The sequence below is a fragment of the Gossypium hirsutum genome, chromosome A06 (genome assembly GCF_007990345.1).
Source record: "Gossypium hirsutum isolate 1008001.06 chromosome A06, Gossypium_hirsutum_v2.1, whole genome shotgun sequence".
Taxonomy (NCBI): Eukaryota; Viridiplantae; Streptophyta; class Magnoliopsida; order Malvales; family Malvaceae; genus Gossypium; species Gossypium hirsutum.
This window is the reverse complement of record NC_053429.1, coordinates 124,807,901-124,860,626: the sequence shown is the minus strand read 5'-3', so window position 1 is coordinate 124,860,626 and position 52,726 is coordinate 124,807,901. Positions and strand designations below refer to the sequence as shown.

The following is a 52,726-nucleotide window of genomic DNA, read 5'->3' as shown; positions in this document are numbered from 1 at the left end:
AATAAATTGAACTTTTGGCAAGTTTTTGAGCTTTCATATTTCGGGCCTCACTCTCAGTTGCCCTTTTTTAACTATTATTTTTGTGAAATCAAATTGATTTTATATTCTCATTAATAAAATATTTTCCAACATAAACTCCATTTACAAGAAAATCAAACAAAAGTTAGAATAAATTCCAAAAATTAAATAATAATTATGTTTAATATCTTATGCAAGTTCTTTTATAAAATTTTAAAAAAAAAAAATTATCTTTTCAAAATCCACTTAAAATAAATAATCTATCTCATTTATATTCATTGTTTTTAGTTTTTAGAATGTATTCACACAAGTAGATGTAGTAGGTTCTGTTACAGAAAATGTTATAAAAATTGGATTAATAGTCATATCAGTTAGATTATTGGTGATCAAATTAATTCAGTTGGATCAGTAGGTATTGTGTAACGACCCAAAATTCGTGAGCATCAGAAAAGTACATTATCGGGCCTCCGTCTTAGTAAGCCGAGTTAGTAAATAATTATTAGGAGTAATTATGAGTCTAATAGTGTGTTTAATTAGATTTTTATTTAGTGAATTTAGCTTAATTTAAAGTAATTAGGAAAAAGGATCAAATTGAATAAAGAGTGAAAGCTTAATTATAGATTTAAAGAAAGTAAAAAAGAGGCTAAAATGACAATTAAGCCATTTATATGAAATGAGGCGACATATATGCATTAAAATGTAAGATTTTTGTTTTAATTATATATATATATTAATTTATAATATTATTAATTTATAACTTAAATAAGTAAATAAACCAAAACATGCGGTTATAATTAAATATATGTGTAAAATACAAGAAAATATACTTGTAATATATTTGTATATTTTTTTAAATAATAAGTAAAAGATATCTGTTGATGATTATTATTTAATTGATATTATATTAGTGAATAAATTTATAAGTTGACAAATGTAGGGTAATGTGATGATACATGTCTAATAATATGTATAATACAATTGTAATAAAAGTATTATTTATTAAGTAGATATTTATTATTTTATAAGATTTTTGGTATGAAAAACAAATTAGATAATGGCATTTGTAATAATATGAATATATATATTTGTATTATAATTATGTATTTACTTAAATTTTAAGTTAAAGATATTTATTAATTAAATATTGATATTATAAGATTTTTATTTGTTAAATAAATAAAAAGAAGACAAATGGATGGAAATATTAGTGTACAAATGTACAAAGATACATGTATACAAATGTATTAATTATATTGTTATTAAATAGATATGTTATAATTATTAAATTAACTTAAATATAAATATAAAATAAAGCACTAAAGCATAAATAAATAAATAAATAAAGAAGAATGAAACAGAGAAAGCCATTCGAAAGTGGGAAAGAAAAAGGAAGAAAAGAAGAAAGGGAAAATTCAGCTTTTAAAGCTTGAAGTTTAATTGGTAAGTTTAATCAAGTCCTTTTTTTATAAATTTGATATTTTTGGAATCCTAGAGTGAAATACTCTTGGATTTAAGTTGAAATTTTGAAAGTTAATAGATTTTTGAGTAGGGTTTATGTTGAACAAATGATGGAATTGGGGGTTTATTTGATAGAAATTTTGATTGGAATTGAATAAATGATTGAATTGTAAACTAAGCTATAAGTTTTGAGTTTTACGGATTAAATTGAAATAAATTTGAAATTATGAAAATATGATAAAAATTAAATAGTTATGTCGAAACCATTTTTATCTTTGGAAAAAAAAGGATCGATTTAAAAATGTAAATGGAGTCACCACCAATCTTTTTCGAGGTGAGATTGGGCCACCTTAAAATCAATCGTTTTAATAAAACATTTGGGCCTATTAAAACAATAATTCTTTTGGTCTGCTAAGTTTGAGAAAATGGGCTCGGGAGTTAGTTACGCATGAGGAAGGATTAGTACCCTCGTAACGCCCAAAAATTGGTACCTATTTGATTAGTTGATGTCTTGATGTCGAAATTTGAAAAGATTTTAAAGTACGATCCTTTTGTTTGAGGAAAAAAAATCAGAATTATTCAAATAAAATGTGAAGACCTACTCATTTCGAAGGAGAGAATGCCACACCCAGTAAGTTAGGGTCTAACATTTCAGACCTCCGGAATTAAGTTGGTTTTCGGTTTAAAAAATTCATGTGTGGAGGTTCAAGAGAAGGGTATTCGGTCATCCGGGACTCATGAATAATTAGAAATCAGTAAGTTAAAGCTCAATCTCTCAGAACTCTCAAATACCGAATATTGCCTTGATTTTAGAAATCACTATCCTCAATATAACGCAATGCCACACCCAGTAAGTTAGGATGCAACGTCCCGAATTTCCAAGGATAGGTTTTTTATTCGAACCTCATACAATTAAATTTGAGAAGGGTACTCGGTTATTTAGATTCAACGAGAAAAATCAGAACCCAGTAAGTTAGGGCACAATCCTCCCGAGGATCCTAAATATCGAATATTGCCTTTATTTTGAAAACAATCGAGGATAAATCTTTGAATAACATGAATTTGGGTGGTTGAAACTTAACAAAAAATGATAACATGCAATATGAAAATAGCAGTATAATAATAAACTTGACAGTATATATATTAACCCCTAGAATATAGTAAATATAAGGAAAATCAACAATAACTATAACAATAGTAATAAATATAATAACGTAACAAACATAGCAATAAAGATATTAACGATGCGAAAATGCATAATAGAAGTGAAAATAATATGTCAAATGATGATGTATATATATAGCGATAATAGTAAAGTTAAAATAGCAATGCTAAATTAGTGAAAGTGAAAAATAATAAATAATAATAATTTAGCATAAAAAATATTCGATTAAAAAAACTATGGTATATAAAAATAATAAAATAACATAGTAGGTCTATTAATAATTATATTAGGAAAACTTTAGCGAAAAATATATACATATAAAAATTACAAATAGGAATAGTAAAATAATGGTAATAAATGAAAAAAATAATAAATATGAAAAACTATATTAAAAATAATTAATTTTTAGTAAAATATATACATATAATGAAAAAATAAGTATAATTAAATAAAACTTTAGTAAATATGCATATATAGTAAAATGATAGTGGTGAATGGTAAAATAAAAAAATGGAAAAACTATATTAAAATAATTAATAAAAATGTATAGAAGAAAAATAATAATAACAATGTGATACTTTAAAATAAATAGTACAGAAGACAATAATTATTGGTAAACATAAATAATATAGCCAATGGATATAAAAGATCAAAATAATTAACTTTTAAAAAAAGGATTAATAGTAATTATATAATAGTTTAAAATAAACTGTAAAAAAAAAGATTATTAGGGGAACCAAAACAATATACAAGTAAAATAATAGATATAATGGATAACAGTATAATAAAAATAATAAAATAAATGGTAGGATAAAAAAACTAAAAAATAATAGGATATAATGAAATAAAATAAAAGAATAATATTACAAACAAAAAAATAATTAATTTTGTGCTAAAAGTGTTTAAATAATCAAAATGAGGCTTAATTGAAATTAAAATGGGAGTTATTGGGCCAAGATTGGAATAAAAAAAGGGTTAGGGGGACCGAAATGTGACGTGCGTATTGGGGACCAAAATGGAAAATGTCCCAAGCCTCTTAAACACAGCGTTTCAGCTTGTACCAAATTGAATTGGCGCGCAAATATTCGGGGCCAATTTTAAGAAAAAAAGAAAAGAGCACAAAAGGGCCCAATCAAGTGACCACACAACAAGGGAGGACCTAATGCGCAATAAAACCAAAAAATGAAATGGAGCTATTCCCCTTGCAATTAAAGGCAGAATAAATGATGGTTGTCTGCCATTTAAAACTAAAATTAAAGAAAACCCCTCCCCATTTCTATTTGCTGAAATTGAAAGGAAAACAAAGGGACTTTCACCCCTTTTCTTCTGCTAGGGACATGACCCACGCCCATCATCGCAACCTTCAACCGCTGCCGCTCCACCACTGGATTTGGTGGCCAGTAGCACGCACGGGAGTCCAGGTAAGCCCCTCCTTTCTCTTTTAAAACTTTGTTTGATTATTTTCAAAAGTAAGAAAAAGAAGGGAAAAAAATGTAGATGCACAACAAAGGGCTAAAAACCTTGAAAAAAAACGATAATCACTTTTGATTCTATTGGATGGTATTAAAAGTTTACTCAGAAATCTGGTATATTTTTCTGTATTTCTCTTGATTCCGACCGAAAAAACCTCCCTTTTTCATTGTTTACAATGGCCTTTTATAGCCTAGAAATACAATGAAAATATTCTATTGTTGTCTTTTCTTGTTGTAGGTGTACTTGCGGATATATCGGGAGTATGAGGCGCGAAAAAGAGGGACTGCTGGTGGCGCACGGCTCGAAGGTGCGAGTTGGCTTGCGGCGCATCGACCTGCTGCTGTTTAGGGTTTGCTGGTACCTGAGTCAACTGATTTGCGTGTTGGGTTATTTATGTACTGGGCCTAAGGTTTAGTTTAAGTGGTTAATGGGTTTGTTTTTATATTTTGGGTTCTAAATATTTGGGTCTGGGCCGGGTATGAATTGGGACCAACAAGTTAAATGTGAGTTTGACAAGAAATTGAGTAGCAAAAAGGTATGAATTGAGAAAGAAAAATATATAGGTTTAGTTAGGATTAAATTTGATATTAAAGTAAAAGTTAGATAAAAATTTCAGCAATTAAATTGTGTTGTGTTAATGATTGTGAAATTATTTTAATTGTTTGTAGCTAATATCGAGCCTAAAGCATCGGCCAAAAAGGAAAAGAAAAGATTGTCGAGGATTAAATCAGAAAAGAATTCTAGTTTGTATCACTATAATTCAAACTTTATCGTTATTATGTGTTTAATTTACTAATTATGTGTGGTATGTATTTAAGATAAGTGTTTAGTAAAATGATAAATTCATGATTGGGTACTGAAATTGAGACTGATACTGAACTGAATTATGGAATACTGAATATTGTTTTCAATACTGAATTGAATTGTGAAGTTACTGAATATTGTTATGTGTACTGCATTGAACTATGAAATTACTGAAGTGATGAATTACTGCAATACTATGAAACTGATTGAAATAAGGAATTATATTTGATACTGAACTGAGATGGAAATTGTACTGAAAAGTGAATTAAATACCTTATTAACTAGTCGGATATAGTTGGTATGCCATAGGATATGGAAGAGTACGGGTTTTTGCCAGCTTACTAATCAGGCACTTATGTGCCGACTACTGTTACTGTTACCAATTCGACACTGTGTGTCGAATACTGTTACTTTTACTGTTACAGATTTAGCACTTTGTGTGTTGAATACTGTTTTTGTTACTGCTACCATTATTGATTACTATTTAGGTACTATATACCGTTAAGGCACAATGTACCGTACTAGTGTGTTGGTTAGAATCCGTGTATCTACTGAGTCCGAGTCAAGTTAATAGGGACAAATGAAATAAATTTACTGATAAAACTAAATTTGAATGATATGACATATGTGAAAGGTGAGAATTGAAATAAAGAAATAAGAATAGTATATATATAATCAAATGACAACATAAAAAGATTGAATTGTTCATTAAGTGATGATAATTGTAATGTAAAAGTATGTGTGTGATTTAATGTATTTAATTATAAATTGAATTATAGTGATACCACTGAGTATATGCATACTCAGCATACGGTTGTTTCCGTGCGTAGGTTGTAGAAGTCAAGTACTGAACCAACATCCAAAGCCAGACCAGATTTCAGTAAACTTTTGGTGATGCATATTTTCTTTTGGTGATGCGGCATGTACATAAGATGTGTATAAAGGTTATTATGTTTTGAATATAAATAATTAAAAATGTTAGCATTACAAGTTTAAGAATTATAATGAAAGAAGTTTATCCATTTTAATTTAATTAGTACATTGATAAATTTAAATTGATTTATATTGATTGAGTTTGATTAGAAAATATTTAGAATAGAAACTGAGTATGTGAAATGAGTTGGTTGAATTGGTTATGTTTGAAATGGATACGGTTTTAATTGCAGGGGGTTTTATGTAAAAATAAGCATAAATGCTGTCGAAATTTTAAAAAAAATTCTAGAGTACTTGAATGAGTCCCGTTTCACTTTTAATACATGTTTTAGACTTTGAAAGTTCATTACAGGGACTTAATTATTAAATTATACTATGAATGTTATTTTATTTGTAAATTATTCGTAAATTGTCTGATATGTTCGGTAATGCCTCGTAACCCTGTTTCAGCGACGGTTCGGGGTTAGGAAGTATTACAATTGTTGGTATTAGAGCTAAGGTTTAGTCGATTCTCGGACTAAAATCAAGCTCGTAAATAAGTCTAGAAGTACATGTCACATATAAGTCGAAACTGAGTCGAGTTTTTGGATGCTAATATATTTATTTGATTTTGTTTTATAGATAAAATGTCAGATGAAAAAATGGATGATGTTGAACAGGAAATGTATACTGGAAGTCGAGAATTTGAAGAAACTAAATCTGCTACACCTTGTGTGAATCCGTTAGATAATCAACCTTCTAACGTAGGAAGAGAAAGAGATGACTCACAACTGTTAAGAGCTATAGTCGATGCATTACAGCGTGTAGCAGGAACTGTACCTGCTATTACATCAGTACTTACTGTCAGACGGGCCCTGATTAAAGAGCTACGGAAATATGGTGCCACAGAGTTTTTGGGATTGAGAGGAATTGATCCGTCTACTGCTGAAAATTAGATGGAATCAACAAAAAGAGTTTTGCAACAATTAGGTTGCACCCCCCGAGAGAGTGATATGTGTTGTATCACTGTTACAAGGAGAAACGTATCTCTGGTGGAAATCTATGGTTAGGCATTTGGCGGATGATCAGGTAACCTGGGATTTGTTTCAAAAAGAATTTCAGAAGAAGTATATTGAGGAAATGTACATCGAAAAAAAAGTAAGAGTTTTTAGTGCTGAAACAAGGTAATATATCAGTACTGGATTATGAGCGAGAGTTCTCTAGATTGAGTAGGTATGCTTCAGAATATGTTCCAATCGAGGCTGATAGTTGTAAACAATTTCTCTGAGGATTGCGAGATGAAATCAATATTCAATTGGTAAGTCTCAGAATTACTGAACTTGTTGATCTAGTTAAGCGAGCGAAAATGATAAAACAAGTACTGGGCTTGGATAAAAAGTCAGAAATGGGTAAATTAGTTGGGAAACGTATGAGAACTACCAGTTCTAATCTATTGCTGAAAAGATTCAGAGAATCAAGACGTGGTTAGAGAACAAGCTCTCGGTCTGATAGGGGTGACAAAAGCAGATGAAAACAAATTACTGTCTCCACCGGTAGTGTAAAAGCTCCGCCCCGGGAAAGTGAAAATTCTAAATGCGAATATTGTGGGAAAAGACATTTTGGTGAATGTTGGAAGAAAATCGGAGGATGTTTCTGCTGTGGCTCTACTAAAAACTTTGTTAAAGATTGTTCAAAAACTCAGAATAGTACACCTGCCACATCTCAAAGACCGGTATCGACTGCCAGAGGCAGAGGAATATCCAGAGGAGGTTCTGTTTCGAAGAGAGGAGGAGATGGTAGAGGCAGTGATATAGCTACACAACAATCTAAAGCCAGAGCTCCAGCTAGAGCTTATGTAGTCAGAACCCGGGAAGAAGGCAATGCTCATGATGTGGTGACAGGTATATTTTTACTGTATTCTGAGCCTGTTTATACTTTGATTGATCCTGGATCTTCACACTCATGTTAATTCAAAATTAGTAGAGTAGGGAAAATAAAAAACAGAAATGTCTAAAGTCTCAATAGAAGTATCAAGTCCATTGGGGCAAACAATATTAGTTAATTAGGTATGCCCGAGATGTCCGCTAATGATATATGATAAAAATTTTCTGGTAGATTTATTAATAATGCCTTTTGAGGATTTTGATGTTATACTGGGTATGGACTGGCTAGCTGAACATGGGGTAATTTTGAACTGTTATAAAAAGAAATTTAGTGTTCAGACTGAAGATGGTGATAGTGTTGAGGTAAATGGAATCCGTACCAATGGGTTAGCTTGAATCATATCAGCAATTAAAGTTAATAAGTTGATTCATCAAGGTTGCACAACATATCTGGCATATGTTATTAATTTTGATTCAGTCGGAAGTCAGTGTAGTCAGATTTGAACTGTATGTGAATTTCCTAATGTATTCCTTGAAGAGTTACCTGGATTACCTCCTGATCGGGAAGTTGAATTCGTGAACGAAGTATACTTGGGTACAGATTTAGTGGCAATACCTCCATATCGTATGTCACCTATTGAATTGAAGGAGTTGAAGGTACAACTGCAAGATTTACTAGAACGAGGTTTTATACGACCTAGTACCTCACCGTGGGGAGCTCAGTATTATTTGTTAAAAAGAAAGATGGTTCGATCCAGTTGTGTATTAATTATCGACAATTAAAAAAGGTAACAATCAAGAATAAATATCCGTTACCATGTATTGATGATTTATTTGATCAATTGAAAAGAGCTTTAGTATTTTCAAAGATTGATTTAAGATCGGGCTACTATCAGTTAAAGGTGAAAGAAAGTGATGTACCAAAGATAGTATTTCGTACAAGATATGGTCATTACGAGTTCTTAGTGATGCCATTTGGGTTAACAAATGCCCCAGCTGCTTTTATGGATCTTATGAATCGAATTTTTTAGCTGTACTTGGATCAGTTCGTGGTAGTTTTTATTGATGACATTTTGGTATATTCAAAGTCCGAATCTGAACATGAGCAGCATATCCGAATTGTTTTGCAAACGTTACGAGAGAAACAATTGTATGGGAAATTGAGTAAATGCAAATTTTGGTTATCAGAGGAGGTATTTCTTGGTCACATGGTATCAGCAGATGAAATTAGAGTTGATCCAAAGAAGATTGAAGCAATCGTCCGGTGGAAAACTCCCAAAAATGTGTCAGAGGTACGTAGTTTTCTTGGATTAGCTAGGTATTATCGAAGGTTTGTGAATGAATTTTCAAAAATAGCTTTACTGATGACAAATTTATTCCAAAGAATGTTCCGTTTAGCTGGAATGATCAATGTTAAGAAAGCTTTATGAAATTGAAGCTTTATAAACTTCTTTCATTATAATTCTTAGACATTGATCATAAAGCTTCAATTTCATAAAGCTTTATCATTTACCTTAACACTATCACCATCTTCAGTCTGAACACTGAATTTCTTTTTATAACAGTCCAAAATTAGCCCATGTTTAACTAATCAGTCCATATTCAGTATAACATCAAAATCCCCAAAAGGCATTATTAATAAATCCACTGGAAAAGTTTTATCATATATCATTAGCGGGCATCTCGGGCATACCTAATTAACTAATATTATTTGTCCCAATAGACTTGATATTTCTATTGAGACTTTAGACATTTCTATTTTTAATTTCCCCAGCTCTACTAATTTTGAATTAATATACGAGTGTAAAGATCCAGGATCAATCAAAGTATAAACAGGCTCAAAATATAGTAAAAATATACCTGTCACCACATCGTGAGCATTGTCTTCTTCCCGAGTTCTGACTACATAAGCTTTAGCTAGAGCTCTGGCTTTAGATTGCTATGTAGCTATATCATTGCCTCTACTAGCTCCTCCTCTCCTTGAAACAGAACCTCCTCTAGACATTCCTTTACCTCTGGCAGTCGACACTAATATCTGAGATGTGGCAGGTGTACTATTCTGAGTTTCCGAACAATCTTTAACAAAGTGTTCAGTAGAGCCACAATGGAAACATCCTCCAATTTTCTTCCAGCATTTACCAAAATGTCTTTTCCCACAATAATTACATTTAGAATTTTCACTTTCTCGGGGTGGAGCTTTTACACTACCGGTGGAGATAGTAATTTGTTTTCCTCTGCTTTTGTCACCCCTATCAGAACAAAAGCTTGATCTCCAACCACTTCTTAATTCTCTGAATGTCTTCGGTAATGGATTAGAACTAATAGTTCCCATACGTTTCCCAGCTAATTTACCCATTTCTGACTTTTTATCCAGGCCCAGTACTTGTTCTATCATTTTCGCTCGCTCAACCAGATCAACAAGTTCAGTAATTCTGAGACTTACCAATTGAATCTTGATTTCATTTCGCAGTCCCTGTAAAAATCATTTACAACTATCAGCCTCGGTTGGAACATATTCTGAAGCATACCTGCTCAGTCTAGAGAACTCTCGTTCATAATCCTGTACTGACATATTACCCTGTTTCAGTACTAAAAACTCTTACTTTTTTTCTTCGATGTACATTTCCCCAATACTTCTTCTGAAATTCTTTTTGAAATAAGTCCTAGGTTACTTGATCATCCGGAAAATGCCTAACCACAGATTCCCACCAGAGATACATTTCTCCTTGTAACAGTGATACAACACATATTAGACTCTCTCGGGGGTGCAATCTAATTGTTGCTAAACTCTTTTTGTTGATTCCGTCCAATTTTCAGTAGCGGACGGATCAATTCCTTTTAGTCCTAAAAACTTCATGGCACCATATTTTCGTAGCTCTTTAATCGGGGCCCTTCTAATAGTAGGTATTGATGTAATAACAGGTACAGTTCCCGTTACACGCTGTAATGCATCGGCTATAGCTCTTAACAGTTATGAGTCATCTCTTTCTCTTCCTACGTTAGGAGGTTGATTATCTAACGGATTCACACTAGGTGTAACGGATTCAGTTTCTTCAAATTCTCGACTTCTAGTATACATTTCATCATCCATTCTTTCATCTGACATTTTATCTATAAAACAAAATCAAATAAATATATTAGCATCCAAAAACTCGACTCAGTTTCGACTTAAATGTGGCATCTACTTCTAGACTCATTTACGAGCTTGATTTAGTCTGAGAATCGGCTAAACCTTAGCTCTGATACCAATAATTGTAACACTTTTTAACCCCGAACTATCGCTGAAATAGGGTTACGAGGCATTACCGGACATATCAGACAACTTACGAATAATTCACAAATAAAATAACATTCATAGTATAATTTAATAACTAAGTCCCTATAATTAACTTTCGAAGTCTAAAACATGTATTAAAAGTGAAACGGGACTCATTCAAGTACTCCAGAATTTTTTTTTAAAAATTTCGACAGCATTTATGCTTATTTTTACATAAAACCCCCTGCAATTAAAATCGTATCCATTTCAAACATAATCAATTCAACCAACTCATTTCACATACTCATTTTCTATTCTAAATACTTTCTAATCAAACTCAATCAATATAATATCAATTTAAATTTATTAATGTACTAATTAAATTGAAATGGATAAACTTCTTTCATTATAATTCTTAGACTTGTAATGCTAACATTTTTAATCATTTATATTCAAAACATAATAACATTTATACACATCTTATGTACATGCCACATCATCAAAAGAAAATATGCATCACCAAAAGTTTACTGAAATCGGGTCTGGCTTTGGATGTTGGTTCAATACTTGACTTCTACAACCTACGCACAGATACAACTGTATGCTGAGTATGCATATACTCAGTGGTATCACTATAATTCAATTTATAATTAAATACATTAAATCACACACATACTTTTACATTACAATTATCATCACTTAATGAACAATTCAATCTTTTTATGTTGTCATTTGATTATATATATACTATTCTTATTTCTTTATTTCAATTCTCACCTTTCACATATGTCATATTATTCAAATTTAGTTTTATCAGTAAATTTATTTCATTTGTCCCTATTAACTTGACTCATACTTAGTGGATACACGGATTCCAACCAACACACTAGTACGGTACATTGTGCCTTAACGGTACATAGTACCTAAATAGTAATCAGTAACGGAAGCAGTAACAGTAACATTATTCAACACACAAAGTCCTAAATCTGTAATAGTAACGGTAGCAGTATTCGACACACAAAGTGTCGAATTGGTAACAGTAACAGTAGTCGGCACATAAGTGCCTGATCAGTAAGTCGGCAAAAACCCGTACTCTTCCACATCCTATGGCATGCCAACTATATCCGACTAGCCTGACTAGTTAATAAGGTATTTAATTCACTTTTCAGTACAATTTCCATCTCAGTTCAGTATCAAATATAATTCCTTATTTCAATCAGTTTCACAGTACTGCAGTAATTCATCACTTCAGTACTTTCATAGTTCAATGCAGTTCACATGACAATATTCAGTAACTTTACAATTCAATTCAGTATTCAAAACAATATTCAGTATTCCATAATTCAGTTCAGTATCAATCTCAATTTCAGTACCCAATCATAAATTTATCATTTTACTAAACACTTACCTTAAATACTTACCACACATAATTAGTAAATTAAACACATAATAATGATAAAGTTTGAATTATAGTGATACAAACTAGAATTTCCTTCTGATTTAATCCTCGACGATCTTTTCTTTTCCTTTTTGGGCCGATGCTTTAGGCTCGATATTAGCTACAAAAAATTAAAATAATTTCACAATCATTAACACAACACAATTTAATTGCTGAAATTTTTATCTAACTTTTACTTTAATTTCAAATTTAATCCTAACTAAACCTATATATTTTTCTTTCTCAATTCATACCTTTTTGCTACTCAATTTCTTGTCAAACTCACATTTAACTATTTATTTTTTATCATATTTTCATAATTTCGAATTTATTTCAATTTAATCCGTAAAACTTATAGCTTAGTTTACAATTCAATCCTTTATTCAATTCCAATCAAAATTTCTATCAAATAAACCCCCAATTCCATCATTTGTTCAACATAAACCCTACTCAAAAATCTATTAACTTTCAAAATTTCAACTTAAATCCAAGAGTATTTCACTCTAGGATTCCAAAAATATCAAATTTATAAAAAAAAAAACTTGATTAAACTTACCAATTAAACTTCAAGCTTTAAAACCTCAAAATTCCCTTTCTTCTTTCCTTCCATTTTCTTTCCCACTTTCGAATGGCTTTCTCTGTTTCTTTCTTCTTTATTTATTTATTTATTTATGCTTTAGTGCTTTATTTTATATTTATATTTAAGTTAATTTAATAATTATAAAATATCTATTTAATAACAATATAATTAAGACATTTGTATATATGTATCTTTGTACATTTGTACACTAATATTTCTATTCATTTGTCTTCCTTCTATTTATTTAACAAATAAAAATCTTATAATATCAATATTTAATTAATAAATATCTTTTAACTTAAAATTTAAGTAAATACATAATTATAATACAAATATATATATTCATATTATTACAAATGTCATTATCTAATTTGTTTTTCATACCAAAAATCTTATAATTTTAATTATTTATCTAATAAATATCTTTAACTTATTAATAATAAATAATAAATATCTACTTAATAAATAATACTTTTATTACAATTGTATTATACATATTATTAGACATGTATCATCTCATTATCCTACATTTGTCAACTTATTAATTTATTCACTAATATAATATCAATTAAATAATAATCATCAATAGATATCTTTTACTTATTATTTAAAAAAATATACAAATATATTACAAGTGTATTTTCTTATAGTTTACACATATATTTAATTATAACCATACAATTGGCATGTTTTGGTTTATTTACTTATTTAAGTTATAAATTAATAATACTATAAATTAATATATATAATTAAAACAAAAATCTTACATTTTAATGCATATATGCCGCCTCATTTCATATAAATGGCTTAAGTATCATTTTAGCCCTTTTTACTTTCTTTTAATCTATAATTAAACTTTCATTCTTTATTCAATTTAATCCTTTTTTCTAATTACTTTGAAATTCACTAAATAAAAATCTAATTAAACACAAAATCTAATTAAACACACTATTAAACTCATAATTACTCCTAATGATTATTTACTAACTCGGTTTACTAAGACAGAGGCCCGATAATGTACTTTTCCGATGTCCATAGATTTTGGATCGTTATATATTGTTACTGAAAATGTTGTAAAACCGTTAAATATGAGATGTCATCTAATCGTTAATGGGATTTGATCTTCAAGATTAATTATTTTTAGGTACATATTACTTCAATTTTTGGAGTGCAACAAAACTTATTGATTGTCATGTATATTTGTAAAATGAACTAAAAAAATAAGCATATTTGTAAATGAAACACTGTCTTCTAAGATTGAAAACAAAATCATGGGAAGTTATGATTTCACATCAAAATAAATTGTTTGATACACTTGGGAATACATGATTTGCCCATCTAGTTGAATCCAAAGATGTATAAACCTTTCTATACATTTACTATATTTAAAAGGTTAAAAAAATGGTAATGTATAACATTAACAATGGTCTATAGCAGGTAAATATAGAATAGTAAGTTTGTTGTATTTGATGAAGCAATGAATTTGAATGGATTATACTTATATCTAATAAACAAACAAACCCCCACACCATCCATCCATCCATCCTATAATATAAGCTCTTTAAAAATTAGCTGAAAAAAAAAATACCTTTTGGGTTAGTTCCTTTTGGATCAACACAACTCAAGATCCTTTGTGTTTCATCTTCTCAACCATGTGACGTTTCTTTTCGCCGAGTTTTTCCCCCATTTTCTTCCTAAAATCACGCAATTTTGCCCTCCTCCCCAGCTTCGGCCCCCAATCATTGTCATCAATGTCCTCGGTCGGCGTTTCTAACTCTTTCAAAGACCTGCTATAGAATGCGGGGTATGAAGTCTCCGCTCCATTCTGTTGCCCTGATTCATGTAGTTCATCAGATGGATAAGGAACTCCTAGATCTTGCAATGACCTCCAACTTCCACAAGGAGAAAGCGTGGGGCACGAACTTGATGATAGTCTACCTGAAGATTCCATTGATCCTCCCTGAAGCAAATCCTTGCTTTCTAGATCATAATGTGAGTCTCTCTCTCTCCCACTATTTTCATTTGCTCTCGATTCAGTAACATGAGGACCTGGAGCTTCACGCGGTGTTTTAATATCAGAAGATGATGACGAGTCATGATTGAGCCATATATATGGGGCAACATTTCTAGGGATCCAATCATCTTTTTCTGCCATCATCCATGGAATGTATGCACTTTCACAGTTTGGAAGCACCATAGTTTCCCGTATAGCAGCCTACACAGATGATGGAGGCATAAGCCAAAACTCACTAGTCAACTTTCATTGGATTAGTGCTGAATCCAGCAAATATAACTTATGCTTGTGGCTAACAGATATTATGTTCACTATAGCTTGAAAAAGTCGTGACTGGCTTTGTAAGATGATGCATGCAAGTCATCAAAATAATCTATACAAATAATTGAAAGGGCAAGTTTGCCCCCAAAATATGCATAACAATAACTATACCATCTTCAATCTCAATATCCAAAATAATATATGAAAATATTTCATGTTTAAAAAAATGGACTAGCAGTTCCAAAAAGATATGATATTATGGTAAAAGTACCATAAAGGCCCCAATATTAGAAGTCAGATTGCATTTTACCCTCATTTACTTAAAAAATGGGCAAATTAGTCTCTATACATCATATCAAAGAGCAAACTAGTTCTTTCTATTAAAAGTTTTATCCATTTCTATTATTAAAAACTGACGCTAACAAAATAACCATATAGTTACAATTGTCGTGCCATGTGTACCTCATTCTGACATACAATGACCAATTCTTAATAGTAGAAATTAATGAAACTTTTAATAGAGTGGCCAGTTTACTTTTTGATAAAATGTACAGAATAACTAAACAATTACACATGACGTGCCATGTGTACCTCATTCTGACGTTCAAGGACCAATTCTTAATAGTAGAAATGAATGAGATTTTTAATAAAATTACCAAGTTGCTTTTTGATAAAATGTATAAAATAACCAAACAGTTGCACATGGCATGCCAAGTGTACCTCATTCTGACATGGATTTTTAATAGAATGAACAATTTGTTTTTTTGATATAATATACAGAGACTAATTTGCCCATTTTTTGAGTAGATAAGACAAAATGCAATTTGAATTTGACTCTTAGTACAAGGACATTCATGTACTTTTAGCAAAATAAGATATGTAGTAAACACTAAAAAATGGCATTGTGGTAAAACAAAGTACTCCAAGAACTTCCTATTTGCTTAACTAACTGCATATCTTCTAAAAAGATAAATAGTTGGATAAATTTCAGCAATGAAGTAACAAAAGTTTTCTCTTAAAACACTAGGGAACATAAGGTGTATTAGTCAAACAGTCTGATCATAAGCCTTTTTCTTTTCTCTGCATGGGAGGGGTGGAAAACAAATCTATTTATATTAATGTCTACTGCTTAAATGAGATCAACATAATGGAAAAAAGAAACTATAAAAGTAAATAAAATTACAGTAATAAATAGAAAATTTTAAAAAGAAAAAATACACGTGTAAACTTTATTAAGCAAACTAAAGGAATAAAAATGAGATAATAAGATATATGTTTGTCTTAAAGCAATATGTCACTATGTAAATATTAAGTTCATACCTTAAATCGGTTGATCAAGAATAAAGCAATGTGTCCATTAGTAATCTTGTGATCCCCGATAGAAGACTCCAGGACAAACTCTATATCAGGCACTGATGTGAAGCCAAACCATAACTGATCAGAAGGAGGTGGCCTTATATATAAACGCAGTGTTCCTCGAAGGGATGCAACCCGTACTGACAAAGTCAAAGGCACCTCCAATATGAAATATCTATTAGTTTAGGCACCAAAACACACGCACACATACACACATATTTCTTTACAGTAACAAATACTATTGACTAATGTTAGTAGCGACATACTAAAAAGCATGCTCAATTCATTATAACATAATGAAACATCCATATAGCAGTAGTTTATTGCTTACGTTAACCTGTGATAGAGTTCATATACGAAAACCAGCTAAGTTTTGTTAAGAACATAATGGCATGACAAATCACCATGTTAATAATATCTGAACTATCCACTTGAGATCAAGGGGCTGAATCACAGGTCTCAACAACAAGAAGTTAATCATATTTTTACTTCAGCAAATATTTTGCCTACTTTCTAACATACATGATCTGAGGTTTAAAGACAAAAATTAAAAAAATCCCACCAAAATTCAAGAATCATTGTCCTATTGTAAGGAGTATTTGGTTAAAAATCCTATCATTTGATGGTTTACTCATCTTCTTTCTTGTATATTTTATGATTTTCTGCTGGCTAATAGCCCCACTAGTCAGATTCAGAATCTTAATTTTCAAGCATTGCAAGAAATCAGCCTTCATTGCCATTGATCAGAAACCCCAGAAGTGCAAACTTCCACACAAAAGTGCTATTGCCCTTAAATTACCATTCACAACCACCTAATTGCCCCATGGCTGCTTCAAATTTGCTCATACTTTTTAAACCATTCCATTCATAAACGCCTGTTTCCTACAAAATCAGGTAGAACTAATCGCTCTCATGACTCCTAAAATCTAATCCAATAGCAAATATACTAACTGCGGCCAGAAATAATTTCAGCCAGCCTGCCCTCCAAATACAAGAACCTGTATGATCTATCTAACATTATAATAGTCATTACTTATGTTTCTCGATCAAACTGAACTAAAAAAACCTGTCACATGTTTACTTTCTATTGGTAAAAGATTTTAAACTTTGACCCATTTTTATTTCATATTTGAAGATGAAAAAGAAAATATGAAGAATATTTCTATAAATTCTGAATGATCTAGTTTCACACACATATTTTTATAAGTTTTGATTAATTAAAATATTTAATATGATATATGTTAAAGTTAAAAAAAATATATGATACAAGCAAAGCCAGCATGTGACCATTACAAGAAGTTATTTTAGACCTTTCCACCACATTATGTATGGATACAATCAATCAAATTAGTAAATGTCAATTTTTCTCTGAGACAACCATTTTAAAAGTAGTACCATCAAATAAAAGATGAACTCCATCTTCAAATGAGGAACTTTAAGGGTTCACCCAAGCCCTTAAAGGTTATTTTATCTTTTATTTGCTTGTTAGTTTGTTTTTTCTGCAGCCAGAATAACACTACTATGCAATATAAGTTGCATGAACACTCAGCAATAACAAAATATCTGTGTATACTATTTTGCCAAGCATCAACAGACGTAGCAAAACCTTGACAAAACATCTAAAACACCAGAGGAACACCAAAACGTGAACAATCCTCAAGATTCAAAGTCAAAGGGAATGGGTGGCTAGCTGCATTCTTGAGTTAGCGCCAGTTCTGAACCCAAAAAGGTTTTTTATTTTTTTTCAAATGATTGTGTGAGAGAAAAATAATTGCGATTTGGAGGCTTTTCTTCAACTATAAGTATGACATGGGGAAAAAAAACTGACATCCGTTACTTGATTGATTAGACCTATTTGTGATGTGGACAGAGGGATTATTTTGATTCCCTTTCAACATTGATAAAGCAGCAAGTCCATCTTCTCCAACATCAACTCCTTCAACTCCATATTCTTTAGCAGCTGCTGCATCTTCTTCCATTCCAACTATCACATAAACTTCCACCTAACATTTCACCTCTAATTTGATTCTCAACTGAGTGGAACATCGGTCGAGACCAAATATTATATTGTTGTATACTATTCTCCCTCTTTCATTTGTTCCTCTTTAAATTTTTGCGACTTCACTGTTTATCCATATTGTGTCTGGAGTAACATTCATTTTAAATTTCTTAATTTATTGGGAAGTATGAAATACATATCCAGACATTTTAGGGAAAATCCATGTCAAACATAAATATGATATAGCTGTGTCTGAACTTCATAACATGCAACTAAAAGCTTTCTATCAATGCTATTCATGAACGAGCCAGCTTAAGAGATACTTCAGGTAACATCTATTAAAGATATTCAATTTGCAGGCTACCAGACCACTATATCTGTGGGTAAAATATTTTCTTCTGCAATTAAAATGCTACCATCATCAAGGATGTGAGTTGCACCTGAATTACCTCTCTTATCACATCTAACAGAACATAAATGAGTCTCAACATTTTCATTTTTGTGGGATTCCTTTCTCTAAAGAAACATTTGCTAACAAAATAATATTCAAATTTCTTATTTTATGTTCAATAAGATAGTATTCAGATGCAGAAATGATAGATTATCTTATTCTATATTCAACTGAGAACTAGAATAAGGGTTCCCTCTAGATTCTTAAATACCAAGTTTAAAGAACTTTGACTGGCAGATATAAAGTTCCCTTATTCAATTTGCAAGAACTATCTATTTTTCAGTGAAATTCTGCATAGATACTTTCATAACCATTGAATGCCATTTTTATGCATTTGTTTAAGCTGAAACACCTATATGTACAAAGAGATACACACACCTGTGAGACCTGTTTGGCTACATTATTCACGGCAGACTTCCATCGAGACATCAATGTACCCTTAGAGCCTTTTACACTATCTGAAACTCAATGAAAGTAAATCAAAAGATGAAAATAGCACATTTATCCTAGACAAATTAACAGAAGGGAAAAAAAAAGAAAAGTATAGAATCGATTTAGAATTTATAATTAGATGAAATATGTTTAGCTACAGAAAAGGGTGCATTTGAAAGAAAAGCATCACCTTTGAATAATAATAAAAAAAAAAGAGGGAAACAAAGTGAAATGTTGAACTTGTTGAGGTGGAAAAATCAAGTGTGGAAAGAGGTGTAAAAGAAGCCCTAAAATCGTGATGCATACATTCCTCTCCAAACTACTGTAATCATAGATCTACTAAATTAGATGGGTTAGAAGATAAAGGAAACTAACTAATAAAATTTAGTATAATTTTACAAATACATCCCTAAACTTCAATGAAAAACAAGGATATAAAATTGTATTATTTTAAAGTCATCTGATTTCTTTCCTTGGCTGAAATACAAACAAAACAAAGATAATCTCCAGTTTAGGCTAAGAACCACTTCATTTCTATCCCATTATTTCTTTCTTTACGTCTTTTTCCATGTCAGACTGGGGGATAGTGAATAAAGTCAAAGCACCAGCCATAACTGCTCCTTGAGCTATATTTGGAATCAAACAGAACCACAAGATTCAATATAGTTTTAGGCAACTGCAATGGAGCCATAGAAGCAGATTTCAGAAAGACACATGATGGGATGCAAAGTAGAATTGAGGGATTAACTTACATGAGATTTTGCTTGTTACTAGGTTGTATTTATGACCTTAATTCTAATATTCTATACATCTAGGATTGTATTTGTTACTTCACATTAAATTTATGGATTGGTATTTTAGTTTGGTTCTCCTTATTCTACTAGGTTTTTGTTTTAAGTCAAGCTTGTCAATTTTCTATTTGATATTAAAGTATCTTAAGATCTACTAAGAATAAGGGTTCTAGTTCTTTTAGCATTAGGCTGGGTAGGAGACAGTTCAAATAGTTCTCTTTCTTTGCGAAGACAGATTATTTTGAACCTTTTTTCAGCATCATGATACTGTGAGTTGTGCGATACAATCAATGTTAGGTGACTCCTAAGGAACCCAGCATATGATGCTTAGGTTCTTATTCCATTTTATTGTTTGTCTGATACAATCAAAGAACTGTAGATTTGAAGCTTATGAGTCGTTTCTTTTCTTTATCCATTTTTTACTCTTTTTTTTTAGTATTACTAAGTATAATTCAACAATAAACATGCGCCCCGTCCTATCAAATCCTACCAAAGTTGTCCTACATTACTCTCCTCTCACCTTTGAATTGAAGCATGAAATCTTTCCAAGGGAAAATTCCTCAAATCAATCAGTTATGGCTAAATCCCTTTGAATGATTCCTTCATGGTTTACTGAATCTGAAATGACAAAGCCGACCACTAGGCTAGCTACTGTGGGTTACCTTATAAGTAGATATCAAGAAACCAAGAGAATAAGCATCTCATACACATAGTCTTCCTACCTGTTTCTCTCCATAAAACGCCCTATACCAAGAGGGGAATCATTAATGGCATGCTAGAAAGAGAGGACAACTCCAGGAAAGAGATTTGGAGTCAACAAGGCCTTCCAACTAGGAATATTTTCAAGTTGTGATGTTCCAGTAGACGGTTTCAGTTTTGATCTTTGCCAATTTGTGTCCAAGAACTTTAAATATAAATGGGACTCCATTTTTTTGACAATTACTTCATAATTGAACAATTAACAAACCTTATGCAAGTGTCATGCAGATCTTCTGAGCCATGCTGATTGGGAAATGCATAAAAGTTCAGTATCATTATTATACTAACCAATTTTAGGGTCGACCATATCCTCTTTTGGAAGATTCAAATGCTTTCCAAAATGCTCAAATCCTTCAAGAAGGTCCGAAGACATATCCTCAACAGAATTTGATTCTGAAGTTGTATCCACTATGCCTTTCTGAAAATCTTGGTCACGAACTTCAAGTCTTGTTTCAACACGTAACAGAGCTCCACCAGAATATTCCATATCAACCTCAAATGCCGACACCTCATTCATGTCATTGCCAAGAAGCCTCATCGCATGGATATAAGGTGGGAGATTCCCAATGTCTATGTTGGTACAAACGACTTCACCTATGTAATTAGGGGTCCTCATATTGGACAATGTTCTCTGTTAATCATAAAAATAACCACAAGTATCATCAATTTACACTGAAATACTTTCCAAAAGAACTAATTACAGAAAAAAGTAGATGTCAAAATGACCATTGAACATCTAAATCAAAACATCAATGCAGTAAAAGTACACACAAGAGAAATGTAATCTTCATCGATGACCAAAATACTGGCCAAAGCATTTGCCATCCCAGGTAATGTACTAATAAAAGAAGAGGTTGAGTCAAGAAACTCAGAATACATACCTTTAGAAACAAAATAGGTTCTCTTTTTGCCTTTTTTGGCCGAAAAATGAACCAAATAGTTGAAGCAAATTTTTTATTGGTAATAAACAATGTCAATATAACTATACCTAGCAGCAGAAAATATGTTCCATTTTATACTTAAGGAGGGTGGACTGAAATGAGCAGAGTAGACGTACTCAAAAAATGCAACTAATAAACCCAAAAAAAACATGATGAGGCAATATCATGCACAAGAAAGAAAGAAAACGAAAAAAAGAGAAGAAAAGAAAAACATCTAACTTTGGTGACTGTCCGACCTGAATCCGTTGTTGAAGGGAACTTTTCAAGTCTGCACTGCCTTTGATATCAAAAAAGATTCGAGAAATTAACAAGTTCCAGCAAAGTATTCCTTCATCGTAATTAAGCCTGTCTAGTTCAGAATCAGCATCAGAAATAACAGAAGCACAACTTTGACTTGCTGAACGAGGAAAACCTTGTGGCAATGTAAATGGTATATTTTCTTCAGTTGAACTGTTAGACGTCTTGCCTGACACTGAATCTTGAAATTGGTGCTGTTTCTCAAAGGACTTTCTCTCTTCACGGATGGATTGATTACCCGAATTTCCCTTTTTTTCTGAACCAGATTTTGAACTCTTTCTTGACAGTCTTTTCCAAAACAATTTAACTTTTGATATTCCATCAGACTTGCTTCCCTTCTCTATTGGCTCAGCACTGAAACCTAAGGAGGGCTTCATAAATGAGGAATATCCAGCGTTTAGCAATGCCATATAAGCTTGGAAGTCCACATTCAACTTGGTGAACCAGTTCAGCTTTTCATTGTCCTCACATGAAGCAAGACGAAGACCTTTGCACCATGACTCCTTTTCCCAGGCAGTATCTAGATATAGGTAAATGATTTTACTTGCATTGTAAATTACTTTAGTCTTGCTCTCAACTTTTATTGGATATCTCTTGGCCCTGTGAAATCATTAATACAAAGCAAAGAAATGAAGCTAAGTCAAATGTTTTGAAAGCATATAACTAGATCAATGTATTAAGCTATATCAAATTATGTTACATGGACTTCAGTATCAGTATCTGAAATTGGTATGTGTCAGTGTCCGACTTGTCTTTTGTTTAAAATTTTGGACTTGCGGAGCAAAAAATCCAAAATTATATACAGCTACTTGAAATGTCTTATAACAATGTCTCAAATAAAGATATATAATGCAATCCTTATATAAACAAACATGTCTATTTATACATTCCTTCATATGATTTGATTTAAAATATTTTTATATCGTTGTATTCATATTCAAATACAATGGTTTTTTTTTTTTTAAATTCATTATTTTTGCCAGAAGTACTAATTCTTTGATAGCCATAACTTCAACTTGGACCCCAGTATCAGCTGGTACAAATTGTATGTTCCATCAAACAATTTTCCACTTTATCTCTAATTACTACCCAACTTTAGTTCAAACAATCAAGATAACTAATGATGACATTCAAGAGAAGTTAAATATTCAAGACACAAAGATTACAAATGGAAAAGTTGAAAGAGGACAAGAGCATTGATATCTGAATCAAACTTCAGAAACGGTGGACCAAACTCTGTCATCCTCCTCCTCGAATTGGAGGAGTACAAAGGCCATGTCAACTTTTGTGATGGAGATTTGGAAAAATATTCAATATCCAATACTACCTATGGAAAGTAAGAAACGAGTAAAGCAACCATTATCAAAAAGTGTAACAGAAGTATCAAATCAGAACGGTATGGCATGATATGAAGGTAACAAAGCAAGTCTGGCATCTATAATCTTCAAATGAAACTGATGTTATGTAAATTTCAGGGAACGGGAGAAAATTATCACTGATGTTGACATAGAAAGTTTAGTTTTGTCATGAATTCGTTTGAAATAAGAAAAGTGTTGATATAATAAATACATGGACATTGACAATACCATTTCCTTGAGGGTAAACTAGTAGCAGAAACAGCCTGAATGATGCAGCCCTTGAGGGGAATAATTGTGCAAGAAGAATCAGAATTGGCCAAAGTCAGATAACCATCTTGGATTTTAGCATGTCTTCGAGCAGGAGAAACCTCCACCGTCTCCCTTTTTCTCTTCTGCTCCTTCGTTGGAATTTTCCCTGGTTCAAGAACCCAAACAATCCCCTAAGGCAGGATAAAAATGAATTTAAAATCCCAAAAAAAACTCCAAAAAAACAAAATTATAACAACAACAACATCAACAATAATGATTTAAGCAATAAAGGGGATACATACACACCTGCAAGTTGCAAATGGAATCAAAGGAATCTTGGGGATTACGAACTGCTGCATCTGCTGCATGAGTTTCTTTTTTGATCCTTTGTTTAATCTTACGATTCAATAGATTCAACACAAACAACACTACCAACAGTTCAAAACTCAGAATTGCACAAATCCCCGCAACAAACCCAACGAGGAACCAACTCAACATCCTTTCTCGATCCTATTTATCTAATGTTTAATTCCATTTGTGTCTATTTTATTCCTTTTTTTTTTCTTTTTGAGAAAACAAACAAACAAACTATTCCTTAAAACTTTTTTGAGAAAAAAATTAAGAAAAAAAATAGTAAATTCTAAAGGAAATTGTCTTTCTATACTTCATTCTCCTTAAACTATTCCTTCTTCTTTTCCTTGCTCTTCCGGAATTAATGCACCATTGCACTCTATTCAATTTTTTTTAAATAAATTGGAAAAAAGCTTGACCAAGCGTTGTCAGTTATGAACCAGGATTCATTCCATGTATTGTGAAAAAAAAAACACTATATTTATGAGAAAATAAAATAACTGGAAATTCTAATACACGCATGCAGATAATAAAATACCCATAATAAAATTAAAATATAAATGCGGATTGAGCCTTAATTTAGCTGTTATTATTACCGGTCCAGGAAGGCACCAGTACGAACGTGCTGAAATGAGTTTATCTTCTCAGAGTTGAGATAAGTCAATCGATAATTTTAAGCATGGTATCAATTTAAAAATTATCAAATACTTTCACAGCTGAATTAGATTTTTAAAAAAATTAAAATTAAAATATCATATTAAAATAAAATTTTGATTTAATAATAAAATTAATGTTTTATTTATGCTAAATAACACAGTTCAAATTCAATAAATAAATTAGTACTCGATAAACTCGTGACACTAATTTAAAAGCTTAAATAATAGCATAAAATTTTCAAAATCCTTATAACACAAACTATTTTTTAATAAAAAATTTGTATTGTTAGTATTGTTCGTTTTTATTATTTTATATTTATATTTTTTGTATTTTATATAATTCATCAGTTAATTGTCGTTGGAAGGAGTTGTATCTGTTGAAGGCAGTTAGTATAATATTAGATCTGTTGATGGCGGCCCTGAAATTTAAGAAAATTTCGGTAAAAATGTTAAGCCCGAAAAAATAAGTTTAAATAATCTTAAAATTGAGATTAGACAAAAAATTTAAGCTCGTTAAAATATGAGTTGAGCTTGGATTTGAACATTCAAAACTCGAACTTAGTTTAACCCGTTTTCTAAGTTTACAATATATTTTATTATGCTTTTGTATATATTAGGTAATTTATAACACAAAAAAATATTAAATTTATACTAATATGTAATACTATATTGTAAACATTAAAAAGATGGTATGCCTATATAAAATTTTAATAAATGAAAAAATATATAAATTTATTAAATATTAAATTAAAAATAATATAATTTTTTTAATTTTTAAAAAATTAATATAGGTGTACTTAAAATGAGCTATGTTTAACTATTTACAAATATTGACGAGATTAAGGTAATATTTAGATCCATTTTTCAAGTTGGGTTAAGTTTAAGTTAGCTTAAAGTATGTTAATATCATATTTAAGTCTGACTCGAACTTAACCTAACCCATGAGCACTTCTAATTATCATATTGAAGTCCGACCCTAAACATTCCTTTACAAATTGAAATTTATTAATTTAAAGATGATTTTACCTTTTATATAAAAATTTTAAAATATATAACACATAATAAATTTCGATATGATAATTTTTAATTTTTTTTAATAAGATTTCGATACTCATTTTTTAAAACAAAAAAAAATCATTAAATCCTAAAATATAAATATTAAACCCTTAAAAATGAATAATTCATTTTTTCTATTTTGATATTTAATTTTTTTACTTCAAATTGGTACCTAAAATATACCTCCACTCAAAAAAAAATTTTGGCAGTAAATTAAAAAGCACCACATGACATCTTTATATAAAAAAATAAATATTTCTTTTATTAAAAATATATACACATTAAAAACATATAAAAATGAAAATAAATACATAAAATATTTTAAAAATATAAATAAAATCTAGACAAGAAAAATAAATTATAAAAAATATTTATAAAAATAAAATTACAAAAAAATTATGATAATTGAAAAAAAAAGTTGAAATTAATAATATTATTTAAAAATAGTTAAAATTTATTTAAAAAAAATTTAAATAATATAAGAATAATAGAAAATTTTTTAATATTATTTCTAATATTTTGAATATTTCTACAATATTACAATTTTTAATAAAATTTAAATACTTTTTACATTTTTATTAATTTTACAAAATTATTTAAATATTTTATTTTTTAAAAACTTTTTAATATATTAACAAATTTTAAAATACTTAAAATATTTTTAAAATACTATTATTAATTTTAACTAATATTTTAATTATTTTATTTTTTGATTTTTTTATAAATTATATTTATATTTTTAATTTGTATATATTTAATAAAAGAAATTACTATTTAAAGTCTGTAAAAAATTGATTAAAAATATAATAGAAGCACACCAAATTAAGAAATTTGTGTACTTTAGATAATAATTTGAGGAAAAAAAATTTAGTATCAAAATGAATAAATGGATAAACTTTAACCATCAAATCATGAATTAAATATTCAGTAATTTATAGTTCTAATTGTCAAATTGATATTGTTTTAGGTATTTATATTTTAGGGTTTAATATTTTTTTTAAATGTTAATTAAATTTTATAATTTATTATTGATTACTAATCTTTACTGTCTATATTTGAATTAATTTTTATATATAGATACTCAAGATTAATAATTAATAATTAATTAAAAATTATAATTAATTATAATTAAGATTTAAAACAAACAATAAAACTATTAAATTTTAGAATATATTATTAATTCGATAACATTTATTTAATTTATAAAAATTAAAATTTATAATTAATTCAAAAAAATAAAAATGTATTTAAAATATTTATTTAAATATTAAATTAAATTTTAATAAATTTAATCAATTAAAAACCCTTTTTATATATAAGAATTTGAACATGTTAAAAATAAAAGATAGTGATAATGGATTTATTTTATTTTAAAAAATTAAATATATATTATTCTATTTTAGCAATATTAAATGTTAAATTTTTAAAAAATAAAAGTTAAATTAAAAAAACTTCTTCCAATTCTAAAATGTACGAAAAATAAAAAGTATAAAAATTCATTAATATAAACTTTTAAATATTTTTAACAATTTTATTCAACATTTAAAATTATTTAATTTATAAAATTACCATATCTCTTTTCTTTTTCTTTTTTTCATTTTCACCACACAAATAATTTCTTCTTCTCCTCCTTTTAATTTGAACTTATTGATTTGGAATGGGACAAAAATATCAAATTTTAAACTTTTGAAAATCAAAATATTTGTTTTTTTAGTATAAAAATTTTAAGAATTCCGAAAGAGGCGGCCAGCCCCGCAAAAACTCTTGTACCAGTATTCGACATGGTGATGCCAGCTACACATTGCGTACGGGACACGGCGGTCATAGTGACGGAGAAGACGACAGGTAGTGGTAGAGCCTGGAACTTTTGGAACTGGCGAACAGGAACCGCAAGAAGAAAATTAAAAACATATTAAATTTTCAGGCGATTTGGAGCGGCGGAGGAACTTTTTTTTTTGTGTATGAAATCGCAAAATTTGAACATAAATCTAGGGTTTTCCAGCCTTTTTTTATGTAAATATACCTGGATAAATGAAAAGCCGAGATGGAAAGGGAAGATCTGACAACCTTTGTTCAAAAACCATCGCCGTCGACGATGAGCAACATTAGATCGTTGGGTTTGGTTCTAGACTCAGGGTTATGGTGAGATAGAGAGAAATGAGAGAGAAATTTTTTTAAAAAAATACATATTTTAAACACCAAACAGTGCGCATAGCAAAGTAAAGGGAAATTAAGAGAAGTGTTTAAGTTTTTATTTTTAAAATTCGAATATCAAACTTCAAGCAACGATTTGATAATTTATACTATAGATTAGTATCCGTTAATAAGTAAAAAAATATACATTTAAATGAAATTGATTTCATTGATTAGAGATCGAAGAAGAAAATTATTTGAATTTTAATTAATAGATTCATGACGTTTAAAGTTGTTTCATGAAAAAATTAGTCACTTAAATGAAAACTTTTAAATAATTCAATAACCATTTTATAACTTTTTGAAGTTGAGTGCACAAAACTTGATTTTGTTGATAGTTTAGTGATATTGCTTTATCTTCTTTTTTTTTGTTGGATTCAAATTTTATAAGGATAATGACAAGATTTGCCCTTAACTTTAATAAATTTGTCAACATGATACTTGCACTTTTAATTTGTTCGTTTTGGCACATATACTTTTTTCATCTTATCTTTTGATATTCTGAATTGATGTTGTTATATATATCTCCTAGTATCGCTAAAAGAGTGACATATGTCAGTCCACTTGTCTTAATTTACATATAATTGATAAAAAATATTAACATTGGTAATAAAAAGTATTAAACCTGATAATGAGACACGTAATTGTTCAATCAACGATGATGTATTACCGATTATTCACATTAATAAACTATTAATATTTCAAGGAAACTTAACAATTGTACACTTTTGGCCAATCATGATTGGCTATAATAATTACATACGAGAGCTTAAAAAAGCAATTTTTTTTTACTTTTTAAGTACTCATTAATTTAAAAAAATAACTAAAATAAAATTTAGTAAAAATAAAAAAATCAAAATTCAATTCGAAAATCAGAATTTCCATAATTAAAAATATTAATAATGTTAAAAATTAAACTTAAATTATAAATAAAAAAGTAATAAAAAATTAATTTTAATTTTTAAAATACAAGGATTAAATCTTAATATTGGTCAAAATATAGGGACTGGTGAAATAATTTGACATAGCAAAATACTAGTATATATTGCTACAAACTAAAAGCAACTACTCTTGAAGTTCTTGGGCCACGACCCACGAACAGTATAGTTTGGATTAGTAGATTTACATAGCGCTTTTTTTTCCGGTAAAAATATCAAGGAAGTCCCCGTATTATAAAAATTGTATTAAATTAGTCCATTTATTATTAAATAGATTAATTTAGTGTCTATACCATTAAAAAGAATCAAATTAAAATAGAATTACATTTACTATTCTAAAAAAATATCATTTACTGTTTAACAAAGTTAAAACGAAATCTTTTGTTTGAAATTGAATTGCAATTGAGATACTTTTTATACGGTAAATATTTCTATTATAATTTAGACTCTTTTTAACAGTATAAGGACTAAATTGAAACAATATCTATAATACAAGGACCTTCTTGATACTTTAACCTTTCTTTCCTTCTTGCAATTTGATATTATTAATAAGGTAAATAATGAATAAATAAATATAAAACTTTTGCTCCTAAATCGTCTCTTTTGAATCTGTGCTTCATTTTCTTTGTTTCTCCGTCTGCTTATCCACGGCCGAGAAGTAAGCCACCTCTTCTCTTTCTACAAGATTTCAGTTCCTTTTTCTGTATATATATATACACATATTTTTTTTTTCATTTTTGCTGCCATTGAAAAATTTGGCTACCTTAAGTATATAAATCTGTATCTGGGCTTCTCCAAGTTTCTCCTAGAACCGTTAGTTCTGTTTCAACTATTATCTGAATTTTTATTTTTTGCATTATTTTGCTCATGGGCTTTGTCATTCCCTATCTTGTTCATTCAGTTTGTTTTTCTTTACTTGTATATGTTTAAAAAGCACTATTGGCTGAATGGCGGAGACTACCGTAATTTAAACTGAAGTCATTTCGTTTGGATTTGTTGTTTTACAAGTCCAAAAAGCTAGATTTTTGCAGGGAAATTATTTCATATAGAATTAACCCAACTTGTTGTGGGAATTGTAAATACTGATTTCCATGTTGGTTTGGTGTAGGCAATTGTTGTCAGATATTCTTTGTGGTTATAATACTTGAGGCCATGCCTGCTACAAAGAAGGTTGCTTTACATTTTTCTGCCTGCTATAGGTTTCTTTAATTCTAGTAGTTCAGGATTTTCTTTTTCTTTTAATTGTTTTTCTTTTTGTTTGTTAAAATTTTTGAGGTGTGTGCTATGAAATTTTGTCTACATTGAGTAATTTTGTTTCTTTAGAAGAATATTTCTCTTGTTGAATATATACTAGTAAGTGTTTTTATAATGCAATAGAATAGTTTGAATGTGACTCCTATGGTGTCTGAGATGTATGGCAATCCATTCAAAAAAGCTGCGTCGTTTGGGTTTTGTCTTGCAAAATTCTCCACTCCTGGAGTAGTAAAGCTTTACCACTTCCCTCACGGATTTCCATTTCTCACAGTAAATGAAAAAAATGAGCTCCGATGATCCGAACCAACCCGGTCTCGTGATAACTGTGACCGAATCCATTCGCTCGTTTCTTCTCTCAGCCTCCAATGACCATCGTCTCTCTAAAGAACTCCGAGAACTCGCTCTCACTCTTTCCTCAGCAGCCAATGCTCCGTACAAGCAGATCCGAAGCATATGGATGGAATCAGCTTTTGACTCCAGGCCCGGATTGATTCCTCTCTTCTCCGGATCTAATTTCGTTTTCACCAGTCCTAAACCCAGAGAGAAGGTAAATTGGAAACGATTTAGATTCTAGCGTTCTAGGTCTATCATGGTTGCATTTTTAAATTAACTTGTGCTTTTTAAAAAAAAATTGAATTTGTAGAGCGAAGAATTGAAGGAGAGGTTAAGGAAGCTTAAAGAACTAGCAGAGAGGAAAGAGTATCAAGAGCTTGTTAAAGATATCACGCCGAAGAAGGATCTCACTGAACCTTTCTCTACTTATAAGGATCAAATTGGCTTTGGTTAGTATTTTCTTTGCATACAATTTTCATATGGCTTCTTGCAAAATTTCAAACTTAAGTAATTAAAGGAACAATCAAACTGTTGCAGAACTTACTTCAAATATATATATATATTGCTGTTGCAAGATTCTTCTTCGTAGTTAATTCCAGTGATGTATGCATGAACAGGTTTACATGTTGCTCTGACAATGTTTACTGGGTATTTGGTTGGTTATTTTGCATTCAGAGCGTTGTTTAACCACAGTCCTATTATGGTACTTTCAGATTACCAACCTCAAATTTTTAAGTAGTTATGTCATGGTCTCATGGGTGCCTCAGTTTAGATTATTTAGCATGGACTGAAGATGCTATACTGTTCATTATATTTGCAGAATTCTGCTGGAGGTATTCTTGGATTGGTGTTTGGCATGCTTCTTGAAACATTTTTGTTCATTATTAGGACTTCAGAGCCTAACCTTAAATCGCCGTCCTCAACTTCGAGATTGAAGAAAAATCAATAGAGTATTTAAAAAGAGGTTGGTTGTGTTTTCTTTTCTTGCTACCTATTGTCCATTATCAATAGAGTATGTGAGTTTAAGCCTGTAAATACTATCATATTGTAATCATAGGGCATTTTATTTTGATGTTCTTTGCCGTGAACAATATTACAAAGTAAAGATTGTGTAGGATTATTTTTCTAACTTTGTTGAGAGCAGATGAATAAGAGAACAATTATATCCATCTTTAATCATGGTGAAAGTTACAAATTTTGAATTGGCATATGTGTTAATTTGGAATTTATAATTCATTCTCTTTAAGAGACATAATATTTTTTGGATCTAAAATTGCTATAAATATACATGTATACAGAATTGAAAATTAGGTTGATATTAAGTGAAAATAAATGAAAAACAAGTACATGTTAACGCACTCACATGTTTCAAACACCAAACGGTGCGCGTAGCCAAGTAAAGGGAAATTAAGAGAGGTGTTTTTAAGTTTTTATTTTTAAAATTCAGACCTTCAAACATCAAGCGATGATTTGATAATTTATACAGTCGATCAATATCCATTAATAAGTAGAAAAATTTATTTATACAGTGGATCAATATCCATTAATAAGTAGAAAAACTTACATTCAATTAAAATTAATTTCATTGATTAGGGATTGAATAAGAAAATTATTTGAATTTTGATTAATAGATTTATGACGTTTAAAGTTATTTCATTAAAAAAGATAATGTAGAAGAGAAGTGGAATGAAAACTTTCGATTTGTACAGACAATGTGAACAAAGAAAATCATACAACAACGATTTTAACAATCTAATGGCTTAAATAAAAACTTTTAAATAATTCAATAACTGTTTGTAAATTTTTGAAGTTGAGTGACCAAAACGTAATTTTGTTGTTAGTTTAGTGACCTTGCATGTAGTTTATCCCTTTCTTTTTGTTGGATTCAAATTTTATAAGGATAATGACAAGATTTACCCTTGACTTTAATAAATTTGTCAACATGATACTTACACTTTTAATTTGTTCGTTTTGGCACGTATACTTTTTTTCGTCTTATCTTTTGATACTCCGAATTGATGGTGTTAAAATAAATCTTCCCGTATCGCTAAAAGAGTGACATATGTCAATCCACTTGTCTTAATATACATATAATTGATAAAAAAAATATTAACATTGGTAATAAAAAGTATCAATCCTAATAACGAAACACTTAATTGTTCAATCAATGATGATGTATCACCGATAATTCACATTTATAAACTATTAATATTTCAAGGAAACTTAACAATTGTACACTTTTGGCCAATCATGATTAGCTATAATAATTACATACGAGAGCTTAAAAAAAGCAATTTTATTTTACTTTTTAAGTACTCATTAATTTAAAAAAATAACTAAAATAAAATTTAGTAAAAATAAAAAATCAAAATTTAAATCGAAAATTAAAATTTCTATAATTAAAAATATTAATAGTGATAACAATTAAACTTAAATTATAAATAAAAAGTAATAAAAAATAATTTTAATTTTTAAAATACAAGGATTAAATCTTAATATTTGTCAAAATATAGGGACTGGTGAAATATTTTGACATAGTAAAATACTAGTATATATTGCTAGAACTAAAAGCAACTATACTTGAAGTTCTTGGGCCACGACCCACGAACAGTATAGTTTGGATCTAGTTGATTTACAAAGATTTTTTTTCGGTCAAAGTATCAAGGAGATCCCTATATTATAAAAATTATATTATATTAGTCTATATATTATTAAATAGATTAATTTAGCGTCTGTATCATTAAAAAGAATTAAATTAAATTAAAATTAACATTTATTATTCTAAAAAATATCATTTACTTTTTAACAAAGTTAAAATGAAATCTTTTGTTTGAAATTAATATACTTTTTATACTGTAAATATTTCTATTATAATTTAGACTCTTTTTAACAGTATAAGGACTAAAGTGAAACAATATGTATAATACAAGGATCTTCTTGATACTTTAACCTTTCTTTCCTTCTTGCAATTTGATATTATTAATAACGCAAATAATGAATAAATAAATATAAAACTTTTGCTCCTAAATCGTCTCTTTTGAATCTGTGCCTCATTTTCGTTGTTTCTCCGTCTGCTTATCCACGGCCGAGAAGTGAGCCACCTCTTCTCTTTCTACAAGATTTCAGTTCCTTTTTCCGTATATATATACATATTTTTTTTTTCATTTTTGCTGCCATTGAAAAATTTGGCTACCTTAAGTGTATAAATCTGTATCTGGGCTTCTCCAAGTTTCTCCTAGAACCGTTAGTTCTGTTTCAACTATTATCTGAATTTTTATTTTTTGCATTATTTTGCTCATGGGCTTTGCCATTCCCTATCTTGTTCATTCAGTTTGTTTTTCTTTACTTGTATATGTTTAAAAAGCACTATTGGCTGAATGGCGGAGAGTGCCGTAATTTAAACTAAAGTCATTTCGTTTGGATTTGTTGTTTTACAAGTCCAAAAAGCTAGATTTTTGCAGGGAAACTATTTCATATAAAATTAACCCAACTTGTTGTGGGAATTGTAAATACTGATTTCCATGTTGGTTTGGTGTAGGCAATTGTTGTCAGATATTCTTTGTGGTTATAATACTTGAGGCCATGCCTGCTACAAAGAAGGTTGCTTTACATTTTTCTGCCTGCTATAGGTTTCTTTAATTCTAGTAGTTCAGGATTTTCTTTTTCTTTTTCTTTTAATTGTTTTTCTTTTTGTTTGTTAAAATTTTTGAGGTGTGTGCTATGAAATTTTGTCTACATTGAATAATTTTGTTTCTTTAGAAGAATATTTCTCTTGTTGAATATATAGTAGTCAGTGTTTTTATAATGCAATAGAATATTTTGAATGTGATTCCTATGGTGTCTGAGATATATGTTATTAAAAAATCTCTCTTCTTTTTCCTGCTCTAATGGTTCTGAATTTTTGTTTTAAACTTTAGTGGATTTACTTTTTACAGTTTTTCTTGGGATTTGCGATATCGAAAGTGCTTCGATTAGATGCCCTTTTTGTTTTTCCTTGTCATTGTTAAGAAGAACTTACCTGGCTGTGTAAGAGTTACAACGTTTACTTGTATTAATCTTAGTCAGGACATTGTGGTTCTGTACATTTTCTACTGTGATATCTAATTTTCTGTTGGATTTTTATGCAATTAAATTGATTGTTTATTAAAACCTTTTGTTGTACTAACTTGTATTAAGGTTTTTAATCTTTTATATAAGTATGGATATGTTTATTAACCTTTAGACTTTCTCGTTGACCTTCCTGTTTCTTATATAGTTTTTTGGTAAAATGTCAAGAAAGCTTGTGATCTGGTTTTTGGTTATTCTATTCTGTAGAATTTTTTCAAGATATGTTGAATTTTCTTATTGGATTTTCCCCTTTACCAGAGTTCTGATTGCAGTCACATTGGTTATGCATTCAACAAGTTGATGAAGCAAATTGGACATCCGGTTGAGTTTGAACTGCCAGATTGCTTTAATAAGTGGAAAGACACGCCATACACCGTTATAAGGCGCAGTATCCTTTTCACATAAGTTTGTAATTGTTCTTCCTCCACAATTTATGTTTATCATTAAATGGCCCATTTCATGCACTACAACCTTTATCTTGTACTTTTCATCTTGTTTTTCTAAGAGGTATGACTTTACTTTGAGCTTAAATGTCAGTTTGTTTTTTATTTTGTTGGTTTAACAACTTAAGACATATATCTCACAAAGAGGATTAAAAGGCGCCTGGAGGATGATGGAATTTTCTGTTCTTGCACACCATCATCACCTGGTTCTTCTGTGTGTGGCAGAGATTGCCACTGTGGGTAAGATTTGTCTCAGTTTATCAGAATTCATGATTGAACTACATTATAAATGATTGTTTTTGGATTTTAAAGCATAAACATATTACATTTTTCTGGTTTGCTTTCACATTACTTTGATTTATCAGAAATTTTTTGAAGTGAATTTCATCTTGATTCTTCAATGGTATGTTACAGTTAGATTAGAACCCCATATCAGCACATGACTATTGCATCAAAATAATTGTTGTTAGAAGATGCTTTTATCTTTACTTATATTCTTTTATTTTACATTATACCATGTGGGAGGTCTGATTAACCTAGCTTTATGGATTTTTAGTGGGTTGAGTTTGGGGAAATTTCTGCTCATGTTTTATCATCTTGGTACATACAAGTGTTATCATAGTATCACTGTGCATGGTCAAGATTGCTGGAATTTTTTGCAGCAGCTAGATAGGTGTTTGGGAAGTGATGTTTTTTTTTGGCAGTAGCATCCATTGATAGGATTTTGAAAGTATATGGTTCTTATAAACTACCTTGCTTGGACCTGAGTTTGACACTTGTGCTGACACATTTCTGAACATGGGTATGGGGATATTTCCCTTAAAGGATCCTCCAAATACTGGAAAAACTTGGGAAAATCAAACATATCTATCTTAGGATACATACCTATATCCAACATTCACACGAGTTCAAGTAAACCTAGCTTATAAATATTTAGTATGTAGATAACTTTTTTTTTTTGGGGGGGTGTAGATAACTCTCTTTTTTTGGTGTTATGGACATCAGCCTATCTACTGTACCAGCAGAGAATTGAGATTTACGATGAACGAACAAGAAAAAGAGAAAATAATCAGGCATTTTCATTGAAATTAATACTGTTTGAGAACTCGCTGTCGCTGTTACCTTCATGAACCAAATATAATATTTTGTGGGCTTAGGCATAACATGCCATTTGGTAATTCGTTATGCATATATTATGACGTATCTTCTTACTCTGTAGAAATAGTATGGAGTTGTGTATGTAACTTTGTTGCTTCATGCAGGATGCTACTGTCTAGTTGCTCTTCTGGCTGCAGCTGTGGGAGTTCATGCCTCAATAAACCATTCCAACACAGACCTGTCAAAAAACTGAAATTGATTAAGGTATAGTTTGATTTTTTTTTTCTGTTGTCTTGATTGAATCTGTGTTTTGCTGAAGCTTTTATCAGAACCATGTCTAAAGGGAACAAATATTCTTTTCTTTATTGCTGAAACCTTTTAAGATCTGTATACTGGAAGGAGCCAATGTCTTCCAAAATAACAGCTAACCTTGCCTATTTAATCGATTTTTGGGGGAAGAATATAACATGGATTTGTTTGCATGACACTGTTAACAAATGTTCTTGTGTCCATGTGCCAAGAGACAATTTGTGCATTTTGTTGGAAACCGGTCACTCTCAATTGTCGTTTGTTGTTTGTACACTTTGAAATTTTGAAGTTAAATGGGATAATATTTGTAGACCGAGAAATGTGGAGAGGGCATTGTAGCTGATGAAGATATCAAGCATGGAGAGTTTGTAATAGAATATGTCGGGGAAGGTATGCAACTCTTGCTCTATCCACTGCAGTTGCTATCCCTATTCTAAACATTATTTTTTTCTCTCGAACATGCTTGTAAATTTTTAAATAGTATTTTGTCAATGTAGTTATTGATGACAAAACATGTGAGGAGAGGCTTTGGAACATGAAGCATCGTGGAGAAACCAATTTCTACTTATGTGAAATCAATCGTGATATGGTAATTGATGCCACATACAAGGGGAACAAATCCAGATATATAAACCATAGTTGCTGCCCCAATACTGAGATGCAGAAATGGTTCTCTACCTACCCATATTAGTACACTTGCATTGATATCAAGTGATATGCTGTTCTTACACTCTTTTGTTTATTTTACCTTTCTCAGGATAATTGATGGTGAAACAAGGATTGGCATATTTGCAATGCGAGATATAAAAAAGGGGGAGCATCTGACCTATGATTATCAGTATGAGTGCTTGCCTGACTCTCTACCTGTGAATAGAAATATATTTGTTGCATTTCATGCACTGATAATAAAATCTGAAGTTTTAAATCGACCCTTTACCATATAAAATGCTGAAGCCACTGGTATTGGTTCCTTTGACATTTGTAGTCTTTGTACAATCTAACAAATTTAGCAGGTTTGTTCAATTTGGTGCAGATCAAGATTGTCACTGTGGTGCCGCTGGCTGCAGGCAAAAACTTGGGGTCAAACCTAGCAAGTCGAAGATGTCATCAGATGCTACATTAAAGCTAGTAGCATGCCAAGTGGCAGTGTCCTCTCCAACATTGAAAGCTGTGCTATTTGGAAAAGAAGTATGTGCTAAGAGGCTTTTTGACACTATCAAGAATAAAAGATGTGATTTAAAAATGCCTTTTCTATTTACTTTGTGGTTATGATTTAATTCTATCTTCTGCAATTTGGTCACGGCCAGTTTTAATTGCTTGCTGGTATTGTCAGTTTCAGTTGCATTTGTGCTGTTGTAGAAAATGCAATAACTTGGAATGGTGTTTTCTAGGTTAGTACGTATGGTTGTGTTGTATTGTGAAAAAGGTGATTCTTACAAAATGCTTTTTGTTTGTCGACTTTAGAAAGTTTTGTTTTTTAAAAGAGAAAAAAGAACTGCATAAGATCTTACTTTTACGTTGTCTTTATTGCATATTTGACAAAGACTATTGTATATCAGCTGTTAAAGATTTTCTGATTGTGCCTGGCAAACATTATTCACTAGAATAAAGTTACAACTTCTGTGTTGTGTCTATTTTTGCTCTTGACGTAAAAATAAATTTTGTATGCTATTTTTCCTGTAATAATTGAAAATCCCAGGAACTAAAATCTTTCTTGATTTAGGAATAACTAGTGTATTAATAGTTCCTCTTATGTTACAACACTGTAGATCTATGGATGCATTTATTTTCAGAGTCCAGCTCAGTTTATTTTATTTTTTTTGAAATTTCAGTTAGTTTATATACCTCTTTCAGGAAGGGCAGTATCATCTCTTGGAGTTTCTATAATACTATAAATTGATATACCAGAGCTCTTTATTCCGAAGAAGAACCTTAGAAGCTTTTTCCCTTTACTGATCTATTCACTCCTTAGCTCTCTCCCTCTCCCTCCAAGTTCCTTGGATTCTTTTGTAATTTTTGGCTTTTCACATCCATGATGTATACGTTATGACCCATTGTTATTTGATTTTGACTAAGTTGTTTTATTCTTTTTGGTTATGCGTTGTAGTTTTGAGCATTCATTGAATCACTTATTTGGGTGTCATATGCATATTGTAGACTTTGGCAAAAACTTGAACTAATCGTCCCTTTTTCTATTTTTTTGGATTAACCAGAATGGAGGTTTGCCTGTCGGTAAGTGAATTATTCTTTATGCTCTCTTATATTAATATTTTACTGGGATAAAATGTTTGAAGCTGGCACTTAAATTTCAGGAACTTCTCAGCATGATTATAATCAACGACAGTTACGTTTTCGGTGTTGCATTGGTGAAGTGATAAAAATATCTCGTCCAATAAATGATAGGTAAATATGAAAATTTTGACTTTTCGAATATTGTGTTAGGTTTAGTTGTTGTTAAATGATGTGTACTTATGATTGATTTCTTTTTTCAAAATTAGTGATAATATCATAATGAAACCAAATTTGCTTTGAAGAACTTCAGTCAATTGTGTAGAGAAGGGAAATTCACTTCCATATGTTTCAAGTGAGGAATTCAATAGGGTACATAAAGAAGTTACTTGTTGGCTTAGAAAGAAGATAGTGGGAAACTAGATCAGAGTTAGAATCTGCTACCTTAGGAAACTAAATATTTACAGTTTGCCCTTCAAGTTTTCTGGTTTCCATGAAGTTTGCAGCAGGTTTATTAAGTACGGCATGGTTTATTGCAATAATCACACCACACCCACGATTTTTCTTCAAGCCTCCATTCGTTGTTGTAGGATGACCAATTTGCATCCTGATTATCAATCTATTTTGTGTGATCCCGGGAAGCCATTGTGGTGGTGGTTTCAAACTAGCTGATTGTTCCTTTTTTTCTCTCAACATAACACGACATAAGGTCTCTTCCCTCTGTGCTTCTAAAAAGAACTTTTCCAATAGGAGGAAGCGGCTTCCTATCAAGTATCCTCCCTTTTGTTTCATCAAACTCAACATTAATCTTGCTGAAGTTTTGAAATTTCTATCACTTTCCTCAGTTTGCTTATGATAGTCATCAAGGTTTTTCCATTCATAATAATTAAACAAATCTAAATCCTGCCAAACCCTTAAGAACATTGAAGTACTAGGTTAGACTACCTTCTTCTTGTCGAGCCCCTCCAATCTTTTCTAGTAAATCATAAATTTGGAAATAGTTGTTGAGATCAGAATACATCTCAACCACATTAACCTTGAATTTCTTTGCAGTGGAATAACACATTTGATTCGCACTTATCTTTTCATCCATGGTGCCATGACCAGTGGAATTTTCTCCCAGATAGCATATGTTGGGTCCATCTTCTTGGGAGCTTAAGTCTCACTGTTAAGGTATCCCATTTTCCCTCTTCCTTGGATATACATCTAGATAGATTGCAGCCAATATGGAAGGTTTCCCTCATGGAGTCAAATGGTGGTGATTTGGACAAAATGTGATTCATTTTGATACGATCAGAGTAGGATTGTTTTTTAATAGAGGATACTAAGGAGATTTCAGGCATGATAAAGAGATATGCAGAGATAGAGATGCAGGAATTATTCTATTTCGGACAAAAAAGCAAATAGGTCAGCAATAACTTAAAGGTTGAAACAAAAAAAAAGAAAAGAAAAAAAGGGGCCGAGTATTGCCTCTAATACTTAGTATTAATGGTTTTTCCACAACAATACTTCTATTTTAGGAGTCCTACCACATACCAAAAACAACTACTAAGTGTCCACATCTCAAATGTTCGATCAAATGCTAAAAGGAATGGATATCATGATTGCTGGTAACCAATTTGGTAACTTCATGGTAAATATGAAGGTAGACCCTCTAACTAAACAAAACCAAATCATAGCAATCTCTACCTATCCCTCTTCATTATCCTATGCATCAATCTCTCCTACACCCATCACGAGATAGCGATCAGAACCAACTGCACTCCCTTATCTTATTCATTAATCCTTTCTAAACTCATATCCAACAACCCGTCCTTTCCTTTAAACCTGATCCTGAGAACTTCAATTTTATATCTGAAAAGTGTAATGAGTCTAAACTTGCTGGATTACCTAGTAAAATGGATATCTGAGATGATGGAGACTCATTTATTAGTTCTTGAATTGTTACAAATGTGCTGTTATTTATTACTAAAGACATGCTTATGGGAATTGGTGACAAAGAAGCTTAGTTGGGTTATTTTTGAAAATTGTTAATGTTGGCGAAGTTTAAAGAGGTTTATTCACTGCAATTGATGCATGTGTGAGCACTAGACAAATGCCAATCATTCTCGACTTCCTTTCACCAAGTTTATCATGGCTTTGAGCTTGAGGACAAACTCTTTCTCCAAGAGGGGAGTATTGTTGTGGACACTTAGTAGAAGTTGTTATTGGTATGTGGTAGGACTCCTAAAATAGTTGTTTCCTGTAGTACGTTATTTAGTTTGAAATGAATTTCCTTGATTGTTGTAGTAAGCAATCTCTATTTAAAGAGACAATGAATAAAACAAAGGAAAGCAGAATTTTTATCAAAACCCTAAAGAGATCTACGTCTCTCTCTAACGAGTCCTAAGGTTTCAAGCTCCTTGTGACGAGTCTAAACCATTAAATCAAAATGAAGGAAAGGCAACTAATCTCGACTTCCTTATCAATCATATTGTGAAACTATCCTATTCTTACATATCCATAACACTTAAAGTCTGTTTCTATATTAGGTATAGATAGACTCCTGGGAAGATTGTGTATAGGCTGTGAGATGATGATATCTATTTGTTCCAAGTCTGGTTCAGTGTCTAAAGGTTTTAGGCTGCAGATTTTGAAATCTTCTGGTTTCAGGTTTGGTTCAATGTCAATGGTCTTAGATTGACTTGGATAAGATAGAAATCCAATGGTCTCAGTAAAGATCTTGGATGGAGATGAATTTTCTTGACTTTGCTCCTTTATATGGTAATCCCACCTATCTTCTCTTGAATTATTCCGCTGAGCCACTTCAAGAAGTTCTGTTTTTTCCTTCAACAGCACAATTTTGTTAAGGAGTGTAAATGCAATTTGATTCACTAAATTTTTGTTCTCATGGCTCTTCACCTAGCATGCACAAGAGTTTTTTGCATGGGTCTATTATCACTTGGACTAATTCTTCTAGATTCTGATGTAGCCTCATGTTAGGGTTGTATGATGCGTAAAAGCAAAATCCAGTAGTTCTGTCCATTTCTTTTGTATTGCTCCTCTATATGGTATAGGGTTTTAGAAAAGAAGTCATTGGAATTGTTCTTAAGTTCATTCTTAAGTTAGCTAAGTTTTTGGACTTTGCTTCTTTAGTTGAGTGTATAAGGAATTAATGACTGAATAATTTTTGTCGTGTTTCATTGTTTTCTTCTGTTGCTCTTTTATATTTGTTAGATGTCCTAGGTCCTGATCCTGTTTATACATAATCTTACAAATCTCATTCCTGGCTGAAAATTTTCAGTTACTTTGGAATTATTAAACGATTTGACAAGTATTCAAAAAAGCACCTGGTAAGAAAGTCTTTTTTTTTCTTTTCTTATTATGATTATTATTTTATTTTTAAAAATATAAAGATATGCAAATCAAGTGCTTTTATGTGGTCGCAGGTCATGTTTGAAGATGGTGATGTTGAATTTCTGGATTTGTCGAAAGAGGATTGGGAGCTTATCACTTTGTAAGATCAATTTCAAGTAAGTATTGTTGGGAATTTATATAAACATGAATTAAGATCAAAACAAAAATTATAGAAATCAAATTTCCGAGCAAGAATCTCACTACGATCCTGTTTAATATGATATCAGCAATAACTACAAACTGTAGGATTTATTCCTTAGATCTTTGTAGAGTATCGACCAAGCCACAAAGCAATAGTTACAGCTAACTGTAAGCTATGCACGTCCAGCATCTAATGGTGATCCAAATAAAACAATGAGAACATCTCCGAAAAGAGAGATTGAGTTATGAGGTACATTAATGCTAGTTAAAATGTTTCCTTCAATGTGTACAGTTTCACCAAACAATTTGGCAGCCACTAAGACTCTTAGGAAACCCTTTATACAGTGTTTTGTGACAATTGGTAAACAATGACAATCTTATAATTCTTTTTGCAATCTTCATTCCAAGCACTTTACACTGTTAGTGCAACAACAACAATCTCAAACTTATTGATAAGGAATTGCCTATTAATATAAAATAATGTATACTATAGTATAGCATATATCTTATAGTCAATCTGGTTGACTATGAAGGCATACGCTAACAAGTACACCACATAGAACTGCCAGCTAAACACTTACATTGCCATAATCATACCTTTAACTGCTTGCAGTTCCAATTTAGCACATGAAATAAACAGGAATTTGTACAACTGTTTGTAGATAATCAGTTTACTTGCCATCAAGTTAAGTTTCAACATCATAAAAATGATGGGTTCAGAAAGTTAAATCTCTGCTCTTGTCTTCCTGTTTTCAATAAAGATAGTGAGAATCTTATATTTGTTAGATGTCATAGGTCCTGATCCTGTTTATACAGAATCTTATAAATCTCATTCCTGGCTGAAATTTTGTTGTGTCGTGTTGTGAGGTGACATTGTATTTGGCAGAATCTGGATATATCTCTTATTAGATTAATAGATTGTTGTAAATTTATGTGTCTGGAACGGATTGTCGCGCAGGTACTGTTGTTAAAGAAGAAATGCTAGCGAAAAGCCCGATAGACCAAGAAAATGACCGGATTTGACTGCATTGTTACAGAGCAATGTCCTTGTAGTGCTTTTCTTTTTTCTGCATATTGAGATACTTACCATTGTCATTTCTCATCTTTTCAAGTGTTCCTATCTTGCTGTATCAAAAGGCCGAGAAGGGATGTTATGTTTTGTCAATAAAGCAACTAATGGTATGGACCCATTCATGATGGTTTGATCAACTAAGGCAATCTCTGTGTTTTGGCTGACTTTTATTTAATAAGGAATGGTTCTCAATACAATAATAAAGGAGAAAAATAAAATCAAAACCCCAAAGAAACAAACAAACAAAAAATCTAGCCGAAAGATGAGTTCAATAACTTAAGTTGAAGCATCAGAAACAAAATAATTAGGAGCCCATCAGAAAACATCTTCGTCCCTTGAAAAATCCAGATCTTAGGGGCCATTATCAAGCAGCGAACATCTGCAAATGAAGGCTTGTTTCTCCTCTGCGAATACCTTTCGTAGCTAGAAGATGTGCCATACCATTCCCCCGTCTTGGTGCATGTAGGAAAATACATCTGCAATAGTTATTCTTTTGTGCTGCATGTAATAGTTATTTTTTGGCGATACTAAAGAATTGTTATTATAGAAAGTGACCAATTCTTTCCACCAAATCATTGTATTATTATACATAATTGAATAAGGTCATTCCTCCTAACTAAACGTGCCGTTAGGTAATAAATAATTTCTTTTCTTGTTTTGGCATCAAATTTGAATTAAACAAGATAAATTTAAGAGAAGAGTCGAAATTAGAAAGTGTTTGAAAATAGGTGAAAGGTTTTTTTACAGCTTTGAGTGGCTATTATTTTAATTTGGACCATAAAAGAAGGCTCCTGATTACGATATATGTTATATTTAACTATGTTAGGACTAGTTATACGTAAGCTTAATTAAGGTAGTTGTTACCATATCTTTAGACATACTTGCCAATATATTCTACAAATCCAAAAAAAATTTCATCCTCTATTAAACATCAAGATCATTTCATAAACCATTCTAGTAATTTATTTTACTAATTAAAAATTATCAAAATAATATTTTTATTAATATTACTATATATTATAATTAATTTTAATTCAAAATAATACAATTTTGCCACATGATCATTTAAAGAAATGAAATTGAGCCAACCCATATTTGATTAAAATAATGTATTATTTAACCTCATTCAAATTCATTAGTTATGCACCGATTTTTATTTTTTATTTTTCCCAAAAGTTAAATACCGATTAGTACAACAAAATTAGGGAAAGTAGACGAAAAGACAATTTTTTTTATATTATATTGATATTTTCTATTTTATTTTTTTATTCTATTAGTATCAGATTAGTATCCTATTTTATTAGTATTAGATTAACATTAGTTAATGATCCCGTGAATCTTTTGTTTTGTGATTAACTGATGGTGTCAATCCTAATCCTATGTTACATTTTGTCTTCATGGACCGAAAAGAAAGGGAGTTCAATGGAAAAAGAATTGTTCCATCAACATTACTTCAACCAATACGGGTGCTACAAGTGAAAGAGATGAATTGAAATGCATCATATAATAACATTTATATTAAATTTAAATTCAATTATATAAAAATATTTAAATTTAAATTTAAATTTAAATTTGAGATTTGATCTTTATGCTTGAATATTTTTTTTATATAATTCGGCACTTTAACATTTATAATATTATTAGTTAGTGTAAATATTTTATTTTGATTAAAATATTGACATAAATTTAAAAAATTGTTAACATCATTATTTTTTTGTTAAATTCAAGCCCATCATAATGCCTTTATTGTGACATGATTATCGAGTAAATTTTTTTTAAAATTTTAGAATATCAACGGTGTTTACAATTGAACCTAAATTTTTTATTTCAAGAGCTAAATTCTTAAAAATAAAAAATCAAAAACTAAATTTCAAATGTACAAAAAATTCAAAAACTTAATACAAATTGTAACTTTTAAATTTTAACTATTTAATCCAAAACAATTAACTCAACGCGAAGTAAGAAACCATACTAATATCAATCCAAAGTAAAAGTCAAAATGTTATGACTTACAAAAGATATGCTTTTTCAATTTAATTACGAAATATATTAAAATTATAAAAATATTTTATTAGTATTAACAAAAATTCTTCAGGTTTTATAGGCTAAATTGAATTTTATCACTAAAATTTTTTACTATTCACCCTAGACTTGATTTGACCAGAAATTTTGAGTATAAAAGTACAAATTTAAATCATTATACTAAAACAATACATAAATTTCTCAAAATTAAAAAATCACTTTAAATTATTAAAGTTGAATGAGACCTTTTTTATTAAAAAATAAATAGTCTTAAAATAATTAAAACATGTATAAATTTATTTTATGTTACAAAAGAAAAATATAAAATTATATACATTAAAAAATAGGATTAGTCATTAATACACCAACAATGTATTTTTTTATTCTTAACTTTTAAAAATTGTCATGTAGCTTCTTCTTTTTTTAAATATTTATTTATTTTAATATTTTACTATACCCTTATAAACACTAACAAACCCCTCACCTTTCTTGTGGAGTCTAAAAACTAACATGTACCAAATATTTTTCCTTAAAAATAAAAAGCAAAATTTATCTTAAATATTATAACTATTTAACTTTTTATAACGAAAAATATTAGGAGCATAATTAATATTAAATACATCTATTTAATTGACTGAAGAGCTAATAAGGATATTAGACTAATAAAACTCAAAACCAAAATTGTTATCAAATTTATCGTACAAAATTACAATTTTTTTATTAAAAAATCAAATCAAATAAATATGAAAAGGCCAATCACAAAAGATAGTCAAAATAAAAACATCAGACGACGCCAAGCATAATTTATTATATTTTTATAAATTCATTTGAAAGTTTAAAATCAAATTGCAAAATTTCTAGGACGGGCACCGCTAACAGTGTAAACAATCAGGTTAAGCAACTGTAAAAGTACTATATCGATTTCTACTCAACATAAGTAAATTAGTTCTTATATTTTAGATTAAAAAACAAATTAATCCTTTTTCCTAAAAATTTCATCTTTTTACACCCCTAAAATTTAACTTGATTGACAAAATAACAAAACAATGACACTTGACATGCCAAGTATTACTCATGCTGACAATAATCTATTTTTAACAGTAAAAATAGATAAAATATTTAACAGAAAAACCAATTTACTCTTTAATCTATTGTACAAAAACTAATCTACCCATTTTTGGGTAAAAGGACATAGACTCCTAATACAATGGCATCCATGATTCTTTTATCCGTAAATCTTTGTACAGAGCATTACAAAACTAATCTAAAATAATCTACATATTTGATTTAATAGAAAGATATTATTAATGCATGTTTATATTTCTCTTGTATGATTAATCATGAATATATGGGTTTCTTTATTTTGGTAAATAAATGAATCAAACAACCCACGATTATCATACATTTCATGCAATTATTTTCACAATCTTCTATTTTTGCTTCTGTGTGTGTGCGAGTTTCATGCATAACATACAGACACAGCAAAGACAATAAATCAAATCAAATGTTATGAATGCCTATGATGTTAAAATTATTGATAACTACAACAAGCAGCTTGTTTCTACATCTAAGAAAAATATTTCCTACCAGATCTCGTAGACCGAGTCGGTTACAGTCACCATTAATGAAATCAAAGTATTCTCCTGTAATTCCATTTTTTCATCAACACAAGAATCACTGTTAAATTATGAAAAAAGAAAAGTATATCACTAGAACACATTAAACATGCATTGTCTCCTACATAACTCCAACATCCTAATTTTCTTGGCGAAACAATTACACCATGTTTATATAATCCTAATCCTTTGTCGACATCATGAAAAACAATGGCAACTATACACACAATGCATGCCATAGATGTCATCTTCATAGCAAGAGCACCCTAGAATGCAGGACGAGAGAAATGAGGTGATCTTTAATTATGTACACTACTGCAATACCCTCCAAGGACATGCAGTGCATCGTAAAAAATTTATAAAGTTAGTTCCGTGTACCAGTATGTGTTGTCATCCGCTTGTCTTTGTAGTATCAGCTATGTCCGTGGTATACTCCCCTTCTAGAACTAGGCATTGGATCATCTGATAAATTTCAAAGAACTTAGATTAACCGAAACAGACAATAATGCACACAACTGAAGCTGTCAAGTTTAAGCCCAAAAATGCAAAGGCATGATATAGAAGACATGGATCATCTGATGATAATTCACTCAACGATTTGAACCTTATATTCAAGCACTTTTGACAACCTTGACAGCTTTTAAAAATTTGATAACTGAGTTGATGTTACCGACTTATCTATATCTTAAAAGCTAATCGTAAGTATATTGACATACATGCTAGCATAGCCCATACCAAAATGTCAAGAAAAGGACGAACCACATAACTACCACTAGGAATGTTCAAATTCAAAATCAAATTAACTCGCTACTATAAAAATATTAAAAAGAAATGTTATAAGAAACAAACGGAAGGGAACAAAATCATAGCAGCAACAACTAATTTAAAACCATTCGTCCAGTTACTATACTTGGCCACCATCCAGATAAAATCAAGCATAAATTACAATATCACATAGAAGAAAAGGGAAAGGAAATTTTACCCTCCTCATCTTCAGAATCTCCATTCTGGCTCGTGAAGAATGGGGTGAGGTAATTCCTATCTATTTCAGAGAATGATGCCGCACTGCAGGTGATAAAATGGTTTTAAATAAAATAAATAAAAGAAACTAAATGATTAATTGATAGATCCCTGATCACGATTGAAAGTAAAAATAACTACGTATTACCTTCTGTGGAACTCTTTCAGTTTCATCCTTAACTTATTCCCTGTTGTTTCATCTTCCTCACGAGATGTAGGAACATATCCATTATTACCCTCAAAGCCCTGCATGAAATTATTGATTTCTATTACTGATGCTAAATCCACTCTCAACTGTTTACCAATTTCCCTTTTTTTTTAAATATTCACAACAAAACACAGCCATCATCATGATGGCAGAAGCAGTTTCCTTATTCAACATATTTACTTGATTCTCATCAACTAACACTTCAGACAAAATCTGCAATAATCAGGTAAGGAAAATGCAGCAAAGTCTCCAACTTTCTGAAATAAAATATTGAATTCCCCCTCTTGTTATGCTGGCTACTGCCAACATGAAGTCGAGTGCTTCAAAAAAATTGGAAGAAGGTCCAGCGTGATTAAAGGGCCTTTTATGAGGTGGATCATTTCTCCACAGACTTTTGGACTACATTATTAAAACATGTACATAGAAACACACACACCACATTCCTAAACATACAAAACAGAGGGGAAACATACAAAACAGAGGGGAAACACACACACACACACATCCCTAGATATACAAAACATATTTACTACAGGTGGGAGTTTATTGTAGAATACTAATTAAGTAATAGATAGCATAGTTTCTGTGGAGCTTACTTCTCCCAAGTGGGCATCATGGCCATCCCCCACAACTTGCAGAGCTTCTAGCATTGTACCTGTTGAACCTCCAATTAACAACACCTGTCACATTTAGGGGGGAAAAACCAATTAGTGAAAAGATAATAATCAACTACCACATTAAGATTGTGATATATTTATAACTCTTGAAATGAGTACGAATACAGAAGATGCAGTCATCCACAAAACATTGCACCTGCAAGGTGTTATGTTAGTTTAACACTAGTTGCAAACTAGTGGTGAGATCATACCTGTTAACATGCTCGTGAACTATAGTATATCACTAAAGCAAGCTAAAGAGTCAACTAAAAACACTTAAATAAAAGAACAAAACCAAACTGCCTCTGTAACTATTAAGAGATGATGATGATGATGATGCAAACAAATTCACTATATTCTGATTCAGACAGTATTAATATTTTGAGGGTTATCGGATAAAGATTTCAAAGCAGAGGAAGAAGTCACTGAATTTCTAGTGAAACAATAATGCATGCTGGAAGTAGCATGAATTTGAGAGCCATATTTACTTAGAACAAAATCACTAATATACAAACATATTAACCTAACTACTCTCGTCACAAGGATTAACCAACAATGTCGTGACTATCACTTCAGAATTAGATGCATAGTGAAGGTAGCATAATTAGTGCCAATATTAGCTTTATACAGTTCAGTATCAATATTAAATGTCAATTTCTTCTCCCAAGTTACTGGAAGGGAAAAGGACCACAGAACTACAGAATCAATGCTTTCAGTTTTCTTTACCAGGAGAAGCTGAACATTTCAAAAGATATAGTATTGCATAGACTTCTAAATAAGCGTTGCCTTCACATAAAAGCAATGAGCACTGAATGGATAACCAAATATATCACTTAGAAAAGCTAAATTTCAAAACAAAATTCTTAAATTAAAGATATGACTTTTCTACCATACCGTCAAAACAACTATGGCAGTTGTTGCAGTGAATATAATCTGCCCGTGTCCTTCTTCAAGATCATGAACAGATTGCAGGGCAAGGGCAAAAGCCATTGCTCCTCGAAGTCCTAGTCAAGTAAAAAATAATTTAGTTTCTGGAAAGGAATATATCCAACTACAACGGAACTCGGATTTTTCTTACCACTGTAGCAAAGTGCTTTTTGGTGCTTCGAAGGTATTTGCCGATGTGCAGGACGAACCAAATTGATCAGATACGCACAAGAAAAGACATTAACAGCCCTAAAGATTTAAATACACAACCTCATTAATTACTCTATATAGGTCCATTGACAATAAATAATTTAAATTTTGAAAGATCCATAAATCTTTAGTTTTGAAGGTCCATAATATCATCATATATAGCTCTTACCTGGCAATTGCAATAAATAACTGACATGATAATGAAGCAAGTCAAGGAACAACCATGAGACCATAATTTAATGCAGCCACCAAACCTAGGTTCATAATAATCATTATAATACGAGGATACAATTGAGAAAAAGATAAATCCCACATGCGACCAGCTGTGCTTTTCCATGGCAATATCGAAACCCATGTATATAAATCTGCAAAATTGCACAAAATGATTTTGCTTCACAATGGAAAAAGTTATGGCATGGACAATAAATTAAATCAGTTCATATAACACAAAGATAACTCCCTTATGTAAATGTCTTACATGAATGTCTCAGCCAATGATGATATTAAGTGAAAAAAGTCAGATACAAAACGCTGAGAATTTTCTGATAAATTTGAGAATGTGTAGTGCTTCATAACCTAAAAGAAAAAAAAAATGTCCATCATGCTGCATCAACATGTGATGTACTACTACTCAATCAGCATTGTAGCTTCAACTTACAATTCCTGTGAACAATATTGAGACAATACCAGAGAGACCAAGACCTTCCGCAAGCATGTACCTAGAAACACAACATATTTTCATAATTAACTGCCCGATGGATTCATTAACGATAAAAATGTGGGAAAAACAAAGATCGTAAAGAGTTGACAAAATTACTTACGAAAAGTAAGGAAAAAGGACAAAAAGACAGCACTCCAAGTTTTGAAGACTGCAGAAAATAATAACGAGATGTTATGGTCAGGAATTTTCAAAATATTTGAATCAAAATACACTCCATAAAGGAACCAAAAGGTTGCAATCCAGTACTTACTTGTCAATATCTAGTCCAGCATACTTAAAGAGGTTCTAGGAGTTAAGGGTTAAAAGTACACAACATATAGTTTATGATATAAGACATGAGTATAAATATAAAAGACTGACAAGGAAGGATATTAGAGCAGAAGTAAATCCAACTCCAACCCCTGCATAACAACATGGAAAACATCTTATCTTAGTCATTGTGATTAAAAGTGCATAAAAATATTGAACAGGTAGAAAGATCAATGAGCAACAGAAAATAAATGCAGGGACAAATTGAGATAAAGCATTTTCTTTCATTCTTTTTACGCAGTCTTCCATTTTTCCCATGAGGTGCGTTCGTACTCTCTAGGTTTCTTGCTAACCAAAATGAAAAATGATAACATTCACCAGTACATGGCATCAGGCATCTGTTGGGATGAAAAACTATATTACCTACTGCATATTTAGTCTCTTCATTCTTCACTAATATAATTCAAAATTATGTTACTAGATTTAGTCAAGTTTTAGAAGGTTTTAAACAGGGGGCCAGCAAATTAAGTCTTTATATAATGTAAAAGGCTTTTCATGTTTCTTGCACTTAAATCCTATTTTATATAAGATCTGTGTTAGCATAAGCCCTACTACAAGCCAATCACAATTTTCTATATTAAAGATTATGATTTAAGTTAATTGAAGTAATTATTTATCCATAAGTAAAATTATTAAACATTATAAATAACTTATGTAGATAAAGCCCATGAGAGCCACTGGTCTTTTTAAGAAATTGTAAACAAGCTACATTTATGATATCTTTATGCATTAAAGCCAAGTTTCTAAAATGTCCTTAGTATTATCAGGACAAGTATTTACAATGCTCAAAGACTGATACATGTTAAGCTTTCATGCATAGTGCATGCAACCATTCTAATGGGTTGAAGCATGGAGTGTAATACGTGGGTGTATACTAGTTGACAAAGTATGCTGAATGTGATCCACTACAGGAGTTCCATTGCTATTTCGTATTAGTGTCTATAGAAACACTATTTTGTCAATAGTGTAAATAATCATTTAACCTGTTACACTAACTCATTTTGTTTGCTAACTTTCATCCTTTGATTACATCATTAATTGGTCCAACAATGAATGTCTTCAGTAAAGTGATTTTGGACATGACAAGTAGCATACAGACATCTTGACTGGTCCAGAGAACATTCATCGCCCCAACTAAGAGGGGTATATCTCTAGTTCTTAGCTTAAGTTAGCCAGAAGTTTCAGGCCAAGGCGCTATCTCTTAAGGGTTAATACAGTAGCTGCCTTATCTGGTCATATGATCAAATTACACTGAGATACTGTATATTGAAAGGCTTGTCAAACCACTTTAGCTCTCCTGTCATTTGGTGGCAATGATGCATTGCCAAATGCTGCTCGCAGTCTACAAACGATTAATAATTAAATTTCTAGCCGAATTGATTTTGTTTATTACCTTGTTAGGGACCTAATTGGCCACACAAACAAAGGTGATCATAAAGAACTAGGATTTGGTGTAATTGATGTAATTAAGACTTCTTTGACACTTAATTTAATTGCTCAATTCAATGCAAGGACTTGAGCACACCCGACCTAGCATTAAAAGCCTTGTCTAGCTACACACATAGA

General features: G+C 30.7%; 4 protein-coding genes and 1 long non-coding RNA gene across 21 annotated transcripts in view; 3 read left to right on the top strand and 2 right to left on the bottom strand.

Annotated features, from left to right (window-relative positions):
- Window positions 1–3,877: 3,877 nt before the first annotated feature.
- LOC107942888 (uncharacterized) lies at window positions 3,878–12,167 on the top strand. Of its 2 annotated transcripts, XR_005928936.1 has the most exons (3): window positions 3,888–4,062; window positions 4,352–7,731; window positions 8,252–12,167. It is a non-coding gene; the product is annotated as an uncharacterized lncRNA (long non-coding RNA). The 2 variants fall into 2 exon arrangements; XR_001695930.2 differs by having other exon boundaries at window positions 3,878–4,062; window positions 4,352–12,167.
- A 2,077-nt stretch (window positions 12,168–14,244) lies between these two features.
- On the bottom strand, window positions 14,245–28,277 carry LOC121230797 (uncharacterized). 2 transcript variants are annotated; one of them, XM_041116234.1, is made up of 9 exons: window positions 27,982–28,277; window positions 27,729–27,831; window positions 24,202–25,321; window positions 23,875–24,086; window positions 22,228–22,888; window positions 21,339–21,681; window positions 19,447–19,526; window positions 16,583–16,777; window positions 14,245–15,202 (listed from the first exon to the last, which is right to left on the bottom strand). In XM_041116234.1, exons 3-9 carry the CDS (start codon window positions 24,391–24,393, stop codon window positions 14,609–14,611), a joined length of 2,277 nt encoding a protein of 758 aa, XP_040972168.1. In that variant the 5' UTR covers window positions 24,394–25,321; window positions 27,729–27,831; window positions 27,982–28,277; the 3' UTR covers window positions 14,245–14,608. The 2 variants fall into 2 exon arrangements, with proteins under 2 accessions (XP_040972168.1, XP_040972169.1); XM_041116235.1 differs by lacking the exons at window positions 27,729–27,831; window positions 27,982–28,277 and having other exon boundaries at window positions 24,202–25,571.
- A 1,396-nt stretch (window positions 28,278–29,673) lies between these two features.
- LOC107918516 (uncharacterized) lies at window positions 29,674–31,852 on the top strand. 2 transcript variants are annotated; one of them, XM_041116232.1, is made up of 6 exons: window positions 29,691–29,747; window positions 30,198–30,259; window positions 30,615–30,890; window positions 30,987–31,125; window positions 31,294–31,379; window positions 31,497–31,852. In XM_041116232.1, exons 3-6 carry the CDS (start codon window positions 30,618–30,620, stop codon window positions 31,623–31,625), a joined length of 627 nt encoding a protein of 208 aa, XP_040972166.1. In that variant the 5' UTR covers window positions 29,691–29,747; window positions 30,198–30,259; window positions 30,615–30,617; the 3' UTR covers window positions 31,626–31,852. The 2 variants fall into 2 exon arrangements, with proteins under 2 accessions (XP_040972165.1, XP_040972166.1); XM_041116231.1 differs by lacking the exon at window positions 30,198–30,259 and having other exon boundaries at window positions 29,674–29,747.
- Window positions 29,691–43,608, top strand: LOC121203128 (histone-lysine N-methyltransferase ASHH3). Of its 12 annotated transcripts, none has more exons than XR_005928933.1 (14): window positions 33,676–33,768; window positions 34,215–34,276; window positions 35,042–35,171; window positions 35,355–35,466; window positions 36,489–36,588; window positions 36,945–37,023; window positions 37,131–37,302; window positions 37,391–37,471; window positions 37,647–37,821; window positions 38,847–38,865; window positions 38,946–39,036; window positions 42,146–42,194; window positions 42,291–42,649; window positions 43,358–43,608. XR_005928933.1 is itself a non-coding variant. In XM_041116224.1 (14 exons), the coding sequence occupies exons 2-13, from the start codon at window positions 34,259–34,261 to the stop codon at window positions 42,360–42,362; spliced, it is 1,098 nt and encodes a 365-aa protein (XP_040972158.1). In that variant the 5' UTR covers window positions 33,676–33,768; window positions 34,215–34,258; the 3' UTR covers window positions 42,363–42,374; window positions 43,358–43,608. The 12 variants fall into 12 exon arrangements, 9 of the variants coding, with proteins under 9 accessions (XP_040972162.1, XP_040972156.1, XP_040972158.1 ...); XR_005928935.1 differs by lacking the exons at window positions 42,291–42,649; window positions 43,358–43,608 and adding exons at window positions 37,967–38,024; window positions 39,916–40,035 and having other exon boundaries at window positions 42,146–42,180; XM_041116224.1 differs by having other exon boundaries at window positions 42,291–42,374.
- A 3,260-nt stretch (window positions 43,609–46,868) lies between these two features.
- LOC107962389 (sodium/hydrogen exchanger 6-like) overlaps window positions 46,869–52,726 on the bottom strand; it is a 9,466-nt gene continuing 3,608 nt past the window's right edge. Inside the window, exons 10-23 of one of the 3 annotated variants that reach the window (XM_016898762.2) lie at window positions 51,224–51,252; window positions 51,102–51,133; window positions 50,952–50,999; window positions 50,789–50,849; window positions 50,609–50,706; window positions 50,420–50,495; window positions 50,300–50,319; window positions 50,072–50,169; window positions 49,888–49,997; window positions 48,934–49,017; window positions 48,278–48,375; window positions 48,092–48,174; window positions 47,488–47,571; window positions 46,869–47,375 (exon numbers count right to left, since the gene is read on the bottom strand). In XM_016898762.2, coding sequence (XP_016754251.2) covers window positions 47,522–47,571; window positions 48,092–48,174; window positions 48,278–48,375; window positions 48,934–49,017; window positions 49,888–49,997; window positions 50,072–50,169; window positions 50,300–50,319; window positions 50,420–50,495; window positions 50,609–50,706; window positions 50,789–50,849; window positions 50,952–50,999; window positions 51,102–51,133; window positions 51,224–51,252 — 887 coding nt within the window. In that variant the 3' untranslated portion in view covers window positions 46,869–47,375; window positions 47,488–47,521. 3 annotated transcript variants of the gene reach the window in all.

Bases quoted from the DNA above. Each gene is read 5' to 3' on its own strand.
- LOC121230797 (XM_041116234.1), bottom strand. From the start codon at position 24,393: ATGTTGAGTTGGTTCCTCGTTGGGTTTGTTGCGGGGATTTGTGCAATT. The intron at 21,682-22,227 runs GTCGGACAGTCA...TATGATTAACAG, and splicing joins CCCTTCAACAACGGATTCAG to AGAACATTGTCCAATATGAG. The intron at 15,203-16,582 runs GTATGAACTTAA...TCATCTGTGTAG, and splicing joins TCTTGATCAACCGATTTAAG to GCTGCTATACGGGAAACTAT.
- LOC121203128 (XM_041116222.1), top strand. The intron at 37,024-37,130 runs GTATGCAACTCT...TTGTCAATGTAG, and splicing joins AATAGAATATGTCGGGGAAG to TTATTGATGACAAAACATGT. The intron at 42,195-42,290 runs GTAAGAAAGTCT...ATGTGGTCGCAG, and splicing joins AGTATTCAAAAAAGCACCTG to GTCATGTTTGAAGATGGTGA.
- LOC107918516 (XM_041116231.1), top strand. From the start codon at position 30,618: ATGAAAAAAATGAGCTCCGATGATCCGAACCAACCCGGTCTCGTGATA. The intron at 31,126-31,293 runs GTTAGTATTTTC...ATGCATGAACAG, and splicing joins TAAGGATCAAATTGGCTTTG to GTTTACATGTTGCTCTGACA. The intron at 31,380-31,496 runs GTACTTTCAGAT...TTATATTTGCAG, and splicing joins TTAACCACAGTCCTATTATG to AATTCTGCTGGAGGTATTCT.